Source organism: Denticeps clupeoides, chromosome 17 (genome assembly GCF_900700375.1).
Source record: "Denticeps clupeoides chromosome 17, fDenClu1.1, whole genome shotgun sequence".
NCBI lineage: Eukaryota > Metazoa > Chordata > Actinopteri > Clupeiformes > Denticipitidae > Denticeps > Denticeps clupeoides.
The window spans coordinates 15723281-15794526 of NC_041723.1; the positions used below are offsets into that span (position 1 = coordinate 15723281).

Here is a 71246-nt window from a genome sequence, read left to right on the forward strand (position 1 = left end):
TCTCTCTCTGTCTCTCTCTCCCTCTCATTCTTTCTGCTGCCATATCTCTCTCTCCCTCTCTCCCATATCTCTCTTTCCATATCTCTCCCCTCCTCCCTTCCTCCGTCTGCGGAACGCTCGCCCATAATGTTCGTGTTCTTCTTCAGGGATCGTACTTTTTAGCCTTTACACGAGCAGAACTTGATTGGCTGGTGCAGGTGAATTACCCATCAGCCCCTGGTGGTGTGTTTAGTGTCCAGTGCTGTGGTAGTTAGTGAACGTGTTGTTAATGGGTTACCAGGAAGCAGTTGTTATAATCCTATACCTGTGTGTGTGTGTGTGTGTGTGTGTGTGAGATAGAGAGATAGAGATTGAAGGGGGGTGTCGGATGGATATGCGAGAACCTAAGCACACACCCAGCAGCACAACACACAGGCAGGTACTTTACCACACTTTTACCCAAACACAGCCCCAAAGAAATCTGGAAGTTCAATAGTTAATGTCTTTCCTTGCTGTTTTTTTTCTTCTCCTTTTCCTCTCTCTTTCTCTCTCCTCTCCTCCCTCCCTCCCTCCCTCCCTCTATCTCCTTTCCTCTCTTCACCCCCCCCCCTTCCTTCACTCTGCACTCCCCCCTCTCTCGCTGATGGACTCTTCTTTTTATTTTCACACTCCACCATCCCCCTTTTCTTCTTTTTCCTTTTGCTCCTCTCCCTCTTTCCTCCTGCCCTCCCTCCCCCTGCTCTCTCTCTCTTTCACTGCGTTCTCTCTTTCAGCCTTCCTCCACTCTCTCTCTTTTTTCATTCCCCACCCCCTCTCAAGCACACTCTCTCTCCCTATTCTTTCTGTCTTTCTCCCTCTTTCTTTTCTTTGACCTCATCTTTTCTTATGCTCCCCCTCCCCCAGTCTCTCCCTTCCTCTCTCTTCCTCCTCTTCTTTTTTTGCTGCATTCTCTTCTTCTCGCCCTCCCCCACCCCCCACCCCCCACCTTTCTCTCTTTTCTATTTCTCTCATTCAACCCCCCCTTCCTCTCTCTCTATCTCTCTACCTCTCAGTCGCACTCCCCTCCCTCTTCCTCTTATTCTCTCTCTCCCCCATGTCTGTCTCACTCCCTCCCTCTCTTTCCAAACTGCTTTTCTCTCTCTCTCTCTCTCTCTCCGCTGTTTTTTTCTTTTTTCTTTCGTCACTCATTCTCTTCTCGGCATCTCCGACTTTAATTCCTGCCTCTCGCGGCTTCATTAATTGCACTAGTGGAATAAACAGACGAGGAGGGAAAAGTGGAGATTTCAGCAGGTCTGACAGTTCGCCACAGACAGACACACCTCCACTCATACACTGTGTGCCAGGAGATTCAGACATGTGTGTGTGTGTGTGTGTGTGTGTGTGTGTGTTGTTAGGTATGGTTTTAAATGCATAGCATGTGTTTAAATAAGAGAAAGCAGTGCTTGTGTTTGTGTGTGTGTGCTGCTGACAGAAATATGTTTGTCGAAGGGTCACGCCAAAAGGTGTGTGTGTGCGTGAGAAAGAGATAATGTGTGTTTGTGTGTGCGTGAGATGGAGAAAGAAAGAGGGAAAGGGAAAGAACGAGCCGAGGGAGTGTGTGAGAGGGAGGGAGAGGCAGAGAGAAAGAGAAAGAAAGAAATGGGGTGATACTGTGTGTGTGTGTGTGTGTGTGTGTGTGGAGGGGGGCAGGCTCAGTCAGTTCTGATAACAGCAACAGTAGGAGGAGGATGAGCCATGGCACCGCCCCTCTCTCCCACAGATATAAATGGGAGTGGGGTTTTTTCGCCTCCCTCATTTCTCTTAAGGATGAGGTCCCTGAAACACCTCAAACATCACACCAGGAGCAATGTGGTGAGTGACTGACTGACTGGCCGCCCGCCTGCCAACAGTATGTACAGTACACCGCTGTCACAGGTGAATGTCTCTCTGCGCCTCTGCTGCTTTTCCTCTTCCTCCTCTTCCTCCTCCTCCTCCTTCTTCCTGCTTTATTTCATGTTAAATGTCCGTCACGTTCTTGTGTCTCTCAGTAGGGAAAAGGAGATTACTTTACCTTCTACAGAGTGCCGCGGCAGCATCAGGAACATCATTATCGATAAGAGTATCCGAACTCTCTCTCTCTCTCTCTCTCTCTCTCTCTCTCTCTCTCTCTCTCCACACCTGTCTCTCTACCACTCCCTGTCTGTCCCTCTCTACCATTACCGTTCTTCAGTCTCACTTCGGTCTGTTTCTTCAACTATGTTTCACGTTCGTTTCACCTTTTTGCACTGTTTGAGGCGCTGTCTTGCACACACACACACACACACACAGCACACACTCATACACACATGCACAAACACACACTTGTCTGTTTTTCCCTCATTAGTCTTTCTGTCTCTCATTTTGTCTGCCTTTCATCTTGCCATTTTGTTGTTTTTTTCCTTTCCTTCCTCTCACCCCCACCCTTCTTTCTTTCTTTCTTTCTTTCTTTCTTTTTATTCTCTCACCCCCCACTGCACCTCCCTCTCTTTTTCCTTTCTCTATCTTGCTCTCTTCTCTCACTCTCTTTTTCTTTCTCTCTCTCTCTCTCCTTTCACATGCTCACTCAATCTCCCCCCTCCTTGCCTCTCCCTCTTTCTCTCCCTGTCTGCTCTCTGTCCTCTCTTACTCACTCACTCACTCACTCACTCACTCACTCACTCACACACACACACACGCACACACACACAAACACACAGTCTTGTGTATCTCTTCCTCTCTACCTTTCTCCCTTTAACTACTTTAGAAGCAATAATTAGAAATGATGTGGTTATCAGGGCACCCAACACACCCGTCCATAGCCCCCTTCATTCGTTTCTTATTCCCTCGGTTTCTTTCACCTTGTGTCTTTATGTCACATTTTTTCCAGCATGTTGGTAGAGTGTTACAATGCAGTAGTTTTCCCCAAATCCTTTGAAAGGTATATGTGGCCCAGAGCTGAAAGTAGTTTGGGGTGAAGGTGGGCGTATTAGGAAATTTAGAAGGGAGCTGGTGCATCAGATGTGACCTGTTTTTAACAATGTAATCAGTGAAATTGTAAGTAGTTGCTCACCTCTCACCACTTCATTGCAGGCGTTTGTCTCATTTTAGCAGGAAAAGTGAACCATGACCTCTGAGTGGACGGAGTGTGTTGAGCGGCGGTGACTTGGGGTAGTGTGCCATTATTAGTGTCGCCGGTAGCAACAGTGCAAGGAGCCCAGTGCTCTGCAGTCCACAGGAAGTGGCGTGGACAGTCCACGGATGTGAACTTCCTGGTTGGACCTTGGTTCTCCTTTGTTCTCGGTATTATTTAAAAAAAGTGTTTAGGAAGGAAGTGAGACGCTTGCACAGATCTGGTGTTATCTTGGAGCACATAATGCCTCCTCTCGCTGTTAGATTCTCAGAGGGGGGAGAGGCGCTGTCAGAATGCAGCTCCGTCTCTGTAACCGTGCTCTCGAAGTCATGGTTTTTTACTTTAAGGCTGGTTGAATGGGTGGAGGTCTGGTTTGTCAGTGCATAAGGAAGGGTGTTCCATAACATCCTAACATGATGGACATATTGTCTGAACCTCTAAGATGGGACAGCGAGATCCTGCAGATTTTCTAGTGCTGACTGCAGTTTCTTTTTTTTTCCAGTCAGAGGAGCAAGAGAAGCCACTGGTCAGGTACTACCCAAAACTGATGGAGCAGTCGGTGGATGCCGGCACCCAGACGGACCCGGTGGTGGTGTTGTCTCTGGCCCAGGCTGCTGTTTTGGGCCTTATATCCCAAAATGAGATTTTTGGTGCCACCATTGCCCCCAATGGCTTCTATACAGGAGAGGGACGTGAACCACCCCCTCCGTCCGAGACCACAGAGTACGAGTACGCCGACCAGCTGATTGGGGCCAATGGTGACTACCTGGCAGAGCCTCTAGATGAGGAACAGGAATGGACAAACGGAGACGTCCAGGACCACGTGGGAAAACCCGCAAGCCCAAGATTATAATAGAGGCCGGGGTTCCCACAGAAAGGCCCCTGACCACACATGCCCACATCAACATTAAAGGAGAGGAGGCAGAATATCCTGCGTCTGCCTCATGTGACCCCAGCAGCCCGGGCCGGTTGGAGCAGCCGATGGACTTGGCCCCACAAAGGGGACCTTTGAAGGAGGAGCGCTGCTGTAGGACTGTCCCGAATACACAAGAGAGTCGGCCGTCGGGCAGCAGCCACAGCCGGACCCGCGGCAGGAGCGCGAGCCCGCCGAGCCAAGCAGAGGGGCACAGCACGAACTGGCACAAGGAAAGGAGGCGTGCAGGAGAGAGGAGGAGGAGAGGGACGAGGAAGAGGGACGGGCCGTTGTGCTGAAGAGCCCGGAGGAAGAGGAGAGACGGGTGCTGAGGCGTTATTATGAGTCCAGCGTGGTGAGCTACGAAACGTCTGAAATGGGCCTGCAGGGGGATTTCGAGGAAGGTGGCCAATCCATGATGTGGGCCGAGCACCCGGAGGGGGAAGGGTCCCTGGGTCGGCGCATGCAGATTGACCGTTTGGACATCAACGTGCAGATAGACGAGTCTTACTGCGTGGACGTTGGCGAGGGTCTCAAGCGCTGGAAGTGTCGCATGTGCGAGAAGTCCTACACGTCCAAGTACAACCTGGTCACGCACATCTTGGGTCACAATGGCATCAAGCCGCATGAGTGTCTGCACTGCGGCAAGCTCTTCAAGCAGCCAAGCCACCTGCAGACTCACCTGCTGACCCACCAGGGGACCCGGCCGCACAAGTGCACCGTCTGCAAGAAGGCCTTCACCCAGACCAGCCACCTGAAGCGGCACATGCTGCAGCACACACCGACGTCAAGCCCTACAGCTGCCGCTTCTGTGGCCGCGGCTTCGCCTACCCCAGCGAGCTGCGCTCCCACGAGGCCAAGCACGAGAACGGCCACTGCCACGTCTGCACCCAGTGCGGCCTGGAGTTCCCCACGCACGCCCATCTCAAGCGCCACCAGGCGAGCCACCAGGGTCCCTCCACCTACCAGTGCACGGAGTGCCACAAGTCCTTCGCCTACCGCAGCCAGCTGCAGAACCACCTGATGAAGCACCAGAACGTGCGGCCCTTCGTCTGCCCCGAGTGCGGGATGGAGTTTCGTCCAAATCCACCACCTCAAGCAGCATGCACTCACGGCACAAGGTACTGAAACAGCAGGCCGTCGAACACAAGGTACTGAAACCTCACTGGCTTATACCACCCCCCACCCCCCCCAAACGTCACCTGCATGTCAAACGGACACTTTTCCCCCCTACCCTCCATTACATTACATCTCGGACGTGTACCCGTACCTCTGTAAAATAAATACAGCCGTCGTGAGCCACTCATTAAGAAGAGAAAAGCCACGAAAAATCCTGTCTGTAATTACCAAGATAATAATGTGACGTTAAAAAAGGCTAATAAGAGCAGCCAGACCATTGTACATCGGATTTTCTTTGGTGGCAGCACCCAACAGGTTCTAGTGCAAACACAGCCGGTTCAGTGGCCCCGCCTCATGCATCCAGTGGCCACCAGGGTGGGGCTTCTTGCAGCGTGTCACACTGTAACCAATACTTCCCCTTCCATGAATAGCTGGGACATAATTCATTACCGTTTCTTCGCATGGCTCGGCTGTCTGTAAGTAAAAATCTGCCAGGATCCACTAAAACACCGGCATGGCGCTCAGTGCCAGCGTCAACCGTCACCTGGGTGCTGGCGGGGAGGGGTGCACTAGTGACTGGTGGGCGAGTGACGTTAGCATGTTGTGTTTGTTTAAGTGGGGGGACACTTCAATTAGCATATTTTTTGCAGTGATGTCCTGAAGGAAGCGGAGCAAGAGAAACTCGCACTTTCCTTTTTTATTTTTATCATCATCATCCCTCGCCCTAATTTCACCAGCGTACCGTTTCCTCGCGATAACTCTTCACAGAGTCCTGTTATCTTTATTGCTCCTTGTGAGAGTTTTCAGCCACCGGAGGTTGACCATTAAGCCGTGTCAATGTGTAACTAGTCACTTCTTTTCGCCGAACACGCCCACGTCATTGGTCAGCAGTCTGTGGCTGAGAGCTGACACTTGGTGGAGCTGCGGCGTTGGGCCTGCAGCATGTGTATGGCTCCTGACTGCAGATTGTCTGTCTGTGTGCTTTTCTCTTTTTCCTCAGTGCATAGCAGATAGACAACTGAGTTTTTTCCCCCCTTCTTATAGATTGCACTGTGTCTATGGCAACAGGAATTTCGTTTCCCCCTTCTCTTCCTTCCTCCTCCATCCCACTATTGCCTCATCTTGCCTCCGGCCACTGTAGCCTGACAAGATAAGCTAGAGAAAGAAAGAGAGGGGAAAATAGTATTAAAAAAAATGAAACTTCTATTGAATATTAAATGGCATGTCCAAAATGAGCCTAACCCCAGCGTGCTGTGTCTACCTCTCCAACCACAGGGCATGAAGGAGTTTAAGTGTGACGTGTGCTCACGGGAGTTCACCCTCTCGGCCAATCTGAAGAGGCACATGCTGATCCATACCAGCGTCCGCCCTTTCCAGTGCCACGTCTGCTTCAAGACCTTCGTCCAGAAGCAGACCCTCAAAACGCACATGATTGTCCACCTGCCCGTCAAGCCCTTCAAATGCAAGGTGATGGCGTGGTCCTACCGGACCCTGTAGCTTCCTGTTGAATATGTGCGAATTGAACATAATTTTATGTCTTTTGCCGCCGCAGGTGTGCGGGAAGTCTTTTAACAGAATGTACAACCTTCTGGGACACATGCACCTCCACGCTGGCAGCAAGCCCTTCAAGTGCCCTTACTGCTCCAGCAAATTCAACCTGAAGGGCAACCTCAGTCGCCACATGAAGGTCAAGCACGGCATTCTGGACGTCTCGCCTGACGGGCAAGGTGAAAAGAGGGGCCATCTTTTATCAGTTCGTCTCACAGCCCCCATGCTAATCGCTGTTGTGTAAATGTAGGTGAGGTAGCATTGGCCGTGGTTTAAAAATGGGATTTTGTTTTGAACGGCTAGCTGGGAGTTATACTGAGAAATGCGCAGGAGCGGCGTTTTTGGAGAGAGACAGCAAGTCTGGCCTTTGTTGGATCTAAAGGCTGGCCTGTGCTCATGGTTTTTTGTGCTTGTTTCCTTCCTCAGATGCCCTTCCAGACATGGAGGGACAGGAAGAGTATGAGGAGGAAAGCTTCGAGTTCAGCGAGAGGGAAAACCTGGCGAGCAACAACGCACAAGAAATGGGAAAGCTCGCCGAACTTGCCTACTACAGTTACAGCAAGGCCGCCACTCGCTACTCAACGCCATGAAAGGACGAAATGGACAGTCATACCATCATAGCGGGCTTTTTCACACCCTTTAAGTTCATGATGTAGGCTGGCATGATGTCTGCTGAGTGATGGAGTCGGTCTGGAGAACACTGGATAAATGGCACTTGTGTTGTCATATGACTTTCATTTTAAATGAAAACTCATGTTTTATTGGTTTACTGTAAAACACTCCTTCCCCCACAGCTGTATTCTAGTTTTAGGCCGGCCAGTTAATCCAGAAGGTAATCCATAAGTGTTGTGAAGCATACAGCCATAGTGAGGCGCTTAAAACATAAGAGGGCTGTCCACTGACCACAGTCCTCCCCCCCATTAAAGCACATTAGTGAAAAGGGTCAGAGATCCATCCACTGCCCTACTGTGTACAGTACATCAAGTAGCTTGGATATACCAAAGCTGACAGCGTTAATATATATAAATTTTTTTCTGTTCCATTCGTCTTAAAAAAAATTATCTTTTTTTTTTGGCCCGTTTTGATTTAGAAATGTTTCTAACACACTGTGATTTTTGTTGAAATTACATTTCTGCAGCTCTCTTGTAAACGTTTGAAGCAGCCGCATGTGGGATTTGTAAGTCAGTGAATTGTTTGTATTTGATGAACACGTCCAGTGCCTGGTTCTCTGTGGGCGTGGCCTGAGCAGCATTCTGTCGTTCTATGACTGCAACGCACCATATACAACTGGCAGTTTGGATGTTTCTGACGTTTGCTTGCATGGGCTCCTGATGTACTGAGTGGTTACTGGGTTCTCCCAATAATGCAAACTGATTCTGATTACCATGACCTGTACATCTGAAAGAGAGACTTAAAGTGAAGTGACATTGTGAGACACTGCAGCACAGCACACGGTGTGTCCTCCCTTAACCTCTAGGCCACCACTTTCTAATCTATAAGCATCTATAAGGAGCTACTGATTACCTTGCGCTGCAGATGTATGGATCTTCATTTATTCCTTTTGGCTAGTGTTCAGGGCTACCCTATGTATCTTTCAGAAGACCAAAGTGCCTGAGATCCCTCCTGCCGAACTTGGCTATTGAGATGGAGATTGAAAAGGCCCTTTTATATTATTAACACTCCCAACTCTCTGTTATAATCTTCAGAGTTAAGATCTCCTGCAGCCCAGTGCCAGTCTGCTAATATTTCATTTTTAATGAGAGCCGAGATCTTTCCATCAGATTGAATCCTGGCAGTCGGTATCCTCCTCCATTTCTTTCGCTTTCTTCCCACCCCCCTACCCCCTTCTTCATCCGTGCAGCAGCAGCAGCCGCCGCCATTTCCTAAGCATCAAGTGTATGTCCTTCTCATTTCAACCTTCATGGAACATAAAATCTTCAAAAATAATGCGTACCAGTCACTCTTAGGGCCATTTATGGTTTCCACGGATGAATCTGAAAAGGATTGCCCTCAAAACTTTGGACAGAAATATTAACTGCCCTTGTGTGTGTGCGAGAGTGTGCGATCCATCATGCTGCACAGCGGTTTGAAGTGATGAACGACAGTCTGCCGACATGTGACAGGGCCATAGACCCAGCAGAGAATGATTGGGGAAATTCGCAATGTATTCTTGGTTTCTCTCTGCTTAGCTTTATACTGGCAACACCTGCCAGCAAGGTATTCTTGATAGTTCTGTACAGTTTTAAGAAATGCAAATATGGGCGCTATGCTTTTACTTCCTTTGCAGCTTTAGTGCGAATGCAAAGTAATTTTTAAGTTTTTATAGATTTGACAGAGCTTCGTTTTATGTTGCACATTGATGTGAATATGCAGTTGATAGAAATCTATGTTAAATGTTGTGTTTCAGACAATATTGTAAATTAACACACTTATTTACCTTAAAACGGTGGTCTGAGCATTGATTGACAGGACTGTCCTTGAGGTCTAATGACAAGAATTTATTAGAGGGCTCATGTCATACATGTTATTATACAGCATTGGCATACAGTACTTCATCTTACAAAAATACAGAACCTTGGTGACCCTAAGAAGGACAAGTGACAGTGAAACGATGGAATAGCAGGACACTATTACACTACTGTACAAACTTCTCTAGGTTTTTTTTTTACATTTCATTTCTAAGAAAACCTGTGGTTTCATGACCTTTAAGTTAAAAATGAGGTACAAAAAAAAAAAAAACGCTGTCATTTCAGGCTCATTGTCTTCTACTAGTCCTTCATTTGCCCAAGGCTTTGTCCAGATTATTCTTGATGGCGTCTAGGAAGTCTGTGGTGTTGACGTAGTGCTCATTTAGCTTGCAACTGCAAAAGAGACAGCAGGGTTCAAAATATTTCACAGATGCCAGCAGATGCGTACCATGTCACTTTGTAATTCAATCAGACAAGGACCAATGATGGGCAGATATGACTTACAACAAAGCAGTGATTCTAACGTGATGGTGGGATGCTAGAGCGAATCTGTGAAAGCTGAACTGATAGGGTCATGATCCAGATTCTAAATATTTGTTAAGAAATTGATCACTAATGAGCTAGAACTTGAAATGCATTTGGCATTTGTCAGGTCACTGAACTAATCAGCCCCATTTCTCAGCAGAAAGGGTGCATTGCTGGTAGGATCTCAGCGCCTCCTGTCCCATCATACATTTCAAAGTAGTGTAGGAAATGGCACTCACTTAGCAAGGCCGTGAATACAGCCAGCCAGGTCCTTGGTCATCACTCCACTCTCCACAGTCTCCACACACACACGCTCCAGGGTTTGGGAAAACCTGCGGAATCAAAATATACATCTTATATACATACAAAAGAAAAAATTATCTCCTGCTCAGCTCAGCCATTACCAAGTCATGTTAACTAAATCACTGCAGCGGAGTCCACATACTTGATCAGATCTGGGTTTCCATCAAGTTTTCCACGATGTTCCAGGCCCCTTGTCCAAGCAAAGATGCTAGCAATGGGGTTAGTGCTAGTTGGCCGTCCCTTTAAAACATTAAACACAAAAATTTTACATTATAAAAAAAAAACCAAAAGGGTAGTTTTTAATATGCAAAAGTAGCCATCAAATGGTGAAAGTCACAGCTTTACACAGTCGTGCTGGTCAAAAATGGTTCTGGCTTAGCCACAAGGTGGCAGTCTCCTCTACATACAAAGCCACTTCGACTGCCTACTCTCATCCAAGGAATGAATATCATTACTCATAAATCATAGTATATGAAAAGCTTCAGGGTGTAGGGTGTGTCCCAGGGTGGGCCACAGCAGCAGAACAGACATCAGAAGCAAACCTTCTGGTGTTCACGGTAGTGTCTGGTGACCGTGCCGTGAGCTGCTTCTGCCTCAATGGTCTTTCCATCAGGACACACAAGCACAGAAGTCATGAGACCCAGAGAGCCAAAGCCTGCAGATAAAGAGAAGATGTTCAGACAAATAACAAAAATACAACCATGACCATTTCCCCCTTTTCCAATAAAATTGGTGAACACTTATTAATTAATCAATTATATGTATAGGTCATAGGATTAGAAAGTTAGTCTCTAATCCATTTATAATAATTTATTACATGGAAACAATTAAGAATACTAACTGGTTTTGAAGTGTAATATAAAATACACTGTACATGCATTTTAATTAGTGTGAAAGCTTACGTTTAAATCAAAACGACCGCGTATTGCCTTTATCAGATTCACTAAATACAGGGAGTGCAGAATTATTAGGCAAATGAGTATTTTGTCCACATCATCCTCTTCATGCATGTTGTCTTACTCCAAGCTGTATAGGCTCGAAAGCCTACTACCAATTAAGCATATTAGGTGATGTGCATCTCTGTAATGAGAAGGGGTGTGGTCTGATGACATCAACACCCTATATCAGGTGTGCATAATTATTAGGCAACTTCCTTTCCTTTGGCAAAATGGGTCAAAAGAAGGACTTGACAGGCTCAGAAAAGTCAAAAATAGTGAGATATCTTGCAGAGGGATGCAGCACTCTTCAAATTGCAAAGCTTCTGAAGCGTGATCATCGAACAATCAAGCATTTCATTCAAAATAGTCAACAGGGTCGCAAGAAGCGTGTGGAAAAACCAAGGTGCAAAATAACTGCCCATGAACTGAGAAAAGTCAAGCGTGCAGCTGCCAAGATGCCACTTGCCACCAGTTTGGCCATATTTCAGAGCTGCAACATCACTGGAGTGCCCAAAGCACAAGGTGTGCAATACTCAGAGACATGGCCAAGGTAAGAAAGCCTGAAAGACGACCACCACTGAACAAGACACACAAGCTGAAACGTCAAGACTGGGCCAAGAAATATCTCAAGACTGATTTTTCTAAGGTTTTATGGACTGATGAAATGAGAGTGAGTCTTGATGGGCCAGATGGATGAGCCCGTGGCTGGATTGGTAAAGGGCAGAGAGCTCCAGTCCGACTCAGACGCCAGCAAGGTGGAGGTGGAGTACTGGTTTGGGCTGGTATCATCAAAGATGAGCTTGTGGGGCCTTTTCGGGTTGAGGATGGAGTCAAGCTCAACTCCCAGTCCTACTGCCAGTTTCTGGAAAACCATTTCAAGCAGTGGTACAGGAAGAAGTCTGCATCCTTCAAGAAAAACATGATTTTCATGCAGGACAATGCTCCATCACACATGTCCAAGTACTCCACAGCGTGGCTGGCAAGAAAGGGTATAAAAGAAGAAAAACTACTGACATGGCCTCCTTGTTCACCTGATCTGAACCCTATCGTAGAACCTGTGGTCCATCATCAAATGTGAGATTTACAAGGAGGGAAAACATTACACCTCTCTGTACAGTGTCTGGGAGGCTGTGGTTGCTGCTGCACGCAATGTTGATGGTGAACAGATCAAAACACTGACAGAATCCATGGATGGCAGGCTTTTGAATGTCCTTGCAAAGAAAGGTGGCTATATTGGTTGCTGATTTGTTTTCGTTTTGTTTTTGAATGTCAGAAATGTATATTTGTGAATGTGGAGATGTTATATTGGTTTCACTGGTAAAAATAAATAATTGAAATGGGTATATATTTGTTTTTTGTTAAGTTGCCTAATAATTATGCACAGTAATAGTCATCTGCACACACAGATATCCCCCTAAAATAGCTAAAACTAAAAACTACTTCCAAAAATATTCAGCTTTGATATGAGTTTTTTGGGTTCATTGAGAACATGTTGTTGTTCAATAATAAAATTATTCCTCAAAAATACAACTTGCCTAATAATTCTACACTCCCTGTACTTTCCAGCAAGTCTTGGAAAAAACTTTTTTCATATTCTCCCAGCGTTTCAAGCATGCAAAGTGAATGTCACTTTATTGAACACTCATTTGATGTCTTGTTCCACCACCAATAGTTCAAACCTTTGTGGTCCTATCTGGTGGTCCTATACTGGCAAGCCAGTATTCTGCATCCATGCAAATAAAACAAATGTGTCCAATTGAAAGGAAAAAGTATACAAAGTTCCAGAACTAATTCCACCTACATCTCCCTTACCTTGAGCAAGGATGTCAGACTGTACGTCTCCATCATAGTTCTTGCATGCCCACACAAAGGCGCCAGAGGACTTCAGCACCTGGGCCACCATGTCATCGATGAGCCTGTGCTCATACCAGATCTTCAGCTTGTCAAATTGGGGTTTGTAGTTCCTGAGCACCGCACAGAGACAGGGCTTGTGAGTACATGCTTGTAAAAGTCGCCTCGCACTAATGATTCACAGAAAAAAAGCTTAATCTTTGACTTCAGAGATGACACTTCCACTCCCCACCCAAACCAGACGAGTGTCACACAGCAGTGCAAGACAACAGTGTTAGGGCCTGAAGGGAACCCTGCATAGATACAGTGTCCCCTGTGTATCGTTCAACACAAGACTCTCTTCTTTTTTTGCTTTGAGTGAGGACCATGAATTTTTGAAGCCATAACTTTTCATTAGTGTAAAAAAAATGATATTACAATTAATTAGAGGCTGTAAGTCAATTTATCATAATGTAAAACATTACAAATTATATATATTTTTTATTACATCATAATTTCCCATAACTAGTGTTCAGCCTTGTCATCTATCCTTATTCTATCTATTTAAACAATCAATGCCTGTGTGACAGTGAAAATCTTGTTCAGGACACTTAACTCACCAAGTGATCCCAGAACTATTTCAATGGTTTGCTGTGCAACACTTTGTGAAAGACACGACTCACTTTTCAAAAATGTCCTGGAAGATGTCCTTGAAGCGACCGTCATAGGCTTTTAGGATGGTGTTCTTGGTGCTCATGTAGAGAGGCCACTTCTTCTGGATGGCATACTGGAAGCAGCTGTGAGCGAAGCCAGTGATCGACTGGATAGGAGAGAGGAGCGCACAGATCAGATGGTAAATGGATAATATCCCAACGCCTTCAGAGAGAAGGTGAAGGGCCTCTGCTTGAGAAATATCTTCTCAATGACCCCATTACTCTTCAGCTGACAGGCTGGAGGAAGACAGAAAAAAAAAAAAAAAAAAAAAAAAAGAAGTCCTCCCTCCTCAGAACAACAGGGAAGGCACCCCAAACAAAACCAAAGTTATTTCAGCTGCCTTTTCATGGACAGAGCACAAATGACTACTGTACTCTTCGCCATTCCTTTATCTGCGTCCCGCCAGTCAAATAGTACAAAGGTCTGAGTCGACTCATTAAACTGAAACGTCTGAAGTTTTGATGGCTAAGCTTCAGAGAATACTCTGAAAGGCTGGCAAGTTATTTAGCGCCATAACTAAGCAAAATGCACTGTGGCGTAAACGGAGGCCTCCTCACCTCATCGGTGTTATACATGCCCATCCCACAGCCACCAGCAGGGAAGTCAAACACCTCCCACTCCTTGGCCTTGCTGCCATCAGCAGGGCTGAAGATGATCTTGAATTTGCCTGGCTGGTCCACCACAAAGTCTGTTGCCCTGTACTGGAAAACAGAAGGATGTGGGGGGTGCGAAAAACGGAAACACTAATTAGAGTTTTTCTCTTATTTTTATTCAGATGGTGCCCACGGCATCCAAGAACAGCAGACCTGGTCGCCAAATGCATGTCTGCCAATTGTGATGGGCTGTGTCCAACCAGGAACAAGCCTGGGAATGTTCTTGCAAATGATTGGCTCACGGAAGACGGTGCCACCTAGGATGTTCCTGATAGTTCCATTAGGGCTTTTCCACATCTTCTTCAGCTTGAATTCTGTTTGGGTGAAGAATGGTGCCAGAAAGCATTTCATTAGCATAATTAAGGCAATTTTAAGGACACTAATTTGGCACAGAGAGGAAGGTATGATTAACAGTCTAGAAAAACTCGTAGATAGTTGACATTAGTCATTTTAAATCCATTTTACACATGAACAACTAAAACAAAGATTCTACAGACTTCATGAAACAGGCACACACTGTAGTCTGGAAGACGGCCAAGTGTCTAGATAAGCGGTTAAACAAGGTGATTTCATAGTGGTTGCTATGGTACTGAAACATTTTTTCCCAGCAAAAACATACAATGTGAGTGCAAAAGTGTTTTATCTGTACATTGCGATCACACAACATTTTAGTTTGATTTAAATACAGTAGCAGGAGGCAATTTTATTCCTAATATGAACATTAGTATTTCCTGACTGCCAATAGAGCGGTCAAACTGTACTACACTGAGGATATAAAGAACAACACACACACACACACACACACACACACCAGTTGTGAATATTATCACAGGCTTTCCACAAGAGGGAGTCTGAGAATCACCAGTTTGAGAACCAATGACTTAAACTACTCGTGAATAATTTTAGGGGTCTTGACTCTAAATGGATGGGTCCTGACCCAAATCTGCTCCACCCAGAGGACCATGTTAAACATACTGGTTGGTGTGTAGTTCTCTTAAGCCACTTTTCAAATCTGAACTAACGATGTCTGTGCAGTATTGCTTAATTTTGACCTCTAAAACCAATTAAGTTAAATCACGATTTTTAGAATTAGCTACTGTGTTTTTTTTAGTGCAGTACCACACACTCCCACACAACTGCCTTAATGATTTTGTGTAAAGAGAACTCAACTAATCTGAACCCTCTCTAACACCCACCCTCACCCCACCCAAATGCTTTAATGAGGGATCTCTACCTTCGACCCTGGCCTCATCAGGAGTGATTGTCGCACATTTAACAGCAACACTGTATTTCTTGGTGGCTAACGCTGAGTCAATGGTGACCTGGTCGTCAGTCTGGTCACGGTATGGAAGGCCCAGATCGTAGTACTTCAGCTCCACATCAACGTTGGACAGGATGAGCTGTTAGAGGGTGAAGAAAATGAGGATGAAACACCAGTTACAGTAAACTGATATCATGACAAAGCTTCAGGCAGACAGAAAGCATCGCTGTCCGATTACGGTTGCATAATACAGAACTCCCTGCTTTCACCCCACTGCCAGCAAGGGGACAAGGGCAAGCTGCCATCTGCTGTCCCATTGGGGTCTTCAGCCAGTCAGTCACTGCACACACAGAGGAACCAATCCTGCCTCAACATGGAGCCATAATCCCCTCCCCCCACATCTCCCCTGCTCAAATCCACGTGTCAGCCAGGGATACAGAAATAGACCAGCCAGGCACTGCCTCATCTCCCCACCCCTGGAGAGGAGACGTGGCACAGCCAGCCCCATCCCCTGTCTGCTATAATCGCCGCCTCAATCCCTCCCACTGGTTCCGGGTTCAGCACCTTCTCCTTGATGAACTCCCAGATGATCCGGGTCATTTCATCGCCATCCATCTCCACCACAGGATTGGCCACCTTGATGCGCTTATCAGCATCTGCCAAAAGACAAATAGCATTTGGGGTCATTCACCGGCATCAAATTACTTCTACAAGGATCAAGCACAAGCAGCCAGATCCTATTGGCACAAACTCACACATCCTTTTATATGTATGTATGTATGAATGTATGTGTGTGTGTGTATATATATATATATATATATATATATAAAGGGGTGTTGATAGAGCAATATATTGTGATATTTTAAGTGGTGATATTGTATTGATACAGGGACCTCAAAATATTGATATTTTCTGTTTAGGCTGAAATATTAATATAATGTGATTGACACAGATCGTACACATCATCTTGTATATCAGCTCTTTTTTTACATTTGTAGAATATCGTAATGTGTACAGTATCAAGATATCATGATAAAATCATATTGTGACGCATGTACCATGATACACATCATATCATGAGATCTTTGCTAATGCACACCTCTAATACATATATATTAGTCAGTAATATATACAGTAGTGCTAAATTATGTATATAGAGTGATGCTCTGGAAAATGAAACCTAAACGCAAAAAAAAAAAAAAAAACAATGTTTGCACTTATTCATTTTCAAGGGTGATTGGTTAAAAGCAGAGGACTCATTTTGTTGTCAGCATCGTGTGCTGTGCTGCAGTGTATCACAATGACAATCGCTTCACTTTCACACTTGTCCTAATATTTAAGATTGGTAGTCAGATAATGTGGAAAATCATTTAATTTAGGGTGGTAGTAGCCTAGTGGGTAACACACTCGCCTATGAACTAGAAGACCCAGGTTCAAATCCCACTTACTACCATTGTGTCCCTGAGCAAGACACTTAACCCTAAGTTGCTCCAGGGGGACTGTCCCCTGTAACTACTGATTGTTAGTCGCTCTGGATAAGGGTGTCTGATAAATGCTGTAAATGTAAATTTCAATGTATTTAAAAAACTGAAGCTTTTGCAGATATTTGCAACACTGTTACCTCTCGCAGTGTAAAATGTTTGACTAATTTCAATGAAATTCAATGCACATTATCATAACCCAGACATTCAAAGTTCAAATGTTACATTTAATATTATATGTTAATATTTAATTGTTATATTTAATAAATATATAATAACTAAAATATAATTATTTAATCATTAAAATATTCATACAATGCACCATATTTTAACTCTTAGTACTGGCCATCATATGTTAAACTTTACAGCACTCATGTAGCTGTTCCACCGGAGACATTGTTGTCCCGTGCATCACACCATTTTAGTTGCATATATTGGTATTGCAAAATCTTTATTTAAATAAAATGTTGCACAGTTTTTGATACATTTGGTGTTAGTTTTATAGTTGGTGAATAGTTTTGTCTGAATGCTTGTAGAGTTTACAAAAGTTTATTGTATAGGTTGATTTTAACAAGTGAGACTAGTTTTCTGTGTCCCATGCATCACATGGCAAGTTTTCAAACTGCTTGTATGGCTTTTGGCAAACTTTATATTGAAGTACCCAGTAGTAAGGGACATGTCCCTGATACGGTGGGACATGTATTCTGAATATTCAGTATTCTGAACATGATGGTGTTCACTCCAGGACTCCAAAATGTCAAAGTAAAGGTCTTTATCAAAAGCTTCCACAAAAAACCACCACACCTCAGTGTCAGGGGGTGGGGGAACAGTGGGAGGAGCTTGAGTGGAACAAGGGACTTTCTGATGTTCTCCCCGAGTGGAAGCTTCTGATGTTACTCTGTTTAACATAAACTACAGTCCAGGAGAGGCTGAGAAGTGGCAGCTGGAACAATCCCCAGGTTCACTCGGCATCACAGCTGCGCTGATACGCTTTTATCACCTCGGCAGATAAAAAAACACTCCACGAGGGGCCGGAATTTACTGGATTTAGATAAGACCAGTTGACATTCCCTTGTCCTTTAATCAAACCGCCCTTTCCATCTTAAATATCTGACTGGCTTCTGGCAGTTTTGACTCTTGTGTGGCATTGTAAAGTGAAGGATGCGCCCATGTGCCAGCATTTCAGAGCAGGAGGGCTCTGACTTACTGGAACCCAGAGGCCGTCGCTAATCACACGCAGTGAGGACTGGGATGGAGGGTGGAGGGTCAGGCGGCTTAGAGATCACGCCAGCTTACGCCAAATTCTCCTGCTTCTAAAAACACACGGCAAGGAGCGAAATACTCGAGCCAGCAGAACTCTGCAGGATCAGTGCAAGTACTGACAAATGACCTCTGACCTTTCATGCTCCAAAACTCTACTTTCGAGCAATGTAAAAACTGCTTCAAGCGTATAATTTCATTACCATTTACTTCGTAAAATTAATTTGAATGATTCACAGTACAGAATGCCCAAAAGGCCCAATTTGCTGTATTGCTGCACTGATATTTTTTTTATTGCAATAAATTGGCCCCGTGCAAAAATCGAGATTAACTTGTAATGAACATGGCTGTTTTATCCCAAGCTATGGATGAAAACGATATCTAATAACAGTTGAATTACTGTGACTTCACAAGAGGGCAGCTTTTATTCTAATAATTATTCAGAACCTCACTCGCAAGACACACAGCCCCCTCCCAGTTCAAGCACGCTGCTTGAGCAATTCTTAAAATGTCCATTAATTATTGCAGCGGTTATCGTGAATCAGCCTCGTTATATTTGCAAACGATAGTCTTATCTTTAACATTTCAAGGAAAGCTGCATACATTAAATAACCAGCAGTCATGCCCGCATTCATTCAGTCGCCAAGGGCGATGCAAACAAACGCGCCAAGCATTCCCACACGGCATTCCGGATCATATATACACGGACCGTCCAGCAGAAATGCTCCTAAACGGCTCACTGGATTTTCTTATTGAAAATCCGGCATTGTTCTTGACACACAACCCACGAAGGTGAACGACCTACACACTAACACTACCTAGTCAGTCCCGGCAGTCCAGCCCAGTAATTCCATTAACCGTCGGTAATGGGTTTGAGACGGACGCCAGTGAAGATAAGTTCACCCACGCCAAACCCTGCTGTCGCAATGGACGTTACACTATAATCCTAAGCCTCATTGAGGTTAAAGTTACCGGGCGGGGTCGTCTGCACTGGGCCATCAACACACTTCTGGCCTAAAAACCACGTTTGGCCTATAAATAGATCTGTTTCTGCTTCTCCTCTTTAAATTTAGAACACGACCAAACGGCTCCCCAGTCCGCTGCCTGATTGCACAGACATCGCACACCACAACTCCCATTATCCTATTTCTCATGGTTTTATAAAAAATAAAAAAAATAAAACACTGAGGTGCATTTCCCAGTCGTGTCCACGCAGGCCGGGAGCAGGCCGCTCCAAGTTCACGGCTCCAATTACCGCTCCTCGTGACCGAACTGGAACAAGACGTCTCGCGCTCGGCCTGAGCTCATCACTCACAGGTCACGCAGTGCATTTTACGACCACCACCGAAGGTGACTTTACTAAAAAAAAAAAAAAAAAGTCATGACAATCAAGGTCACGTGCCTGAGTCTGAGGTTGCACTAAACTCATAAAAAAAAAAAAAAAAAAAAAAAAACAGTAACAAAGCACCAAAAACGACTCTGCTGCTCCCTTTTGTGGCTCAATTATACGGCGCAGCGGGGATCGGGTGTCCCTCTGGACCATTGTTAAACAGTTACGTGCCTAAATGACGCAAAGTGCACCGGCAGGGGACTATTCGGAAGGCTGCGGCCAGAGGACCGGGATGTGCAGGGCCGGAGATAAAAAGGCCTTCTGCCCTTCAACTGCACAGGCCACAAAGTCACGTCCTCTTTCAGCGCCACTCACTTCTCCTCCTCACTTTTTAAAACTAAAATCTGTGCCTCTGGCTCAACAATAAGACCAGAGGACCGTTCACTAGAGAGAATTGAGAGTAAGTGAGAGAATTTAGGGCCAAACTGATCAAAGTAAGACATGGAGGGACCAGGCTGCAACTGGCCGTTGTAACGCCGTGCGGGGTCGACATGGCGGCCGTCGCCGTCGCGGAATCGGCGCTCGGATGTCTGACCTTGGGGAGGCGGGCGGAGGACCGGAGCCGCAGAACGATCCGACCGACGCGCTCACGGTCGGCGGCGGTTCGCTTCACACGATCTAGCTCGATCCGACCGAGAGGAGGAGGAGGGGGAGGAAAAAAAAAAAAGACAAAACGCGCGGCGCCCATCACGCAACTCGCGCCAAAAGTCGTCCGTAATCCCGGCGCCGTGTTCGTACCACCGTGATGTAAAACGCGAAGTGACGTGTTACTGCGCCCCGGGACCATCGGAGCGGTGGGGCCGCACAAAGAAACCGGGTGCGATCGAGTCTGCGGGTCGGGCCGCGCGGCAGAGGCGGGAAGGCGGGCGGAAATTTCTCCACTAACGGGGGGCGCGCCGGGTCGATCCCGCCCGCTTATCAGCCTCCGTCGGCGGCGGCGGCGGCGAGCGCGCAGCCGGGCCGGGTCGTTGTCTGCTTGCTGGTAACTGCGGTGATGATGGCGCCCCGGCTCCCCTCTTTTTTTTATATAATGAAAGTGAGAGCCGCGGCCGGGCTGCTGCCGGCCTACTCACAGTTCCTCCGCTGCAAACTCTGACAGGCGGCGGGGGCGAGAACCGCGGGCCGTGTCGGGAGGGCGCCGGCGGTCCGGGACAGGGAGCTCAGCGCCTTCAGGTAGCCAGCCATGTTTTAGCCGAAGCGACTGCGGTCCGGACGCAGGAAGGGTCGAATGAATCGCCGCGTAGGGCATTAAGCCGGGGCGGCGTGGCTCCGCCCCCACGCAGGATTACGTCGGCGCGGGAGGGGCGGGGCTAGCGACGGGCCGCGCCGACGTAGACGCGTGTAAACATGGAGGCAGCGTTTAATCCCACGCAGCGCGTACGTGTTTCGGCGCCTTGTCCCCGAGCAGGCGACTAATTTTAGCGCGGGGTGGGCGACCATACTGGGAGGAAAAATGTTGAGGTCGCCACCCCCCTGCCTGAATAAGGACACGGCGGGTGGAACGGGGTGAAGCGTCAAATCGCTGTCGTGCGTCTGCCACTTTGGGCTTTCTGTAAAGCACCGTGAAGGGAAGCTGTCCTTGTTCCCTATTGGCCATTAATTGGTGCATAATTACCACAGTAATTAAACTTTTCCGCTCGTGGGGGTAAAACGGTGAGTCCGCAACGCTTGACACTTCAGGTTCGATGTCGAGTCAACATGAACCGACGTTATCGTCACATATCTTATCTGGATGTGCTCTGTCCCTCAGCAGGGTGACAGTTCCAGTGTAGCTGGGGGCAGAGCCCAGTATTTCCTAAACAAACACAAGATGTCACCGGGTCACTGACATCGACAGTTAAAGAAGACAAAACGAAACTGCTGTGCAGCTAGAGACACCGGTTCCTAACCCAGTGACGTTATATATCGGCAGTGACATCGGAGACGGACATTTACCAGGCACACTCTATCAGACTCCAATGTTGCTGCACTGTCGCTGAGCAGAAGGCCCTGCAGCGGAGAGTGAAGACAGCAGAGCGCATCATCGTGGTTCCACTTCCACCCATCTCCAAGCTCTACGAGAACAACCTCATCCGTCGAGCTCGGAACATAATGAAGGGCTCACACCACCCCTCACATGCCCTGTTCTCCGTCCTACGGTTTCGCAGCATCAGAACTGTAACTGCCAGACGCTGCAAGAGCTTCTTCCCACAAACAGTCAGAGCTCTCAATGCTCTCAATGTACTGCCATCAGCAAAAAACTGATAACTCAACAATACACTTCCAGAGTTATGCACCTGATAACATACTCACCATTTTGCACATCTCAAATCATTTTGTACATTTCTGCTCATTTTGCACACGTTTGTCTTGTCCAGTTATGTCCTGTTCAACTTGTTCATTGTGCAGAGATCTTATAGAGATTTCTTATAGAGCTGTGTACAGTATTTAAGTTGTAGTTAGTATAGTTTAGTGTGTATATACATATCTTTTTTTCTTTTATGATTCTGTGTGAAACATTATTTCAATACCCGGTATATTGTGTATACTGTTGTGCTGACAATAAACATCTTCAATCTTGTATCAGGAAAGCCACCGGCATTGTGAAGATCTCTACACACCCCTCACATGCACTCTTCACCCTCCTGCCATCTGGAAAATGGTACCCGAAGCATTCGGGCCCTCACTGCTAGACTGTGGAACAGCTTCATCCCACACTCAGGGTGGAAACCCACTCTGGACTGACACACACTCACACACACACACTACTTTTGTTATATTGAGTAATATCATCTATTATGGTCCATTTGCACTGTTTTTGCATTGCACATTTATTATTCATTTCACTAGTTTAGCGCTGTTTTGTTGTCTACATGTTGTAGTTAAATGTTACTCTTGCACTGCCTGTGTCCCCAGTTTGTCTGTATCACACACCTGCACTTTCTGTCAGTATGCAACGTTGTAGCACCTGGTTCCTGGTTTCACCGTGTACTATCTAACACGTCTATAGCTGGAATGACAATAAAACTCTTCAACTTATATACAACAACACTTGTGTAAAGTAACACATTTAGACCAGCATTAACAAGATCTCGCCCTCTGACTTGCTATATTTTGTGTATTTGCCACCAGTACAACACATTTGTACCGTGAGTAGAAACGGAGGGAAAGAGCTGCTGTCAGAGAGAGAGAGAAGCGCGTCATCAGTCTCCGCGTCCCGCCTCGACCAATCAGCGGCGGCCCTGCGGCGCGTCGCCGGACACGCGCTCCCGTCGACCTCGCGATAAGAGCGCGTTATCTCGCGCCGCGCCGAGCTGCGTGTTGCAGATAAATGCTTTTACCTCCGAGGAAGAAAAAGGAAGAAAACTCTTTATGAACCACTGCGATGGGAACTATGGACGGCGCCGCTGCAGCGGTAATCAAATTTGTTGACGGCCACTTCGTAGGAATCGCGTTTGCTGCGGCCGCAGGTAAAACCGCGTCGCGCCCTTTTATTAGCGCGCCTCCCGGGAGCGGCGTGGCGGGAGTCCGCGCCGAGGCCGGTAACGCGCTGTGCTTGCAGGAGCCGGGCTGTTCGCGCTGCGCAGGTGGGCGGCAGGAGGCGTCTGTCGGAGCAAAGCCCGGCTGGACGGGAGGACGGTGCTGGTCACCGGCGCCGCCGCGGGCATCGGGAGGGAGACGGCGGTCGACCTGGCCGCCAGGGGTGAGCGCAGGCCGGCCTCGAAGTCCCCCTGGCGTCGTTGTTAACCGCGGCGGCGCGTAATGCGTGGCGTTTTGCGCGAATGCAGGGGCTCGGGTCATCGTTGCCTGCAGAGACGTGGTCGAAGCCACTCTGGCGGCGGACGACATCAGGCGGAGGAGCGGGAACGCCAACGTGGTGGTGAAAAAGCTGGACCTGGCGTCGCTGCGGTCCGTTCGGCGGCTGGCGAGAGAGATTCTGGACACGGAGGAGAGGCTGGACGTCCTGATAAATAACGCAGGTGCGGCGCGCGTCCACCAGAGGGCGCGCTTTGCCCCCCTTGCCGCACTTCAGTAGCGGACAGCAGCTCCAGTCCATCTGCTGCCAGTAGTCATGCAGCATCATGAACCCAACCCGACATTTTACGTTGCAGGTGTGATGCTTTGCCAGAAATTGGCAACAGAGGATGGGTTTGAAACGCACTTCGGCGTGAACTACTTGGGCCACTTCTTGCTGACAAACTGCCTCCTGGACCTGGTGAAGCGGTCCGCCCCAAGTCGCATCATTAACGTGTCAAGCTTGGCCCATGAAAGAGGTCATTTTTCAGGCTTCAGACGTGTCATTTTCCTGATTGAATGTGTCCCTGAGAATTACCTTTTAATTGAGTGTGTCCTGTTTCAATGCAGAACATTTATTTTGCTCTTCTTTAAAATAACCAAACCGTTTTTTATCACTTTAATGAAAATTTATTGAGCTTTTTTTTTTTATAGCATGAAATAATTAGTAAAAGTATTAATAATAGTAGTAATAGTGATAGTGTCAGTACAACTGGAACATATAATTAAATTGGCACTAGCAAGAATGTAATAACTTTGTTAATAGAAAACATCTGAAAATACACTGGCCATTTCACAAGTAGAAAATACATTACATAATACAGTTTTCTGTCCCATACAGGTCATATCTACTTTGATGATATAAACCTGGACAAAGACTTCACCCCACAGAAGGCCTATAGCCAGAGTAAACTGGCCAATGTGCTGTTCAGCAGAGAACTTTCAAGGCGACTGCAAGGTAAAGGTTGAACTTTAATGGGGGGAAAAAGTGAAAAATCACATGTTTTCTTTCATTGTAAACCAGTCCCCATATTTAAATACATTTAAAGGTTTTATTTAGGCAGTAGTCATTGACAGAATTGTCAAATTACAGGGCCACAATAGTTATAGTTATAGCAGCCTTTGTAAGCATGGGGTTAAATTGTTTTATCTGGGTGATCGCTGACAACTAGGCCATTATAATGTGATTCTGCTGTTGTTCTCTTACAGGCACCAGAGTGAGTGTATTCTGCCTCCATCCCGGGATCGTCCACACTGAGCTGTCCAGGCATGTCCGGGCCACACTCCCCCTGTGGAGGAAAATACTGCACCTGCCGTCTCTGCTATTCATGAAAACGCAGAGGGAGGGCGCTCAAACCACCATACACTGTGCCGTGGAGAAGAGTCTGGAGAATCTTAGCGGCCAGTACTTTAGGTCAGATGTTCTCCTTTTGGAGTCATTAATAATAAATACATTTTTATTCTCTAATATTTTTTTTTTTTTACTAAAGCTATGCTAAAGACAGACATTTGTATTAGTTTAGTCATTAGGGCTACTATTAGTATCCTTATCATGTAATGTTTGTAATACTCTAGTGTTAATTGCGCCGCGTTCCCTTGCCTACAGTGACTGCAAGCCCAAAGCAGTGGCCCCCCAGGCAGAAGATGACTCTGCTGCCAGGAGACTGTGGGATCTGAGTGCCTCCATGGTTGGTCTTTCCTGATGGGTAGAGCGTAGCACCACCTGGGAGGCTTTGGCCTTTACACAGAGATCCCATCGCCACAGCAAGCCTTCCCTATTCCGCGGCCGTCTGCTACTGACAATATTGACAGTCCCACCGCCTTCAGAATTGCAAAATTCAGATGTGCAGCATACGCACCTCAGGGGACGTTTAATAAGGACGCTTGCCATTTGTTGTGTATGTATTTGGGTTTTTTTGAGCGCCACACCACTGACTGAAATGACAGAGTTGCAAAAGTTATGTTACAGACATTTATTCAAAATATACATGGTACTACATACAAAAATACTATACATCAAATGATGAGAACATGAGCCACACGACCAGTAGAATGTGTCACAGTTGAGTCACGTGGAAGCCGTATGATACTTTCATACATTCACTTGGATGTCAATGTGCTTCTGGAGGATAACTACAATCCTGTCATGTGCGAGCACAGAAATCTATGGATAAACCGCAGTGCCTCTATTGTCAACTTAAGTATTTTTTTTTGTACTTTTATTGTACTGGTAGGCGCATTTTTGTTATCCTAGGCATACTTTATTATTTAACAGCATAAATACAACTGACTATGGTACACAGTACGAACTTGATATGATTTACCGTATGGTCTGAAGTGAATTTCTTAGTGTACACTTTTTAGAATGCACAATTTTGTTAAAGTCTTTTAACACCCCTTCTACCAATAGTTATGTGTTTACGCCAATAATTATTTATTTGTGTTTATATCTGTATGGAATTTTCACTGGAGAGTATGTAATAAATATAATAAAGAGAAATATATTTCAGCATTACATTTTTTTTGTTTGTATTTGTAGCTCTTCATTTAGTGACCAAAATAAGTCATATATCTAGTTTTAGAATGTATATCATTCTCATTATATAGACCTGGTGTTTATCCGTGTGCTTGGAAAGAGCCAGCTAACTCTCAGTCCAAAGTGATTGAAATTTGAATATGAGGCCGGTTGGTTTGGCTGCATGAGCCGGATGATATCTGAAGGTTTTTATATCTTAAATGACCATAGTCAACTTGCTTAACCCTGGTGTCCAAGAAAAAAGGAAATCTTGAAGGCACTATTAACTAGTTTGCTACAACATTCAACCCTTATTGAATACAAGAGTTTCAACAAATATGACACAATACTACATCTCAGAACAGGAGAAGTATATGAACAAGGGCTCCAATGGCCTAAATCTATAAACCATCTGTCGGATTATGTGCATCTCCATTGTCCCTTTCAGCCATATTGCTAACATGTCTAAGTAAGGTGGGGTCACAGCAGGAGAGTTCGGATTGTACTAGATTGCTAGTACAATCTATTACTGCATTGTGTATTGACTATCAGTAATGCAAATTTTTGAATTTGCAATACACATTACACTGTCTTTTTTAATGAAATAACAAGCCGGTTGTCAGAATTCTACATTTCTGCAATAAGAGTGTGATGTGTATACCTCTTCTACCATAGCTATTTAGCATCAAATTGTGATCCGTTGTTTTGATGATTTCAGGGTAGTAGGCACAAAAATGGTCATTAAATAACCAACAAATATCTGACTTTAATACATTAAAGCAACAACTCTTCACTATGCTCACATGGTGTGTATGGATTGTTTTTTCTTTCATTTGATATGAACTCTGTAAATCATTCTTTAACCACCACCTATATTTTTTTATTCTGTCCTAAGGCCAGAGCCCATGTTTCTCAAGGTGTGATTTTTGCTACTTTAAGTCTACCACAAGTGTGTAGAGTCCTACTGAACAAGCTCCTCAAAGTCATACAGCTGCTTCATTTGCTCCACTTGCATAGAGTGCCTCCTTATCAGCATCTTCTTGGCCCTGAGGTTCCCTCTCTTTGGTGAGGTTGGCGGTACTGGAGCCATTGACCTAATTCCAGTGGCCAGTGGGGACGAGGGCTTGCTGCTGGCGCCGATGTCCGGAATCGGTGGGTTAGGGTTGACGTTGAGGGGTGGCAGGTGTCCAGGTCGAGTGTGGGAAATGTAGTCCAGCAGCAGTGTTCCGGAGCCACGCCGCTCCAGGAGCCCCGGGGCGCGGCGGCGTGCCGTGCTGGGCGAGGACATGCTGGCGTTGCTGTCCAAGGATTCCCGAGAGCCCGTCAGCATGGCCAGCGGCGATGTGTTGAGTTTCCTCCTCTCGAGGGGGACCTTGGGAGAGTCCAGCATGGCCGAGTCCGAGTAGAGCTGCGAGTCGGAGTCGTAGTGCTCGTTCCCCAGCCTCCTTCTGTGGACAGCCTCTCTAGCTGACCCACACTGACTCCCACTGGCGTCCTGCTCAGTGGGGACAGTGCTGCGGCGAGCCAGGGGCTGGTGCTGAGCCAGTGATCTCTCATAGCACGCCTTGGAAGATGCAGGGACCGCTGAGGCGGGGCTAATTTTGGGTGTCTGCTCTCCCACGGTAGGGAACATGGTCTCTTTTCCATCTACGCTGTTGTGTCGGGAGAGAGGAGCTCTCTTGGAAAGGGACAGCCCATTCATGCCATCCACAGCATCTTCATCCGAGGTTGCTTTCCTGCTCTCCTCTTGGGCAGCCAGGACAGAGGGGGCAATCAGACCCCATGGCTCAGACTGCAGCCTCTTCAGCTGAGGGAGGCGGGCGCGCTTGGAGTTTGCCGGACCATTTGGAAGCTTGGCAGCCGTGTTGGACGTTGATTTCCACTTGGAATGAAAGCTGGAGATTGTGTCTTGCTCTTCCTCTTTGTGCGGCAAGGGTGAAGAAGTCAGTTCAATGTCTGAGGGAGTGGCGCACGACGTCGGCGAGCATCTTTCTTCCAGCCCGGGTGAAGGGGGCATGTTCAGGTATTGCTTGGTGGTTTTGGTGCCAGACGGCGACTTGTCTGTCGTGATGATGATGACCTCCTTGCCCTTTGCTTTACAGGCATCTAAGAGCACTTTCAGGGTCTGTTTGTCATCTGCATTGATTGCGTATACTAATGCGGAGGCTCCAGTGCGGTCCTCCAAGCTCGGGTCCGCCCCATTGGTCAGCAGAAGGGACACCACCTCATGCCCCGCCCTGTGGCTGCAAGCGTGCATCAAAGCTGTCTTCCCCATTCTGTCTTGAATGTTGGGGTTGGCCTTGTTGTCCAGCAGGTATTTGACCAGTTTGGCCTTGCTGACGCTCTGTTGGTCCGAGTGCTTGGACAGGCAGGCCACCATGAGTGGCGTCTCCCCCCGGTCGTTGCTCTCATTGATGTAGGCGCCCCCCTCCAACAGGAGCCTGGTGAGGCGCAGCCGCCGGAGCCAAACCGCCTTCAGCAGCGAGTTGCCATCTGTCCTCAACTCCGGCACGTCTTCCATCACCCAGACTGTCCCAGAAATCACCCCTCAGTCCTGCAATGCAACAACAGGCCACTGTTACTGACACAAACATTCACACCATGCGCACAGTCTCATTTATACAACAGCATATTAACAGTTAAAAGTTATTAATTACATTGTTTTTTTTTTTTTTGTCTTTCTAAACAGCATTTAAAAGCATTTAAATTAAAGCATCCAAATCCACTATGTTATAACCTGTCCCTCCACCAGATGGCGATCTATTAAAAACATTAAATGCCACATCGCTACTGACGGACTTTGACAGGGATGCGAATTAAACTTTGACATTTTTGAATACGGATATTTGTTTTGCAGCACGCGACGCTGGGAAAATGTTTTTCATACTAGTATACTGAGTTTTGGACATTTCATAATTACCTCGAAGCACCATCTACACCTTCAGACCACGCGCCTTGAAGGACCATTTAAGCGACGTATGAGAATAAACTGCATCGTACAGGAATGCCGGCAATATTAAATAAAGTCCACTGGTCTGTGTGTAGATTTTCCGATCCATCGGTGAACGAACATGCGAGTGCTTACCAATTTCCACTAGAATTTTATTTCAGGATGTTTGGAAACGGAGAGGTTATTTTTTATTTATATATATATATATATATAACATTTATATGTATATATAGATCTAAAATTTTTCTAAGCTGTGACTTACGTTTAGGTGTATGCGACAATTCTGGTGGTGGCATTGCGTCCGGTCTTGTCGCTCTCCATGGTCCTTTTTATTTTGCATATGCGTCTCTCCAGACTCGCACTTCCTAACAAACCCCAACAAACATTGACTATGCTGCTGGATATTTGATCCTAGTCCAACTCTGCTGCCGCCGTAGGCTCCCACGCTGCGATAAACTTGGAAAACAAGCGGTAACTTACGTCGTTTAAGTCACCCACAACTCACCTGGCTCGGCAGAAGCGTCGACATCTCGGGACGCGCGGCTACACGCACCGCGGGGACGCGGACATTCCGTCTCAGGCTCGCGTCCGCGCGTCCGCGGCCACCGCGCGCGCGCCCGAGACGGCCGGGCTATAAATAACTTTCCGCGCGCTGAATGAAACGTGCGTCCGACGGTGACGTCAGCGCGCGCAAAAATAAACCGCGTCTGGCGAGAACCTCGGTCATGCTCCGTTATTGTCGCGGCATCGTGGAAGTGACACGTCGCCATGTCAGTTTGGGGAGCGAGATGGGGGGTGTTGTGGTTTTTAATTTTATTACAGTTGTTTTAAACGACAAGGTGCCACTCGCGCGTCTGGTTGGTTCTCTGTGAGACGACGAGCGAGCTTGTGCGTGTGAAAAAGTAGCTCAATTTTGCCCAATTATAAGATTTATTAAACCATTAAGAGCTGAAAACTTGAGGCAGCCATTACAGCCTTACAGCGTAATAGGGACATTTCTATTTTTAGGTTGCTATGAGACAGCGGAGAAGCATATTCTGATAACTGTGATGGAGTTTTCACTTCTGAGAGGGCAGGTAACCTAAAAAATGTCTTCACTGACAAAAAATCTGTTAATCTGTACAGTGCATCACTTTTTCCACGTGTTGTTATGTTACAGCCTTTTTCCAAAGAATTGTACACACATGATGATCCATGATGACAATGTGAAAAAAGTAAATGAATTTAAAATAAAAAAGGAGAAAGGACATAAGTATTCACAGCTCAAAATCGGGTGCCTCCTGTTTCTCCTGAGCATCCTTGAGACGTTTCTGCAGATCTGTACTGATCTGCACAACATTAAAACCACCTGCCTAATATTCTGCAAATCCCTCTTATGCTGCCAAAATAACATTGACTTCTGAATGTGTTTTGTATTATCTTGGTACCACAACGTTATCAGCCAGTCCTTTAATGGGGTGAGGTGTGGCCTCCATGTCCTTCCACAAAGATACTCTGTCTGGCCGAAATCTATGGAATTTGGAACTTTCTGCTGAGTCCAACTGCCATCTCATCTCCATATGCCGTCCACGCTGTCGAAAAACAATATCAGGCTGGGCCAACTTCCTCCCTTGCTTCATGGTTGAGTTCTGATGATGATGGAACCTCTGGCCCATACAAATGCAGCAAGCTGTGATGCACTGTGCATTCTGACACCGTTCTGTCATGACCGACATTTTTTTGGGGGGGGGATTCTGTCACCAGATCGCTGGTTGTACTTCACTTTACCACTTTTGTTAAGTACTAAGGACACGAGGAGCACCCACTGCCCCTGCTACCGTTGGAAATGTTCTGACCTTAGTCTTCATATCCTGGCCCGACAATTTAACTCAGTTCAGCTTAAAGAACCAACAGATGCCAGTCTGGTTTTAATGTTGTGGCCAATGCTGCGGCGTATTCATGTCTATACACACGCTGTGTGTATTGCAGTGATGATAGACTAAACTGTGTATCTTCTGAGAAGGTCTTTCCACCCGGATATTCTGACATACTGAGTGTTAACATGCATTTGAATATATTTATCCACTATTTGGAGAAAGTAGGTTACCATAGATTTTATGGTAATATTTATGTTTATTTGTTTATCCAGCCATCCATAGAGCAGGGAGAAGATAGTTATGAGACAGCAGGGAGCCGCCAACCTCCATATTTGTGCTCACTCAGGCTGCTAATGGAGCCATTATGAATTTCTCCTGCATCCGCGTTTGTTTCTGCCCTGTACAGGTTCCAGTCAGAGAGAATAGTGCGGTGAGGAGCATGGAGAGTATTTAGACTGGGCCGATGCAGAACATTTCCTCTGAGGATTAAAGAGAGAGAGAGAGAGAGAGAGAGAGAGAGAGAGAGAGAGAGAGAAAAAGAGTAATAAATCATAAAAAGCCAAGCTTGAGATGAGTGTTGTTAAGCAACCAGACTAAGGGTGGGTGGTGTTGGGGAGGCTGTAAGGAATGCACAGCGTTGTTTATTTCGAATGAGTGTCCATTTTATAATTGTTATCATTATCAGTCTTCACACCAAAAAAATTTCCTGAGGGAGACCACCGTCAGTGGACCAGCAGCATTTCAAGGGGGGGTTTCACCAAAGGGGTTTCTCTCCTGGTTATGGGGTATTTTTCCATTCTATTGAGGCATACTGCCTCCTTGGGAAAGGGGGCGGTGGCATTTTTTTTTTCTGTCTCCAACACAAAAGCATCTCTGCCACAAGAATCCATGACAAGGAGGCGAAGCACTGGGTGACGGTCCCTGAACTCACTTGATTAGACATGTTCATTAGCGCGGGAACTACAGGGACATCAACAGTCTCTGTGTGATCCGTGCCCCAGAGCTGCTGTCGTCGGCAACGTATTAGAAGGAAAATAAATAATTAAAGCGCCGAGAGTCGGCTCCCTCACCCTTGGGAGCGGTTTCCATTTTCAGAAATCTTACATCGCACCTGATGCACTGCTGCTGTCTAAATATAACCTTTTCTCCCTCTCCCTCTCCCTCTCCCTCATTCCGCCAACACTTCCTTTTTACTCTGCACGCTAAAGTAATGCAGCTGCTATAACTGGAGCAGACCCTTAAAAAAAAATCTCCCAGCTCAGTGTAAGTGACAGAACTGGGAAAACAGACCGAGGGTGTGTTTCTCCATCTGAAATATTCCGACGTACAGTTCGTACGGTGGTTGTGTCCATATGTGCCTATAACCCTGGCGGTACTACAATAAATTGATGTATTGACATTTACCTTGTTACACATTGTAAGTGGATAAAGTAAATGCGCGCAGCTTTACTATATTCTGTTTTTAACAGGCGGCCACATCCAGTCATCCATCCTGCATACCGCTTCAATAAGATTAAGGCTGATAATAAGAATCGCTCTCCCCCGTCCCTTACCAGCACGTCTCCAGATTTCTCGATTGCTGGACGTGTCGGACCAATTTTAGTTCTAAATGCGGAACATCTCTGAAAAAGATTTACAGACACAGCGTGCGCACACAACAGCCACAATAGACCAGATGGTCTTGTGATGAGCTGATGAGCTTTTTTTTTTTTTTTTACCTTTTCAGCGCAAAACAAACTGAATTTGGACAAAAGGAGAATTTCAAATCACACAGTGTCTGAGCCGGATGGCCACCGGCAGACAATCATTCCACTATCTGACACCCCCTGTCTGTGTGGACTGGTTTGATGGCTGTGAATATATTTATGTCGGGTGGTAGTGGCCTAGTGGTTAACACACTTGCCTAGCAGAAAACTCCATAAGACACTTAGCCCTGAGTGCCTGAACCGCACTGCCGCGCTATTTGACAAAAGACAGTAATCACACACCGGCTAAGACAAAGTAAATGAGCTTAATCCACAAAAGTCCTGAACTGCTGGGAATGCTTGGCTTTTTTCCTCCTTAACAGATTGTCCTCGGGGAAGAGGGAGCAGCCTGTGCACTCCGGAACGTTCTCTGGGCACATTTAGAAACCCTCGTTACCCCGCTCCCCGATCCCTTTCTCCTGTTCTCGGGTGTGGACGGCAGCATGTGTGCTCCGGGGCGGCGTGTCTCTTTAAAAAGTGCGCCTTGACATTCTCATGGCATTTGGTGTCTCAACGATTGTATCAGCTGAATGTGTGGGCTGTGACAGCAGCGAACTGGCACCAGCCTTGCTGCTGCTTTGCATTGGCGCAGACGGCCGTGCTTCCGCCGCATTGGCCAACGTCTGTGGTCAATATTGCTAATCCATAATCTAACTAGGCATCCACGTATAAATATAGTTTATCTGTGCACGTTGAGAAGGAAAGATGCGTCCTCCTCGCACGCAAGCCGCCCTCTCACGTCTTTGAAAGGCGGTTGCCATTCATGCCCCTTAAAGGCTTCAAAAGGTGTCCAGGGTCCTGATGCAGGGACCCACACCCGCCTTATCCCTGCAGAACAGTGTAATTGGGTGAGAGGAGCTTTCATAACGCAGGCAACGGTCTTGTGTGGTGATTATTGTGTGTGGCAGCCGTATCCTAGGAGATTTGTGAATATCTAATAAGGAGTTTGTTGCTCATTTTGCAGAGTGGGTGCTTTGATGTCTTCGGCACTGAATTTCCACATTCACGTCAATTTTCAGCGCTTAATGAAGGAGCGAGCATGAAGGTCTGACATTGGTTTGCTCGTTAACAGAAATTTCCACCTACTGGGAAAAGTAATTGAACATTGGAATGGGGCACTTCACCATTTTGGAAAATATTATTTAGTTTGCAACACTGCTGCACGGCGCATAGTTATGTCCCCCTTACTACAGTTAAGTCCGCATTTCTGCTCTTATTCAGTAGTGAGCGTTGAAGTGTCTCTTTCTGCACATACACAGTTATGGAAATTGTGCATAAGTCACTGAATCATCTCAGGTGCTGTGTTAAATTAATATTCTTCATCTTTAATACCTGCTCAGTAGGTTGAGGACCATAAAGGGAAGTTTATTACAAGGCGGGAACCAAAACAGGAAGTAGATGTGGAAGTAGATGTCATGTGGTCATATGCGAAACAACATAATCTACAACTAATAGAAATAGGTTTCAATGTCTTTGTCAAACAATCGGCTTGGATAGTGTGAGTATCTTATTCCTGCTGTGATTATTGTGAAATGTGTTGTGGTTGCAGGTACAAGGCCTACGGTCAATTTTCACAGATAGACATGTCCCTCAAAAGCCTTATTGAGGTGAAGGCAAAAAAAATAAAAATACCCCCACAATGTTGCTGCCAAATTTGGAGCCTGAATCCTGTATTTGTAGACAGAAGTTAATGCCAACACCTACTCTTTTGAATGATCCTGTCACGACTACGGACTTACGGGGGAAGGAAGCGCAGAGGTCTGACATTCTGGGAAGGGGGTTTTTATTATTAAATAAACAATAAACACAAATAAAGATGGGCGCGGTGGCCGAAAACGATTTAACTTAAATACAGACAAACTAAAACTAACCCGTAGGCGTGTGGCGATTGCCAGAACTCAAATTACAAACAGTGTTACCAACTGAAGTTCACGAAAATGCCAGCGACCCCGAACGGGCGGAAACTTCCGGCATTTATGGGGCGTCAGGATTGGATTCCGGTGTGGAGCCCAGCTGCAGGCAATCCTGACAGAGCCCCCCCTCCAAGGGCTACGTCCTCGGAGCCCCAACAGTACCATCAGTGGAGGCGGCGGGGCGGACGGCGGCAACCACAGGGCTCCTGCCCTGCTGTATCCTCCCCTTGGAGGACCCGGTCCCTCGGGCTGGCTCCCCGGCGTGGTCAGGCGTGGCGGGCCCCGGTCCCTCGGGCTGGCTCCCCGGCGTGGTCAGGCGTGGCGGCCCCGGTCCCTCGGGCTGGCTCCCCGGCGTGGTCAGGTGGGGGCGACATACGGACACATATGCCACACAGACACACACAGACAGAGACAGACAGAAGAGAGGGTCATCTGGCTCCCTCTCTGGGCTCTCCGGGGCCTCCTCAGGGGGCACAGCCAGGATCTCGGGAGGAGCGAGGCAGTGGAGGCGGCGGGGCGGACGGCGGCAACCACAGGGCTCCTGCCCTGCTGTATCCTCCCCTTGGAGGACCCGGTCCCTCGGGCTGGCTCCCCGGCGTGGTCAGGCGTGGCGGCCCCGGTCCCTCGGGCTGGCTCCCCGGCGTGGTCAGGCGTGGCGGCCCCGGTGCCTCGGGCTGGCTCCCCGGCGTGGTCAGGCGTGGCGGCCCCGGTGCCTCGGGCTGGCTCCCCGGCGTGGTCAGGCGTGGCGGCCCCGGACCCTCGGCCTGGCTCCCCGGCGTGGTCCCGCTTGGCGGCCCCGGACCCTCGGCCTGGTTCCCCGGCGTGGTCCCGCTTGGCGGCCCCGGACCCTCGGCCTGGCTCCCCGGCGTGGTCCCGCTTAGCGGCCCCGGACCCTCGGCCTGGCTCCCCGGCGTGGTCCCGCTTGGCGGCCCCGGACCCTCGACCTGGCTCCCCGGCGTGGTCCCGCTTGGCGGCCCCGGACCCTCGGCCTGGCTCCCCGGCGTGGTCCCGCATGGCGGTCCCGGACCCTCGACCTGGCTCCCCGGCGTGGTCCCGCATGGCGGCCCCGGAGCCTCAGCCTGGCTCCCCGGCGTGGTCCCGCATGGCGGCCCCGGACCCTCGGCCTGGCTCCCCGGCGTGGTCCCGCATGGCGGCCCCGGACTCCCGTACCTGCACACAATAATCAGGGCCGATCCATCTGGGTACGTGTGGGCCCTGTCTCCACATGTCCCCTCTGACACGTCTTGTGTCACCCCCTGCACCGCGCAGGGAGATTGTCCCAGAGCCTCCGGCGACTGTTCCAGACACCCCAGGCTGGTGCCTTCTGGGACTATGCAGCCCCTCTCACTGCACGGCCCTGGTGCCAAGGGGGGGGCATTGCCAGACCATCCGGCTAGCCCCTTCTGCGTCCGTTGGGACAAGCAGGCCCTCTTCCTGCCTGTCCCAGCTGGGTCCTCATGCCTACCCGGGGGCTCTATGGCGCTCCACCCCTCTGGAGGCAGACGCAGGCCCATGCCTGGCCCGCCCTCCTCACTGGCTAACGGAGGACCCAGCTCCATCGCTTCCCCACCTCCCCTCCCCTCAGGAGGAGTCCCCAACCCGAACTGCACCCCCCCAAAAAATTCTTTGGGGGAGCACCCCCCCCGGCTGGACTTAGGGGTACCTTGGGGCTTGTCCACCTCGCCTTGGACCAGCACATTCGGGTCAGGAACCTCCTCCCTGGGGTTCGGCTCCGCGGCTGGGTCGCCATCTGGTGGACACAAAGAGGGGAAGTGGGGGGCGACATAGGGACACATATGCCACACAGACACACACAGACAGAGACAGACAGAAGAGAGGGTCGTCTGGCTCCCTCTCTGGGCTCTCTGGGACCTCCTCAGGGGGCACAGCCAGGATCTCGGGAGGAGCGACCTTCTCGTCGCCCACCAGTGCTGGGTCTTCTTGCCCCGGATCCTGACTGGCACTGGATGTGGCGGAGGGGCAGAGTTTGATCCCTGGCTCAGGCCGATCAAACTCCGCCCTCAGTCTCTGTTGGAAGTCCCGAAAACTCCTGTCTGTCTCTCCCTGCTGCCAGAGGGTTGTGCTCCAGCCCCATGCTGATCCAGTCAGACACGTGAGGATGGTAGTGATCTCGTCTGTGTCTGCTGCCCCACTGAAGGGTCCCGGGACAATTGGGCTGTCCCACACGGGGCTGGGCACGTCGCTGGAGATGGTGGTAGGTGTGTGGTGTGGAGGGGGGTGGACGTCTTCTCCAGCAGGTGTGGACGCTGGTGCTGCGCTGCCATTTCGCTGGGGAACGTCCGGGCAGAGGGAAGGCGGGTCGGCGACTGGAGCAGGAATGGAGGATTCCCTGCGAGGCAGTCCCGGCAGCGCAGTTGCTGGCTGGCGACCTCCCGTCGCCCTCTTCCACCAGCTTTCCTCACACTGCGATGGGCGGAGCCATCCCGACACCGACTGCCCAAACGGCGTCATCCTGGTCGTCGTCCGTGTCGACCTCGTACCCCCGGAAGGACGCCGCGATGATCTCGGACGCGCACGCTGGGCGGAGCCATCCCGGCACCGACCGCCCACCGAAAATCCACGTCATCATCGCTTTCGTCATCCGTGTCCTCCCACCGGTGACTCCAAGGGTCGTCCACCCTGCGGACATCCTGGACCCATGGCGCGATAAGCTCCCATGGGCAGTACTCTGGCCATTCGGGCTGGAGGCTGCCCCCCTCCTCGCTGGAGGAACGGCGCCGTTGTTGTTGCCGCTTCTCACCCCCCTGGAAGTGACGTGGGTCCCCACGGACCTTGCGACGATCGCAGACTGGCGCGATGGGTGGAGCCCAACTCTCGTCTCCCGTGCTCTCGTCGTCGTCCGTGTCGTCCACGGGGAGCCTTGCCAGCAGAGCGCAGAGTTCTTGGCTCGACATGGCGAAGATCGTGGGGGTCGCATCTTCTGCGCTCGCTGCCCACGTCACTTCCTCGCTGCTGCCGACGCCAACGTCCTCGCTCCGCCCACTCACCCACCGACGTTGTCGCTTCCGGGTTTCGCCGAGTTTCCCGGGGGTGACGTCATCACGCGGCGCCGCGTACCACGGCTTCTCATGGAGAAAACGCTCCACCAGAACGGGCGGCGCGTCTCTCCCCTGCCGTCCGCGTTCGCCGCGCCGGGCTGCGTCCTTCGCGCCGTTTCTTCTCCTCTGCTTTTTACCTCTGCGCTTTTGGGTGGGTCTCTGGCATTCTGTCACGACTACGGACTTACGGGGGAAGGAAGCGCAGAGGTCTGACATTCTGGGAAGGGGGTTTTTATTATTAAATAAACAATAAACACAAATAAAGACGGGCGCGGTGGCCGAAAACGATTTAACTTAAATACAGACGAACTAAAACTAACCCGTAGGCGTGTGGCGATTGCCAGAACTCAAATTACAAACAGTGTTACCAACTGAAGTTCACGAAAATGCCAGCGACCCCGAACGGGCGGAAACTTCCGGCATTTATGGGGCGTCAGGATTGGATTCCGGTGTGGAGCCCAGCTGCAGGCAATCCTGACAGAGCCCCCCCTCCAAGGGCTACGTCCTCGGAGCCCCAACAGTACCATCAGTGGAGGCGGCGGGGCGGACGGCGGCAACCACAGGGCTCCTGCCCTGCTGTATCCTCCCCTTGGAGGACCCGGTCCCTCGGGCTGGCTCCCCGGCGTGGTCAGGCGTGGCGGCCCCGGTCCCTCGGGCTGGCTCCCCGGCGTGGTCAGGCGTGGCGGCCCCGGTCCCTCGGGCTGGCTCCCCGGCGTGGTCAGGTGGGGGCGACATACGGACACATATGCCACACAGACACACACAGACAGAGACAGACAGAAGAGAGGGTCATCTGGCTCCCTCTCTGGGCTCTCCGGGGCCTCCTCAGGGGGCACAGCCAGGATCTCGGGAGGAGCGAGGCAGTGGAGGCGGCGGGGCGGATGGCGGCAACCACAGGGCTCCTGCCCTGCTGTATCCTCCCCTTGGAGGACCCGGTCCCTCGGGCTGGCTCCCCGGCGTGGTCAGGCGTGGCGGCCCCGGTCCCTCGGGCTGGCTCCCCGGCGTGGTCAGGCGTGGCGGCCCCGGTGCCTCGGGCTGGCTCCCCGGCGTGGTCAGGCGTGGCGGCCCCGGTGCCTCGGGCTGGCTCCCCGGCGTGGTCAGGCGTGGCGGCCCCCGGACCCTCGGCCTGGCTCCCCGGCGTGGTCCCGCTTGGCGGCCCCGGACCCTCGGCCTGGTTCCCCGGCGTGGTCTCGCTTGGCGGCCCCAGACCCTCGGCCTGTCTCCCCGGCGTGGTCCCGCTTAGCGGCCCCGGACCCTCGGCCTGGCTCCCCGGCGTGGTCCCGCTTGGCGGCCCCGGACCCTCGACCTGGCTCCCCGGCGTGGTCCCGCTTGGCGGCCCCGGACCCTCGGCCTGGCTCCCCGGCGTGGTCCCGCATGGCTGTCCCGGACCCTCGACCTGGCTCCCCGGCGTGGTCCCGCATGGCGGCCCCGGAGCCTCAGCCTGGCTCCCCGGCGTGGTCCCGCATGGCGGCCCCGGACCCTCGGCCTGGCTCCCCGGCGTGGTCCCGCATGGCGGCCCCGGACTCCCGTACCTGCACACAATAATCAGGGCCGATCCATCTGGGTACGTGTGGGCCCTGTCTCCACATGTCCCCTCTGACACGTCTTGTGTCACCCCCTGCACCGCGCAGGGAGATTGTCCCAGAGCCTCCGGCGACTGTTCCAGACACCCCAGGCTGGTGCCTTCTGGGACTATGCAGCCCCTCTCGCTGCACGGCCCTGGTGCCAAGGGGGGGGCATTGCCAGACCATCCGGCTAGCCCCTTCTGCGTCCGTTGGGACAAGCAGGCCCTCTTCCTGCCTGTCCCAGCTGGGTCCTCATGCCTACCCGGGGGCTCTATGGCGCTCCACCCCTCTGGAGGCAGACGCAGGCCCATGCCTGGCCCGCCCTCCTCACTGGCTACCGGAGGACCCAGCTCCATCGCTTCCCCACCTCCCCTCCCCTCAGGAGGAGTCCCCAACCCGAACTGCACCCCCCCAAAAAATTCTTTGGGGGAGCACCCCCCCCGGCTGGACTTAGGGGTACCTTGGGGCTTGTCCACCTCGCCTTGGACCAGCACATTCGGGTCAGGAACCTCCTCCCTGGGGTTCGGCTCCGCGGCTGGGTCGCCATCTGGTGGACACAAAGAGGGGAAGTGGGGGCGACATACGGACACATATGCCACACAGACACACACAGACAGAGACAGACAGAAGAGAGGGTCGTCTGGCTCCCTCTCTGGGCTCTCTGGGACCTCCTCAGGGGGCACAGCCAGGATCTCGGGAGGAGCGACCTTCTCGTCGCCCACCAGTGCTGGGTCTTCTTGCCCCGGATCCTGACTGGCACTGGATGTGGCGGAGGGGCAGAGTTTGATCCCTGGCTCAGGCCGATCAAACTCCGCCCTCAGTCTCTGTTGGAAGTCCCGAAAACTCCTGTCTGTCTCTCCCTGCTGCCAGAGGGTTGTGCTCCAGCCCCATGCTGATCCAGTCAGACACGTGAGGATGGTAGTGATCTCGTCTGTGTCTGCTGCCCCACTGAAGGGTCCCGGGACAATTGGGCTGTCCCACACGGGGCTGGGCACGTCGCTGGAGATGGTGGTAGGTGTGTGGTGTGGAGGGGGGTGGACGTCTTCTCCAGCAGGTGTGGACACTGGTGCTGCACTGCCATTTCGCTGGGGAACGTCCGGGCAGAGGGAAGGCGGGTCGGCGACTGGAGCAGGAATGGAGGATTCCCTGCGAGGCAGTCCCGGCAGCGCAGTTGCTGGCTGGCGACCTCCCGTCGCCCTCTTCCACCAGCTTTCCTCACACTGCTGGGAGGGACGTGGGTCTCCACGGACCTCGTGACGATCCTGGATGGGCGCGATGGGCGGAGCCATCCCGACACCGACTGCCCAAACGGCGTCATCCTGGTCGTCGTCCGTGTCAACCTCGTACCCCCGGAAGTCACATGGGTCATCACGGACGCCGCGATGATCTCGGACGCGCACGCTGGGCGGAGCCATCCCGGCACCGACCGCCCACCGAAAATCCACGTCATCATCGCTTTCGTCATCCGTGTCCTCCCACCGGTGACTCCAAGGGTCGTCCACCCTGCGGACATCCTGGACCCATGGCGCGATAAGCTCCCATGGGCAGTACTCTGGCCATTCGGGCTGGAGGCTGCCCCCCTCCTCGCTGGAGGAACGCCGCCGTTGTTGTTGCCGCTTCTCACCCCCCTGGAAGTGACGTGGGTCCCCACGGACCTTGTGACGATCGCAGACTGGCGCGATGGGCGGAGCCCAACTCTCGTCTCCCGTGCTCTCGTCGTCGTCCGTGTCGTCCACGGGGACCCTTGCCAGCAGAGAGCAGAGTTCTTGGCTCGACATGGCGAAGATCGTGGGGGTCGCATCTTCTGCGCTCGCTGCCCACGTCACTTCCTCGCTGCTGCCGACGCCAACGTCCTCGCTCCGCCCACTCACCCGCCGACGTTGTCGCTTCCGGGTTTCGCGGAGTTTCCCGGGGGTGACGTCATCACGTGGCGCCGCGTACCACGGCTTCTCGGGGAGAAAACGCTCCACCAGAACGGGCGGCGTGTCTCTCCCCTGGCGTCCGCGTTCGCCGCGCCGGGCTGCGTCCTTCGCGGCGTTTCTTCTCCTCTGCTTTTTACCTCTGCGCTTTTGGGTGGGTCTCTGGCATTCTGTCACGACTACGGACTTACGGGGGAAGGAAGCGCAGAGGTCTGACATTCTGGGAGGGGGTTTTTATTATTAAATAAACAATAAACACAAATAAAGACGGGCGCGGTGGCCGAAAACGATTTAACTTAAATACAGACGAACTAAAACTAACCCGTAGGCGTGTGGCGATTGCCAGAACTCAAATTACAAACAGTGTTACCAACTGAAGTTCACGAAAATGCCAGCGACCCCGAACGGGCGGAAACTTCCGGCATTTATGGGGCGTCAGGATTGGATTCCGGTGTGGAGCCCAGCTGCAGGCAATCCTGACAGATCCACCCCTTAAGCTCGCCATAATAATAATAATTACACCCTATGTGTACCAAAAAAAAATGTGCAAAAAAAAAAGATTTTAAATTACAAAAGAAAGTTTTTTCTGTAATTTTTTGAGACGATGCGGTTGAAAAAATAACCTTTCTAATAAATTCTAAAGTCAGAATTTGTCACGACCATTTGGCATGGCGAGGCAGGTGAGCGGAGATGATGACGACATGACGAGGAAGAAGGACGCATTCGCACGACGTCACGAAACCGGGGTTTAATCTTGTGAAGAACAGGACAGGGGAGACATCTGGTAACATGGTGAACATGTAACATAACAAAGACCCGACGGTGAACAGAAATGAACAGGGCAGCTTTATACACAGGTGAACACGGATAGGAAACATTACACATGACAAACGTGAAACCACATGACAAACGGATCATGACAGAATTTCTGTGATCCAGCTGATGAGATTATTAATACACAGTTCCATTCAGGCTGCAGCCGCGCACATCCAGCTGTGGCTGCAAACCGTGGACTTAAGTGGAATGTTTGGTCAGGCTGGAGTTTATTGAGGTGCATGAATACATAATTTATACATCATTATCTACTTTGTTCTTGGAATAGCAAGATCCTGGAAAATGTCTCTACAATAGATGCTGTTCTCTATTTTAAATGACAAATGCAAAAAAGCAAACAAACCTTTTTAAATACCGATTAATATTCATGTTGAGAAAGGTTATTGGACACATTATCCTAAACAAGAATGAATTTTACTGGCAGAAGTACACAGGGCCGTGCTCACCTCACCTTCACGCATGAGTAAAAAAATTTGAACGGCAGGCCGAGTCTCGGTGTTGTGTTGGCTTGTGTTGTTCGTAGTCCGTCTCTGCGCATGTGCTTGAGAGGGTCTGATGAGCAGCTGTGTCAGAGTGTATGTGCATATGTGTGTGTCGGCATGTTTCTCTGACAGCTAGTTAGGGAGCATCACACTGCCTGTGTTCGCACCCCTGTGACCGTGACGTCTTAGACACCATAAGGCCTCCCTGACTAAAATACACTTCCTCTGTGACTGCGGTGTGGAAACTGAGTGTTATTTCCCGCGCTCTCCTTCTTCTCTCTCTCTCTCTCTCGCTGGCTGCGACCTCGGTGACGTCGGACGTTCTAAGTCCAGACTTAATGATTTCGCAGCTCGGCTCACAGGACCCACTGCAGACCTCACCATTCCCGACACTCACTATTAATCAGGCGATTCCACGAAATGCTGCAGAGCACCTGCAGTCCCTCACCGTCCTTCGGCAGTCTTTTTTCGTACAGTCAGGCCCTTCCCGCTTCCCACATGAAGCGACCCACGCCCCCCCCTTCGGCGCGGTTGTCATCCAGGTCCTCAGATGCAGGGGGGTGCAGGTCTGGCGGGCGAGCCGAGCCGAGGGCACGCTGCAGCTGTGTCTAATCACCCATGTTAGGGGGGTGGATGGAGTTGGCAGGTACCAGGAGAGGATGAAAAGTCAGTAATTATTGCCCTGCGCTCTGTGAGACGGGGGCAGCGGGGGCCACACAGCCAGAGAACTCAGGAGTCCATAGGGCTTTTCATAAAGGATTCCCCAACTCACGCCCACCACACTCCCACGTTGTGTTACGTACAGAGAATACGACTGCAAGTGTCTAAGATGTTAGCTTTTCATTATTTATTATTCACGTTTGAATGGCCAGAGCAGTTTCTCATGTTTTTAAGACTGTATAGTTTTTTGAAATTCAAAACATGGGGGTTTGACCTGGTTTTTCTCTTCCACAATATGTGATGCTGGAGGAGAACATCTGATTTAGCAGATTCTCATCTGTTGTCCTCTCGGGCAGACACATGGATGCCTGGTTTCAGAAATAGTGATGTGAGACGGTGAATGACTGCCTTCTGTTGACGTGTTGTGGTCCTCGTTTCTTAAATTTCAGCCTATTGCATCCTTTTCTGCAAAAAAAAAAAAAAAAACACACGCCAGCATCTCTGTAAGTAGACAGGGAAAATAAAAGAAATACAAAGACAGCTTCCCAAAGCACTATATCATTACACACATCACACGTCTGTTGTTTGCCAATCTCATTTAGAATGAAACGTATTATAAAGAGGAGGAGACAAGCGCCCTCAGTAAACACTGTGCTGGAATATTCCATGCACCACAATGGTGTCAATATTACAAAGGGATGAGTCATCCTGGCTGTCATCTCCCTGATGGCGCTACCTCCGAGGAGCGGGGCTCTGAATGCCATCTTTTCCTGTCACTCTCAATATGGCCGAGAAAAATCCACGGCCTGCATCTCCTCAGGCTTTTGGATACGGCACAGACGCTTAAACTGAAACAGCGAAGAAGAGAAAAGGCTTTTTTTTTTTATTCCCCGAGTGTGTGTGAATAATTGTTTTCACACAAGTGACTCAGTGAAAAGAGAGAGAATGTTACTGGGGTTGGCACATTGACCGATTCATCAAGCCTTCAACAAGCATTTGACACCATTGCCAATTCTGTTTGTAAGTGATGATAAAATGATTCACTGATTTATTATTATTATTATTTTTATTTCACTCTATTTTTCTGGTGCCCCTGTGCACTCAACATATGGGACCAGATGTATTTGCAAAATAAAATCTAAAATAATACACAAGTTGTGTTGTACATATCATGAGATACTGGCACTGATAGGCCCAAGGTCCTTGAAGAGCACACCAATAGGAGACAATATTTCATGGTGTCTTGGGTGTATTATTGTAATAGTACTTTTACAACAAGGAAATTTTTTTTATTATATATTAATTAATTCAATGAGTCCATTAAAGAATGAGTCCAGATGAATTTATGAAAAATATATGAAATACATGAATTCTTGCTGCACACCATAGATCTTTGTGATTACTTCATACTTATGAAGTCATCATAGCTGCTTCAAACCTGATGCCACCAAATTCCAGTACACAACTCTGCTGTACAGAAAGAAAACTTTACTCACTGATACCATTATATACAACTTGTGCATTTTTAGGTTACAGTGAATGAACTTAATGATAACCTAGCAAGTATGAAGTAATCACAGAGATGTGCGACAATATCATGGAGAGCAACAATAATTAACGTTAAATACATACATTTGTACATTGAATCATGCAGTTAGTATGCATTTGTTTCTCTAATGTTTATATTTTACTCTTCAACCTTTATTTCTGTTTTTTTTGTAACAATACAAATCAACTTTATGTTTAAGTACCATAAATGAAGTATACAGTACCTAGCACGTGACATTACGAATTTTTTTTGCACGAGAGAATGGGTTTTGGGGGGATTTTATGGTAGTGCTATCTTTAACATTGATTTTAATGGCGTCTTTTAAGGATTCCTCCACCCACAGCACATAGTCGATTGTGTTTTCTTTCAAAAATGTACAGTCGAAAATCCATCCCACGCAAAGTGGTTCCGACAGTCTCCATTTACCAAGAAAGAAAGAGGCTGCCGCTCATAAACACATGGTTCCCGTCTGCTCTAAGTGCACCTTGATGCTCTGCCTGTTGAAGAAATGCAGTCACTTCCTGCTAAGGTGCAAAGTTAAGACATGTCTACAGAGCATTTTATCTTTCAAACATAACTCTTTACTTCACAAACAGTCTAGTTTACTTCTGAGATTATGTAGGAAGATGACCAGTGTTGAGTCACGTCTCCAGCTCTCCTTCCTCATCTTTATTCCTCCTCTACTTCAGTGGTCTGTCATCATAGGTGTCAACCATGAAGATTGAATCTATGAATATTAATGCAATTATTACCAAAATTATTATTATAGTAAAAACCTGTGTAATTACTCACCACTCACGTGTATTTTGCTGGTTAAAACTGGTGTCTATGCTCTTTATTTTCATTTTCTTATCCTAATCTGTCATAGATATACATGCTTGATTAAACATTAACAGATAAAAACATGATCAATTGATTGATAACATGATTCATTGTTTACCACAGTAGTTTCAAATGCAAGCACTGAAAATTCTACATATTTCACAATCTGACACCTTACTGTGACAGATAATGCAAGAGCCTTTGGTTATTTTATCACATTTTCTCATTAAATGCTTCTACAGAGGCACGAGTATGAATGCAGGGACCTCGGTGCTAGTGGGCTTTTGTCATGTGGTCTGAGGGGTTAGTGGCTGTGGTGGTAGGCCGATGTGCCGGTTTCCACAACACCTCCAGTACAGCAGCCCCAGATGGAGGAAGAGTGTCCTAAATAAATAAACCCTCCATGCGGGGCTCCTAGGGCTCCTGCGGCTCACTCTCTGTTTGTGTGAGTTTAGCTGCTCCTTTTAAAAGCTGCGAGCCTTTGTGAGGTAACGGGCCCTCTGTCTGCCTTGAAGACGGCGGGGCTGTTGCTATTTTCTGCCCGTCACCCTCTGAGCAATGTGGCATTCGTTTATTTGCACTAATTCAATGTTCATTGTAATTTGTTGAAGCTTTGGGGAAGAGGGTCTTTCTAACAAAAAATTATTATATTTGAAATAACAATATAGCCTCTTAACTGGTCCCTGCAAGTGGGTCTTTATTTATACACAGAGTCTTGATATATTTAGGACACTCTTCTTCCAATTGGGGTTACTCCTGAAGGTATCACACATGCACATAAGGTTTATTCCTAATGTATGATCCTGTGGACAAGATTGCAAAAAAATCTTGCAGTACAAGCCCAATCTTTGCCTAGTTATCAATAACCTGTATAAACTGAACAGTCGAAACTATGACATGGCAATCTGGAATTAAATGGCCACTGAAGATGAACGTATGAATTCCTTGATTCCATTATTTTTGCATGTTAGCCGCATTTTCTGCAACCATTAATTTGGGCCCATCTTCCTGTCACCAGGCTGCTGACTCTATAGCCATGCAGTAAGGGTGAAAAATGAGTCCCCGAACCAGGGCAAGGCTCCCAAGAGCAGGCAATGAATTGAGGTTGCAAAGGACTCAGCTAATGAGTTTGTTCTTGTTGCAAATAAAAACACATCCTTTCATTTTGAGGTGTTCTAATGTTTTTTTCATTGATGGAAGTGGCTAATTAAAAAAATTCTAACACGGCACTCTGTCGAGACCCAGTGCTGGGGTGACTTCGCTGTGGACATTTCTTAACCACTGAATCCCACCAGCAGCATGACGTTGATCATTTACTACATTTGTCATTGGTGGACTGCATTTAGCATGCATCCCACCACAGTTAGATAACATGTGACTGAGCCTTTTATTATCGGTGGCCTCAAAAACAAAAATGAAATAAAAACGCAACTGTGGCTCCAGGTTTAGAGAGAAGCTCGATGAGGTGGAGGAACAAAGATTTAAAAATAGACCAAATGAAGGAGGGGGGCGTCACTGACCCCTGAGATGTGGTTTTAGACGAAGAGCGGCGATACGGCAGACATTTATCCCGAAGAAACTAATCAAGTGCTGTCCGTCAGGCGGGAGGTGAGTCAGCTTGCGGCCACATCATTAGAAAGAGCCACTGCTCTGATCTTCTCCAGAGGGGGAGAGGACAACTACACATGTCCAGCAAGGCAATGGCAGCACAAAATATGGGGTGTGATCATTGTTTGTAATTCACAGTTACCATACTTCAAAGCGGCCACAAGACGATAGTTTGGGGTTTGGGTTTATTTGTATGAAATAAATCCTCTTTGAATAGAAATAGATCTGGACAAAGGCCAGTGGAGAGCAGCACATCCATTGTCATGGCAATGATATTACAGAATATCTGGCAGCTCAATAATAATCTCCTCGCTCAAGAAGCTCTTTTCTTAGATCCTTCAATGTGAAAAAATGCGTCATTATCGTCAGACAATGCAGATGAAAGTGTGCTAAAGCGTTAAAAAGCACAGAAATAAATCACAATATGTTTGCACATGACCCAGCCAGCCACCCACGCTCTGTGAATAAAAGAATTATTTTGTGCTGCCATGTGCAATAGGCGTACTAGGGGAGATTTCTAACGGGCACTTTTTTGCTTTGCGAAAACAAATTGAGACCTTGTTCATTTTCCAGTCAGTCAAACTCAAATGGCTCTGTGATGACTCTCTCTGCACTGACAAGTGTCAAAGTCTGCTGCTTTCGTTACCCTCAAGCGTGAGAGGACATGAAGGGGCTTGTGCCAAAGACCTCCGTGCTTGCCAAATGCTACACGCTGTTAAAAAAAGGAGCAGTCAGGGCATCCAACTGCATTTGAAATGACTTGTATTATTGGAAGGGGTGGTGACTTAACAAAAGCAGACACATCATAGGTCATCATGTGATGATATAAGACGGTTTATGTCGTAAGAATCCCTGCGAGCATCATGACTCCCTGGGGACTGTGATGTCAGTAAGGAGTCTGGACTCTTTCAAATTTGAACTCCCAAGAATGTAAATCGATATTTTATTTACTCCATATTGATTATTCTTGTCATTATAGTCAATATGTACTTCGGTTCACCTGGCCCAATTTATCTTGTTTGTTTCAGTAACTCATTTTAGACTTGTCCGTGTCAAATATTCACATCAAGTCAAGTCACAGTCAAGGCTCTCCACTAGACCTTTGAAGGTATAGTGTCAGTAGCAAATCCTGCAAGTTGTGAAGTCCTGAAAGTTGTGAAATGTTACCACCATGGTTCCAAGGATGAGACATTTCCTGTCACATTTCATATTTGCTTAAGTGGATTTATGATTTTTCATAGTCTATTAGACCATTGCCATCTAATGGACTCTAATTCACTAGGAAGGTTTTATTCAGATTCACTGTTGTAATCCTTCAGAGCTCTCCGGGAGGATTGGTTTGGTTCTGAAATACTGAGACTTTTGTTTGAATCCAAGAATAAATCAAACTCAAACAGAAACAGCAATAATTACATCATTACAGCATTGCTCGCTCACTGCTTTAGTTATCTCCTGCCACTATCTATGCTTGTACTGTTACAGTTCTTGTTTCAGCAGCTTCCCTTTCTTGTTCCTGAATATCTTAATTTTTGTCCACTGATGATGATCCATATTCCATATTTTCTGATTTTGAAAACCACATCACCTGTCGTCTGGATCTAGCAACACAGAGACAGTTGTTTAAAGACATTCTGATGCAACACTCATGCAAATGTAGCCTATGCCACGGTGCGTAGAATTTCAACCTCAATGACTCTAGGACCGAGACAGAATCTCTTTAATACAATATATTGATAAAACACAGTTTTGAGATAATACAAAATATTTTCCTTTACCTCTACAATTTATACAAAATGCAGCAGCACGACTGATCTTCAACCTTCCCAAATTCTCCCATACCACCCCTCTGCTACGTTCCCTCCACTGGCTCCCAGTAGCTGCACGCATCAGATTCAAAATACTGATGCTGGCCTACAAAGCCAAACATGGGGTTTCACCATCCTACGTCAGATCCCTTATTATACTTCACAATCTCCGACCCTCCAGTACTGGTTGTTCCACCGTTGAAGGTATTTTCAAGTGGTCCCATTTATGACACTAGCATGGGGGTTTGAAGATGTGGTGCGCTGGCACTTGGAAGCTCCTGAGGAGATGGGAACAGAGGGCGAGTGACAGGCGGGAGCGCACAGTGGGGGAAAAGGCAAAGTCTTTACCATGGCTGGACTAAATAGGAGGCAGGCTGGCGTTAAAATCATCTTTGGTCCAACTGCAGCATTGGTGGGTTAAAAGTCTGACAAGGGGCAGGCACAGACGGCATTGCGGCACAGGTGAGAATTCGGCAACATCACCGTCAGGCAAGAACAGGCAGGGCTCAGTGTGTAGCATGATCAAAGGCAGGGAAACGGCAGGCAGCAACAGAAGAATCAAATTCACCAACGAAAAGCAAGCAAGGAAGCCGACTGCCAACTGAAAGTTTATGTTGGAGGACCATTCCTCCACATGGCATAGTCCCATGAAAAGCAAACAAAAAAAGGCGAACAGCAAGTCCCCCGCGTGGCATAGTACCACGAAAAGCAAACCAAAAAAGGCGAACAGCAAGTCCCCCGCGTGGCATAGTACCACGAAAAGCAAACAAAAAAAGGCGAACAGCAAGTCCCCCATGTGGCATAGTACCACGAAAAGCAAACAAAAATAGGCAAACATCAAGATCCCCGCATAGCATAGTACCATGAAAATCAGACAAAAAAAGGCAAATATTAACATCTCCACATGGCATAGTACCACTAAAAGCAAAACAAAAAAAGGCGAACATCAAGATGTCCGCATGGCATAGTACCACTAAAATCAGACAAAAAAGGCAAACATCAAGATGTCCGCATGGCATAGTACCACGAAAAGCAAAACAAAAAAAGGCAAACATCAAGATCCCCACGTGGCATAGTACCACGAAAAGCAAAACAAAAAATTGCGAACATCAAGATCTCCACATGGCATAGTACCACAAAAAGCAAACCAAAAAAAAATAAGGCGAACATCAAGATCCCCGCGTGGCATAGTACCACGAAAAGCAAAACAAAAAAAGGCAAACATCAAGATCCCCGCATGGCATAGTACCACAAAAATCAGACAAAAAAGGCAAACATCAAGATCCCCGCGTGGCATAGTACCACAAAAAGCAAACAAAAAAAGGCAAACATCAAGATCCCCGCGTGGCATAGTACCACAAAAAGCAAACAAAAAAAGGCAAACATCAAGATCCCCGCGTGGCATAGTACCACGAAAATCAGACAAAAAAGGCAAACATCAAGATCCCCGTGTGGCATAGTACCACAAAAAGCAAAACAAAAAAAGGCAAATATCAAGATCCCCGCATGGCATAGTACCACAAAAATCAGACAAAAAAGGCAAACATCAAGATCCCCGTGTGGCATAGTACCATGAAAAGCAAACAAAAAAAGGCGAACAGCAAGTCCCCCGTGTGGCATAGTACCACAAAAAGCAAACCAAAAAAGGCGAACAGCAAGTCCCCCGCGTGGCATAGTACCACGAAAAGCAAACAAAAAAAGGCGAACAGCAAGTCCCCCATGTGGCATAGTACCACGAAAAGCAAACAAAAATAGGCAAACATCAAGATCCCCGCATAGCATAGTACCATGAAAATCAGACAAAAAAAGGCAAATATTAACATCTCCACATGGCATAGTACCACTAAAAGCAAAACAAAAAAAGGCGAACATCAAGATGTCCGCATGGCATAGTACCACTAAAATCAGACAAAAAAGGCAAACATCAAGATGTCCGCATGGCATAGTACCACGAAAAGCAAAACAAAAAAAGGCAAACATCAAGATCCCCACGTGGCGTAGTACCACGAAAAGCAAAACAAAAAATTGCGAACATCAAGATCTCCACATGGCATAGTACCACAAAAGCAAACAAAAAAAAAATAAGGCGAACATCAAGATCCCCGCGTGGCATAGTACCACGAAAAGCAAAACAAAAAAAGGCAAACATCAAGATCCCCGCATGGCATAGTACCACAAAATCAGACAAAAAAGGCAAACATCAAGATCCCCGCGTGGCATAGTACCACAAAAAGCAAACAAAAAAAGGCAAACATCAAGATCCCCGCGTGGCATAGTACCACAAAAAGCAAACAAAACAAGGCAAACATCAAGATCCCCGCGTGGCATAGTACCACGAAAATCAGACAAAAAAGGCAAACATCAAGATCCCCGTGTGGCATAGTACCACGAAAAGCAAAAAAAAAAAAGGCAAACATCAAGATCCCCGTGTGGCATAGTACCACGAAAAGCAAAACAAAAAAAGGCAAATATCAAGATCCCCGTGTGGCATAGTACCACAAAAAGCAAAACAAAAAAAGGCAAATATCAAGATCCCCGTGTGGCATAGTACCACGAAAAGCGAAACAAAAAAAGGCAAATATCAAGATCCCCGTGTGGCATAGTACCACAAAAAGCAAAACAAAAAAAGGCAAACATCAAGATCCCCATGTGGCATAGTACCACAAAAAGCAAACAAAAAAGGCGGGTATCAAGTATTCCATGTGGCATAGTACCACAAAAAGCTAACAAAAAAAGGAAAACGTCCAGATCCCCATGTGGCGTAGTACCACGAAAAGCAAATAAAAAAGGCAATGTCTTTAAGTTGTTTCAAACTAAAGTGTCCTAATCATTATAATTAAGCTCAAATGTTGATGCCTGCCTAGCTAGCTTTTAAAGATATTATGGTGTAAGACACTTTCCCCTTCAAAAAACAGTTACATTGGTACATTTCCCTTCAGTCGTCAATGGTAATGGCTAAGTAACAGGTATTATGTATTCTGGTCTGTGTTTTACAGGTAGCTTATGAGCTATTCCTTGACATTAGCAACATGGTACATTAAACTGACTCATTGTGCATTTCAATGGTCTTCAGTCCAAAAACACAAAGCCACGTGAAGATTCACTTCACAATCCAATATTGAACATTTTTATCACATATGTTTACTTGTGTGACAAAGAATTTGTCCCAAACAATACTTTGCCCTTTTTGCCCAGCTTTATGTTAAAGCTTAAGCTAGGCGCTTAGCAAATTAGCATCAGCAAATATCTGTGCAACACATATTTGAGAATGTTACCATTTAACCACAGTTCCTAAACCATTGTTAAAATTATTATAAATAAGCAACATTCAGTGGGAGTGAGTGAAAGGGGGGGCTATACTTGCTCTCAAACTCAAAGTTACTAATGTGGCTCACAGTGAAACTAAGCGATTCAGGGACTTGTCAGGATCCGGTCCGAAATGGTGGTTACTCCGGTCCAGGATCCGGACCGGAGTTTCATTGTTGTCCTGTGAAATGTTCCCTAATCGTTTTCACCTGTGTCAATTGTATAAAGCTGCCCTGTTCGTTTCTGTCCGCTGTCAGGTCTTTGAAGTTATGTTCCGTGTTCACTAGTGTCTTCGTCTCGGATGTCTCCCCTGTCCTGTGATTCACTATTAAACCCCTGTTCCGTGATGTCAGGTGAAAGCGTCCTCCATTCCTTGTCATTCCTCGTCACTCTTCGTCCTCCTCTCCGTTCACCCGCCGCGTCATGCCCGCATGGACGTGACAGAAAGACCTGACCCACATTTGGACGCCACCTGACGCAGCCCCGCTGAGATCGGAGGAGCCGCGACTCGCCGGGAGGACGCCGCCAGCTTCCTTGTCCCTGGCCTTCCATGGCTTCATGTTCAGCAGGGTCCTGACCCCTGCCTCTCAGTCCCATGTCTGGCCGAATTGTTGGAAGATTGTTGATGTTTCTGCCTTGAATAAAGAATGGGTGTCTGAAGAATGGATAATCATGACAACATAATGAAGTTATTCAAAACATCAATCAAGGAGGACCAGTATGCTATAGGCACATAGGCGGTCATATATATATATATATATGTTGTCACACCAACACTACACCACTCACTGCACTTGACTAACCCCAAAATATCATTCCATATCATTCCACCAATCTCAATCTCATTTTTGGAAAAGTTGGCTGCCCTGGTATAGGATTCAAGTACAAATACTAGCTCATGTACATCTCTAGTTAAAAACAGCATGATTTATGATGTAATGTAAACCTGAACAACTTCCAGCTTTTACTCTCACATATCAATAGAGCATGGGATATAAAGCGTGGTGTATGAAGCTTCATATCCCAAAACATGAAACATTTTCAGCTGTCAAATCTCAACAGATGAATTTGAATTTTCACATAGCATTGTCATTATTCATGCCTTTTATTTCTTTTTTGAAGTGATAGCCCTCCAAATACTATGGCCATGATGGTAATGCTCATTTGATTTACATGAAAGTCTTGACACATAACAACTACAAAAAAAAGATAGCTAATGATAAGATGCATCAGTTCAACAACACCAGATGAAAGGGATAAGAATCAGCGCATGCTGGGTGTATTTATAGACATTTAATGTGAAGGGGGAGAGGGGGCAGCAACAAATTGCAACTATGTTTTTTTTTGCTCTCCACAAAAGCTCCAGTGAACGGGCCACATTTGCAATTTGGAGGTTTTGACCCCCCCCCCAAACCTTGTGGAATGGGAACCAAAGATGCAAAGCAACCTATTCGTAAACCTGACATGACTTCAATTACTGCTCTGATGTAGCACCCGTGCTAACCTGTAATAGCATCATAATTTTTCATGATTCATACAGTACAACTGAATCATGGGTAGTCATAGAATATGTGGTTATGCAAAGGCTTAATAAAACTGTTCTTATTGGTATAACTGTTCATTTTTCCAAATGAGTACCTGTTTTACTTTTCTTTTTTCTTGTGCATTGTTACAAGAGGAGCCATCGAAAAAGTCTTTCCACTGGCAGTAATGCACCCGAATGTTAGCTAAATTGAGTGTTATTTAATGCTATTTAAACACTTGGAACTCACAAATTAGGCTTATTCAGTGTACACTTTGAGTGTTTATGAGGGCTTGAGCCCTGTGAGATTTGAAATTAGATTTTTACACAGGAACCTCCAGGGTATTATTTTTGAATGCATGATAGCAGAATGACAATGAACAAATTTCACAAGGATTTAAAAAATTAAATAAAATGTGGATTGCTTGATGCCATGATAGTTTCTGCTCTATCAAGTCTACCAAGGGACTATTCCTTTGGCATAATGATGATGTTGTGTGCTGATTCGATTTTTTAATACACTGTAGTTGATTTGCTGGGTGATAGTAGCCTAGTGGGTAACACACTCGCTTATGAACCTGAAGACCCAGGTTCAAACCCCACTTATTACCATTATGTCCCTGAGCAGGACACTTAACCCTGAGTGTCTCCAGGGGGGGGGGCTGTCCATGTAACTACTGATTGTAAGTCACTCTGGATAAGGGCGTCTGATAAATGCCAAAAATGTAAATATGGATAGAACAATTACCTTCATATTAACTTCACAGAGCAAATTCTGTTGAAATACCCATGAGCAGCTAAATGACTTCACTACTCTTCGAAATTCTATTGTAAAGTGAAGAATTTCATAAAACATTTTTTTTTTCAATCTTTTCAAGGCACAAAAATGGCTCCTGCTCATTATGGTGTTTGGGGATAGGTTATAGTTTCCCTGGTTGATAAAGCTAACAAGACATAATGGTTGACATAATGGTTGAAGTCTTGTCAACAGACAGATATTGATCAGAGTTTCATGTTGCTCACTGATCCAGGCCACAAGCTGAGTAGTCTTTTTTGATTATGGCTATTTATTTGGAGTAAATATATTTGTTTCATAATGACGCACAGTTGGATCCAGGTATTGATTTTGTCAGTGTTTATTTTTTTTCTCTGGAACCTGTTCTTTTCCCCTCTGAGTCACTCCTGTACTCTCCCCATTGACTTAAAAGTGGCCCTTTTTGTTTGGTTCTTGGGGCTTGTAAAAGGTCAACACGATGGGCAGAAATCACTGCATCTTTTTGTCTGTTGGACAGAAGAGGAAGTGCTGTGATCGTCGGGATCTGTCTGTTCCCAGTGGGCAACGTCCATCTCACCACTGCAGCCAAGCCTGTGGGACTGAGACACAGCCAGGTTTAATGCCCCAACACCCAATAGTCTCACAGCCGTATCACTCCTGTGTCTGGTTTCAAATGTAACACCCAGACACACACACACACCCAAACACAACCAGTCAATAATAAACATTAACTGAGAAAGCTAGGGTGTCTTTGTGGTTTTTCTGGATGTTCTGGTCTTAGAAAACAATCATGAAGACAATATATGCTGATAATATTCCTTTCTTTATGATTTGCAATAGACTGTGCATGACATCTTCCATTGGGATGAACGTGTCCTCCTAACAAAGCAGAAACAAATATAAAGACATCATGAGCATGCTGTTTGCTGTTGGTGTCCTGAGGACAGCAGAGATTTTAAATGTAAATATGCATGATTGCAGATTGTGTAGAATTTTAACTAAATTTTAACTAACTGGTCTTACTAAATGTATAGCACTGTTTGAATCACAATGCTTTGAAGCCATTGGACCACAGACATTTATACTGTCAAAGCTAAATCTGAAAATAATTTATTATAGCAGGACACTGTAAACATTAATAACTGTGATATAACTGTGAAAACAATGTCTATCGAAAGGTCTATTACATTCATTGCTGTAGCACTTGAATTTCTTATGGCTTGGCTAGTTTAAAGGCTCTTTCCATGACCTGATACTACCATGGGTGGTAGTAGCCTAGTGGGTAACACACTCGCCTATGAACTAGAAGATCCAGGTTCAAATCCCACTTACTACCATTGTGTCCCTGAGCAAGACACTTACCCTAACTAAGTTGCTCCTGGGGGACTGTCCCTGTAACTACTGATTCTAAGTCAGCTCTGGATAAGGGTGTCTGATAAATGCTGTAAATGTAAATGACATAGTCATCTGCCAAATGAATATAAAACGGTCAACATTCAGAGGATGCAGAAGCTTAGTGCAAGTGTGTTGGCTGTAGTAGATTTGAGACAGAATGCTTTTGATTACAAGAATCTGAAGGTTAATCCTGGCACTGTGGCAAACAACTGTGTGTTTGTGTATGTGTGTGTGTATTTTCCCGATTTGCACATGAATGAACATTTTCCTGTTGATTCTATTGGAGAATATAGGAAAACAATTCCCTTGTTAGCCTCAGTTTGGCACACCTGCCACCGACAGATTTGAACATTATACCCATTGATGCTCCACAGTTTTCATCCACATCGTTTCCTCCTCCCCCCTCCTGCTGTTTAGAGGAAACGCTCACCCACCCTTTGCCTTGCGATTTTGCTTAGCATTGTGTTGTCATGGTGACAATCTTCCACGCTTGCATCTTTAATTAAGAGAGCGATTTACTCTCTTACAGACCAGAGCTAGTGACACTGTTCAACCACTAGAGGCTGCTGCTGTCCCCTCTGAGAAACTGGTGAGAAACTGGTCAATGGTGGACTGCAGCATACAAAACTAAGGAAAACGCCATGTCATGATTAATAATAATGTGCAGAGAAATCCTATGCATGTTTTATACAATTTCCTTGCATTCGTGGTGCCCCACTGAATTGATTAGTTATTCAAAATTGTGTCCTGTTCCTTTTCTACATTCTGATGGCAAATTTGCAAGAGAGCAAACCGAAGAGCTCCACATGTGGCTAAATTCATTTGGCATGTGAAGTGATCAATGTCACAACCCAACTCAAAATAATCAGACTGTCTATGGTTTCTATGGTTACAGTGGGACACAGGGAAAGTTGTGCTTTTAGCTTGCTTACGGTTCCATATTCATTTTCCTTTTTTAATTTACCCAGACTGCATACTCAAAAAATCACAGATTTTGATTTTGATCTCTGAGTGGTTTTAGAATATGTATAGAAAAAAACTGCAGTAGTTAAAGTTTTATGAACAAGACTCAGACAGTCTTTTTCTGGTGTCTGCTTTACACATTTCACGCCCATCATTCCAGACCCACGCTCTCAATCCCGTTGCCCTCTGCATCCTAAATTGTTGACTTGTTGACCTGGATCTGCGGTGGGTAATAATTATGTAACGGTTTGTGCACAGATTTAAAATGATTGCCATTCTTCTGCCGTACCCTATATTTAGCAAGATCAGTGTGATTGAGTGCAGGCAGTATACACTGGAGATGCTGCTGGCTTGGATGAACAAGAATAAGAGGAATGGGAAAAATGGTGCAATAAGACCCTCTTGTGCTTACAGTGGTAACTGCAGCCAGGCAAACGATGAAAGAAGCACAGCGTGTCCGCGTCCAACACAAATCAGTGATTTATTTCATTTGAATGGTCATTTAGCGGTAAAACAAAATTATTATTTGCAAATTAGCGGATAGCACATAATTTACTTTGGAAATTTTAGGGGAAAAAATGATTACATACACTAACCTGACAATCTAGCTCCTGAATGTTTGTGAGCACTTCTCCACTCAAGCATTTTAATATTCTCTTTGGCTTTCCCCACTTTGAGTAACATTTTAATGTGTTGCTCTCCCTGAAGATCTAAACACAATGAAACTGTACACAGCACCTTTAAGCTGGTTTTTATTGATATTTAATACTGTAATGTCATCCGTACCTGCAACAGATGGATCTTAGTATAGATAACCTTGCTGATTGTGGTCAATGCAGTGTACTGATATTGTTACAGATTTTGTAACTTCTCAAATTTTAGCCGTAAAAAAGAAGAATGAATTAGATTAAACAGAAGATTAAAACACAATAAATGAAAGATGGTTAAAACAACAAGACTGTGCATCACTGAAGCAATTCTTTACTTTTTTGTTTCTTTCACCCATATTATCCCCCAAATGACTTAAATGTTACTAATGAGCAATTTAGAAGAGCCCGGACTGGGAGGGGTCGAGTAAGGCCCAGCGGCAGGCTCACACCAAAGGCAGAAAGTATCGGCCACATGCCCTTATCAGTTCTCCGTCCAACGGATACAGTCAGGATAGCTGGGCTGGAAAAGTGATAAGGAGATGTGGCCGACCATGTCAAACTCTAAAATAGACAATTAAAAAAAAACAGGTTTTCCAACTTTGCAGCAAAAAATGCAGATAAAATACAAAAAAGAACAGAGCAGACTTTTACATGTTTATAGACAACATTGACATCAAACCTCAAATTTTTACTGAAGATGTTTCCTCTTCATAGATGTTTCCTGGCAATCATCTCTTCGGGAGTTATCCACAAAGTACCTATTCACACAGGACTGTGCAGAAGGTTTGGGGACACACCCCACCGATGAGTTTTATTTCACCTTGACCCCACCTTACTCCTGCTGACATCTCACTTCCTATTGGTTCACGCTAAAGACTCAGTATCGGTCCAAAATTCAGGTTGGCCAATGGGAAGCAAGGAACCTGTGCAAGCTGCTGGAATGGCAAAAAGGTAAAATTCACATGGGTGTGGCTCAGCCGTGCGTTCTAGCACAAAATATCTGTCAGCTATGTCAGCCACATGCCCTGAGGAAAAGAACAGACTTAGGCCAAGAGAATTGCTCTCTCTAGCGTGTTAAAAACACTCATTCAGGGCTGCTTTTAAAACTGCAAAGAAATGAGCAATTTTATAATTTTGTGCCAAGTGTGTTAAACATTGTTCTGCGAAATACATTCTTAAAAATTACAAAAAAAATACAAAAACATTGAATTCATACATTACATTATATAAAACTGTGTTAGGGGTGAAAATGACAAAACAGACATTTTCACCATGAGAGAATTTCATGGCTCAGTACAGTTTATTGTATTATATTATGTAGTATATGTAGTACTATAGTTACCTCATATAATGGTAGAATAGATTTAAGAGTGTGGGTGTGAATATCCGGTGTTGCCACAACTTGATTTATACGTTTGTATGCTCTTTTAACTGGCTCAGTAGTGATTCAGATAATCATAATGGCAAAAAAATCATTGGTCATCAGAGCACTGAGAGCACATGAAACGGACAAATGCAATTAGAACTTTTGCCTTTCACTGAGAGGCACTGGAGAGTGTACATAGGAAACACATTTGACTGGATTCCTCTCAAAGGGCTAATATCTCTTAAACAGTTGGTGGGTATTCATCACTTTCAGATTACATTAGTGTCATTAGCTACCTGATCGCGGCATGTCCCAGCGTTCACCGCTCCCTTATGTCACATGATTACCACAGCCCTCAAGGTACAGAGCAAATATGTGTGTTTTTGCTTGTGTTTTCATACTTTGCTATATTTGGTAAAACCCCTTCAGTGAATTGCAGTATTCCTAAGGTTCTTAGGAAGAGGCGCAAGCATTAACTCAAACCACAGACCATGTGATTACGGTTAAAGAGACTGTAGGTATCTCTGTTTAGAATGCTGTTCTTTCATTTAAATTCAAGTGCTATGATCATAACATGTCAGGCCAGACTTGGCAGTTCAGGTGTGTCTGTATTAACCCCATTATGTTTTACTTCGACTGAATAGGGGAACGTGGCCCCTGGGCGTAACGTGTCAAGGAGGATCAAGAAGCTGTGTGCTCAATGCAGGAAGTGCTGAGTAAGCTGTCAACTGATGGCCAGCGCCAGGAAAATCAAAATGAGGAACCCACCCCACCCCACCCCCCTCCTGCTATCATGCTGCTGTACCTGCATTTACCTGAACACCATGTACAGTGAAATTAAAAGCATGTTTGCATGTCTTTAATCCTCACAAAACAATATGCATGTCTAATCACATTTTTTCCACTGGAAGCACTTCTTAATCACATTAAATCCCACATTAAATCCCATCTAATTCCATTTTTCCATCTTCATGTGTATATGATGTTATACATTCATTCTACAGGGATTCTTTAGATGAAAACTGCTGGCATATATTGTAAACAAGACTGGTTACATAAAATTAAATCAAATTACTAATGACAAGTAATATTTGTTAACTGCCTCTTCCAGTCATGTGTGTAGCTGTTCATAGCCAGTAGGTGCTGTGTTGGCGCCTCCCGAGCCTTTCTGCATGGCCTGTCATTTCGCTCTTGATGCGATGTGACATCTATGCATGCCTTTGTCAGAGGAAGGGCAGTTGCCACCTCTGTGTGTTTTCTTTGGGGCTGATTATCTTAGCTGAGTTCGTCTGAGCGGTGTGAAAGTCCCAGGCAAAGCAAACTGGACCGGCTCTGCCTTTATCCAGTTCCGGATTTCTTCTCCACACCAGATGCCAGCAGCACTCACACGGATGAAGGGAGATCTGCTAAAACATCTCAGCTGCATTGCGGCGCTCCCTCCTGGGATTAGACTGATCGCATTCCCACTGTCACTGCTACTGATTTTCCATAGTGCACATTGACTGCAGCCTGGAAGGTGGTCTCATCTAGGCTTTCATGGGAAAGGCCATTTGATGGCACCAAACTTATATATTTGATTTGATAATATGATAATCAACAACCAAATACATTTAACACATTCCATGATGCAAACTTAATTATGATGCTCATTAAGTACATAAATGAGTGGGAGAATGTAAAAATGTGTGTAAGAAAACATTGAATGCGTTATTTTATTGGTTTGCATCTGCGGTTGATTGAAAAAAATTGTTCAAGCTACTATTCCAAAATGCTTCCAATGTTTATATATTAAAACTTTACAACAATTCTCACAGAATCCACTGTAAATGATGGGTACAAGTAAAAAATTTCATTTGGTTTTAAGTCAAGTAGCATACGATCTCATTTTATTCTTTTAGTTAAAATCATTAGGCACAATTAAGACCATGGAACTGAAAGTCAGCAGAACGTTTTTTGTACCCCCGTTTCTGAGTGTGCTGGTAGACTCATCCAAACATAAATGATCATTTTAAAGCCTCTGTCCAGGAAGTATTATTCTGGTGAGTGAATAGATAAGCTCATTGTTAGTCTGGTGAAATTTCACTGAGCTCAGCAGGTGCTAACACGTAAAGAGGATATTAAGCCCTGATTATGTCAAGCCAGCAGCCACTAAAATGTTTACCAATGACTGGAAGCCAAGTCTGCATAAAGGCATGATTTCAGGAATTCTACTCTGGGAACCTCTTGGAAATGATGAGCGGATCTTTATTTATGCTTTTGTGATATGTGTTTATGCTGAGTTCCATGAAAGCATTCAAAATATGAAAAGTTAAATAAAATGCAGTGCAACCAAATTGGAATGTACTGAGTGCATTTTGAATATTTTAAATAGAATTTTGTGTAAATAGCATTAATTTCTATACAGGTATTATCCATACCAAAGTTGTTCATGGTTTCTAATCCTTTCCACACTTTTTTTCCCAAGCACAGTCAGTATGCCCTACTTGCAACTTTGTAGATTTGTGACACTGGGCACTATTATCCAACATGAGCGAAGCGTAGAACTAAATGTGGGGTGTATTTGAGAGAATAAAGAAAAGATGTCCTCAGGAGTTATGTAAATATTTATAAACATAAATGTATATAGGAGAAGAAGAATTAATAAATGTTTTTTTGGTGTATAATTATCTGTCACCCAGAGATTAAAATGGGAGGAGCCTATTGATTGACAGTTCCTGGTACCGTCAACACACCACATACACAAATATCATTAAAAAATCCTTTTTTTTCTTGTTTTATGTATTTATTGTGTAAATCCTGAGGTCATTTTGACCTAACAATAGCACACAAACTTCACGTTTGGCATGTAGCGCTACGTGTGGAAGTAGTGCCCATTGAGTTTATATGTGTCATGGCGGATCCCCTGAGGTCCTCGCACACCTGACGAGAGTTCCCAGAGCACCGATTGCAGGCCACGCCCCTCTCGATTCCTCGCACCTGTAGTCCTCTCTATTCAAGATTTCCGGCATCAGTGTTCCTGGTCCTGGTATTGCACCAAGAACCACATGACGTGCTGGTCCTCAGCCACTCACGTTCGTCTTCTTTTGTGTTCCTGGACTTGGTTCCCCCGTGTGAGTGGAAACCTTTGTTTGTAATTTTGATATAAATAAAGTGTTCGTGGAATTAATCTCATAACGTAACAAAAAATGTATTATACACTTTATTTATACACAGTACATTCACCAAAATTGTCTAATATTTTTCTTCAGGAGTGAATGTTTGGCAAGAATATATTACCTGAACCATATGTGCCTTCCCAAAATTTGTGTCAGTTATGACCCAGTTAGTGCTTATCTAGAACAAAGAACACACTCAAAAGTAGCTCTACTGCAGAGAGCTACTTTTTTCAGATTGCTCCTGAAGAGTCAAATCTCCAGCATGAGATCATCGACTGCAGATGGGTTATACAATTCCCAGCATGCTTCATGACCTCAACACCTGCTGATAACCCTCTTCCTCTACCTATCACTGCATTACGAATGTGGCTCCATTCTCGGGCCTGGATCTCTGGAGAGCTAACCTTTCCACCTGAAGGGCTGTGGAGCAGACCTGGAGGTTTTAATTGTTGCATGATGGCTGATAAACTGTTTTTTTATTATTATTTATTTGTTCATTATTCCATTTGTGTATTTATTTCCAGATAAAGAAATGGCTGCAGACACAGGCCTCTTTTATTTTTTCTCCTAAAATAAGAATAAAATAATTGATTCCCAAAAAATAAAAAACATAAATCAGGTTATTTGAATGGTATCTTCGCAAGCTGAGGTTATCATCTAAAATGTCTTTAGCTGGGAGCTGTTGGCTGTTTTAGTACGGGGGGACAAATCTCCCAGTGTGGGAATGGGAGGAAGCATCAAACAAAGAGAAGCCTACAGAGCTTTCGTCAGCAGACATTGTTTTTACAAAATTCTAACAGAGGCATTCACGTTAAGACATATATCCTGAATATTCGGGACAACGCCTTACTGTCAGAAACAAACCCTTTACAATTTTCCAGATTTGCACATAAAAAATGTCATCAGATGACCTTAATATAGATAGAAAGATATAGATAATCAATCAGATAAGATATTATTAATATATTATGCTCTGTCGTCTATTGATTGAGAAAAATATCCAATATATCCGAGATATCTGTGAGTGTCAGAAACATTCTCTCTGGGATGTTTTAGGCTTTCCTTATGCAAAAGGCTTACTTAAGCTGTTCAGCCTAGCTGTTCCACAGTTCCACAGTTTTGAGAATGATTGAAGGTTAAATCTACATGGAAGTGAAAAATAGCCGATATGAAATCAATACTGTCGCTTGCAGCATAAATATTCAAATTAAGTAAATATTTAAAGTATATAGCTGCATTCACAGCATTTGTTGAGTGTGTCTTAACATGGTCCTAAGCAGTGCGCTGTGGTATTTTACCTCCACTGGTGGTTATCATCTTGACATAAACTGTCTATTTTAACTGTCTACTTGCACCTAACAATGCAATAAACAAAAGAAGAGGTTTTTTGAATTCACATGTTAACTTATTTGTTATAGTATTCCTGGTAATTTAGTGGTAATTCATGGTGAGTTAACAAGTTTCCTTTAGTTTTTAGCTTGAATTATTACAGGCTGACTAAGATGGTCTGTGACAGAGTGAATGTGCACCTTCTTGTTTTTTCTTACTATGTGGTCATGAAACCTGCCAATGTTTAATTCATGACCTCAATCTCTCGGGTGCACATTGTTCCTTCCTCACCAAGTGATGTGAACGTGAATGTCCAGATGCACAGGGTTTCATCGGGACATACTACATGAGCACTGGTCTGGATATTATACCGAGCCTTTGCTGGGATGCTTTGAGACCGGCAGCTATGGACGAGTTTTGCAGCATGTCAGCAATGCAGTGTCTTCAGTGGGTTGCCTGTCTGAAAAAGCATTGGAAAAAGCATTAGAAAGTATGAGACTGGTGCTATGAATCTACAAGAATTCTTATCTCAACATTCATGTTGGCATTTTCACATCCTCCAAGTCCCATATGTCTGTGAAAGTGGTATAATCTATTTGTGAAATATATGTCAATGTAGTTACTGTGAAATATAACGCAGGCTTCAGGATGAAATATAACGCAAGAACTCATGTGATTACAAATGCTCCCAGCAGAGGGCACCAGAGCGGGTTTCTAATTATAGCCTTAGACTTTTATTTCTCAGGGGACACAGAAGCATTTCTAGAACGCGTCTGTTTTCAAAACAAAGCTCTCATATTCCCAAGCCTCATTTCAATAGCTAAATGTAGAGCAGTTATATACCGCACTATCCTCTGAGACAGCATATATGCTAATTCAGAGGTGGGAACGACAGAGCCCTTCATCTGTCTTCTGTTTCTGTCCTTTTTTTGTTGTTGTTGTTTCTATACGCTCTATCTATAGAAAGCTTTTTGTAACATTTCTCCTGCTGCGAAAGCCACAAGATAAATGGTCAGTTCGAACCTTTGGATTAACACTGCCTGCCATAATCAGTCCCGCTGTGCGTTCTAGACGGGGTCTTTTTATGACATCCTGGTGCGGTCCATGAGTCTGGCAGAAAGGTGTACATACATCTGACTGCACTTAAAGACTTTTCCCCAAACCATTTTGGCAGTTCTGAACTGCACTCAGTTGCTATGGACACAGATCATGTTTTTTTTTCTCTTTTCTTTCTTTTTTTCCTTTTTTTTAAACTGTGTCCATGACAACAAACTGGCTATTACAAAGGGGGGAAGCACAATATTCAGATTTTAAAAAATCAGAGGTCCTTGTGCGGCATGGCCTTTTCACTCTTTGCCTTTGTGCTTTGTTTTCATGGTGTGCACCCCTTCTTTTCTGGGGTTCAGTCCACTTTTAAAATCAGCATACATCTGTATCATTCTATATCTAACACACTGCAAGCGCATGAACGTAAACGAGTGACAATCACACGATAAACCTTCATTTGCTCATGCTTTCCTCAAACTTGTCAATACCCATGCAAATGCTGCTATTTAACACATGTGAGATAAATTCAGTATTGATCTCTGGCCCGACAGTCAGTATATCTTCAGTAATGCACACCCGTGAATTAGAGCCAGTGTTTTGCCTGACGCTAATTGTGGTTTGCATGCAAAAACAGAACGAAGAAGCTTGTCTTGTCAGTGCTGGTGGACTAAACTTAGTGCCCCTCAGCCATTTAAAGGCACAAACCAAGAAGGCAGGTCAGGCTTACAGATGCCAAGCACTCAACCCTCTTGAGCCCCTGTAAGCTGCGCTTGAGACAGAGACCTGGCTGTTAGGCCCTTACCACAGAATATGGACGGGCAACCTCCAGTCCAAACTGCACAACTAAGATGCTGTCAAACCCCTGTCCATACAGACCACATCAGAATGGGACTGTGGCTGTTACAGTGGGGAAGACAGAAATAAGCCATTTGATCCCACACCCCATGTTATGCAGTAATATTAACTGTTGTTGGTTTCTGCATTTAAGATTCCCCTAAAATACGATGCATTTACTGATGCTGAAAGTTCCAGCAGATTTGCATGGTTTTATGATATTGTTTAGTAATTATGATAGCGATAACATTGATGGTTGTATTATAGCTGCTGCAAGAGCAGAAAGCATTGACATCATTTGTCACAATAATGGTAATGCCCTGTATGCCTAAATGCCTGGGCCAATAGCTTCAGGACAAATTGGAAGGGTATTTTATATAGGACCAGTATTGATTCTTTTCCCATCCTATCAGTTTATCATAGAGACTTTTATGCTGTATAGCTCCTCTGCAGATTTAAACAGCAGCTATTTAGGGAGGAGAGTGATGGGCCCAATGTTTTCCCAGCTTGGGTCACCAGGTGGCGCTCACACACAGCTCATGGTTGTGGATGTGGCTGCACGGTCATAAGGCTCATTATCAAAGCGGACCATGAGGCTGCACTCCACCTCAAACGCAGGCAACTGATCAAGTGAGGGGACTGACACGTGCTGCAGGACACTTTGCTGCTGGTATGCTGCACAGGGTGATGCGGCAAGTCCATGCAAAGGTCACTAGGGTCCACGTCAGGCTTGATGTAAATATTGCAAATGCTAACGAATGCCATGCCTCTGCTGTGAAAGCTAATAAATAAGTTCAATGTGTGTAATTAGTTAGCAGCAGGATTGTACTTTCTTTTTGCACACATTATTGGTCATGCAGCGTTGTTCTCAAAGCTTTTGAGCCCTTGCCATGATGCACAGACAGCGCCTGCCGCAAGCTGCTTCTTGTTCGCTATTCTTGTGCACAGTAAGATGATTGAAAGATCAAAGTTTCTGTTTCCAGTGTAGACAATGTTTTTTTTACCATTTATGTATAAACATGATGATCGTACTTTCAATTCAATTGCACTTTGGTATGCAGATTTCAATTAAACACTCATGACCTCAAGGGCCTCTCGTGGGTCTTTAATAAATCTGACCCTTTATTAAATATGAGCTGAATACAAATTACATTGATTTCAAAAATACAATGTTATAGTTTGTGGAACTTTTACTGCCCTCATTCCGTATATTATTGCAGTAATATATAAAAGGCCACTAAGTTACATCGAGAGATGTGAGTGCCGTTGCCTGCAAGACTGCAGCAAAAAGGAGAGAAAGGGGGGTGTTTAAGATCACCACCTCAAATATCAGCTCTGCACACTGTTGCCAAGTGTTGTTGCTATGGAGACCGCATCCTACTGCAGGTGTGAGTAACGACAGAGGAAGTCAACTGTGCGCTCTCTCTCTCTCTCTCTCTCTCTCTCTCTCTCCCTTCCCCTCTCTCTCCTCATCGTTTCTTCCACATCAGTCTTTATTTCTCTTATGCTCTGTTGTTCGTCTGTTTCTTCTTCCTCCTTCTTATTCTCCCCGTCTATGATTTCTGCTCTCTTCATCCTCTCCATCCTCTCTGAAACATGGCCCTGTCAGAAGGACCGGGCTAGATAGCAAGGTGCACACCTCAGCTGTCAATTAGAGCGCAGAAATAATACTCTTTCAGTGGCGATGCTGACATGCCATGGATTCAAAATGGAGGGACTTGTTTACATCCCAAAAATTTTCCTCATGTGGTACGCACATCTTTCAAGCCTCTGGAGTGGAGTTATCTGAGGTCTGGCTGGCTGGCTGGGTAACCTCAGGCAGACGCCTGCTGTCTTTTGCATGCACAGCCAGTGGACAGGAGGAGATTTTCCAGAGACTCCATTGGGAAGGATCTGGATGCTGCAGTGTAATTGCCCCTCGGACAGTGTTCAAAACACAGTGAAATTGAATGCAAAAGTGAACAAAAACCACACACCAAGATGCTCCAACAAAGATAAAATGTTTTGATTTTAAGTTGCATTTGAGTAAGGAAAGTGGATCAACATTAAAGGAGCCCTGATCAAAATTGTGTGTTGGTAAGCAAAATATTTGAATGAATATATTTGTACCCATATAGCTGATGTTACACGGTCTTATTGGGCACCAGAGCTGTGGAAAAAGATTGATGACCCCATATGCTTAAGATGAGACTTCATGTACAGAAAATCAATCACTCCCCACTGTGTGTGGCGGTTAGATCAATTGCCACACTGTCTTGTTCAAATAATACCAAGGAAGCAATTTATGTATGAATAAATACATACACATACGTATGGATATGTATTTGCAAACCTGATGGTCAGAGGCCATATTGGGATTGGGTTCAATGAGGCTGGAATGGCTTCTGAATTGAAATCTCTTATAGCTCTGCATCACTCTAAAGTGTCTGGCTTTGGACTGCATGACTGTCTGATTTTGAGGCTGTTGCAAGTCACTTCCTATTAAAACTGATTGGCCTCAGCCACTTGTGCCTCTCGCTCTTGTTGCACGCAAACACAACGCCGGGGAGAAAATGGAGGCCCACGCTCCCTCCCCTGCTGGAACCATGTCAGGAAAAAACTGCATTGGGTTCCTGCACATGACTGCACAAACAAAGTAACTTAGTATGATATAAGTTAAAAAATGGCTAACAGGGGGAAGAAGGACAGTACTTGGAGAAGAGTACATGACCTCAAAAGGACATTTTGAAGAGGAGCTCTTGTGCTTTTTTTGAGTGGAAAGAAGATGGGGGGCTTTGCTACTTATTCAGCACAGGATAAATATGGCAAACAATAGTGTAGAGGAGACAGGTGTGAGGGTGCGGATTCGTAAATATTCAGCATTTGGATGCAATGCTGCACACACAGTGCTCTTAGAGCACCTCTGAAGCACATATAATACTGCGACTCCATGAGGGTTGGGGCTCTTTTTTTTGGCATCTGCTCAGACTGCAAGGTAAACGCTGTCCTTCCGAGACGTGGACAACTGGAGCAGGGCTGGTAGAAATGCATCCTGGAATCATGGACTCAGCAGTGTACTTTATAACTGCGGACTTTATTCAGGATGCAAGCAGATTCAGTTTTTTTCTGTCTTTGGTCCTTTTTTTAAATTTTCAAATAGAACTATTCAACTGTAATGGAAATGCTAATTGTCTCAATGCACCGTCAGCTGTATTTGACCAAGAATGTAAAATGTACTAGTGCATTTCAAAAACCCCTTGAACCAAGCAAATAGTAAAACTAATAAATAAATATACGTTGCATATGGGGGTGTGGGTGACCGTCAGTACTAATAATATTTACAGAAATATTTTATTCATGTTCACAATACAGAAATGTGAAAGTATGGGTCAGTTTCTGAAAGATATATTCATCTGGAAAGAATAATTTTATACATGTGATTTTAAAGTAATTTTAATGATTTCACCAAAACCTCAAGTTAATTTTTCGCATGTTGTCATTGATTGGGTGTTGTGTGTGGACTTCTGAGAAAAAATATGAATTTTCTGGATACACTGAACCTGGCTTGAATTGAAGGGTATTTTTTTTATTGGTTTTCCAGTCATATATATAGATATATACAGTCATGGCCAAAAAGAGAATGACATATACTCCAGAATATTATGAAGGGTGATCAGATGAAATTCAAAGTCCCTCTTTGCCATGAAAATGAACTTAAGCCCCAAAATAACATTTCCACAGAATTTCAGCCCTGCCACAAAATGACCTGCTGAGGTCATCTCAGTGATCCTCTCATTAACACAAGTGAGAGTGTTGATGAGCACAAGGCTGGAGATCATTCTGTCATGGTGAGTTACAGACTGGATGCTTTAAAAGGAGGGTGATGCTTGAAATCATTGTTCTTTCTCGGTTAACGACGGTTACCTGCAAGGAAACACGTTGCGTTGCATAAAAAGAACTTCACAGGCGAGGATATTGCTGCTGCTAAGATTGCACCTAAATCAACCGTTTATCAGATCATCAAAAACATCAAGAATAGAAGTTCAAGTGTTGTGAAGAAGGCTTCAGGATACCCAAGAAAGTCCAGCAAGCGCCAGGACCGTCTCCTAGAGGTGATTCAGCTGCGGGATCGGGGTGCCACCAGTGCAGAGCTTGCTCAGGAATGGCAGCAGGCAGGTGTGAGTCCATCTGCAAAACTGCATGCCTGGTGTCAAGAATAAAGTTATTCCAGCTTGATGGAGCAATAACAGAAAGTGGCTTGGGGAAAAAAACATTGACATTTTGGGTCCATGGCCAGGAAACTCCCCGGATCTTAATCCAATCCAAGAGGCGGGTGGACAAACATAAACCCCCAAATTCTGACAAACTGCAAGCACTGATTATGAAGGAACGGGTCGCCATCAGCCAGGATTTGGCCCAGAATTTGATTGACAGCATGATGGGGCAAATGGCAGAGGTCTTGCATAAACTTGATGTAATTGTCAGTAAAAGCCTTTGTAAGTTCTAAAATGTTTGTAATTATACTTCAATACAGCACAGAAACAACTGAAAAAAAGATCTTAAAACACTGAAGCAGTAAACTTTGTGTCATTCTCAAATTTTGACAACAACTGTAGAACGCATATACACACACTCACATATTTCTTGTGTGTGCTTATAATAATTGCTGTTGTGTAACCTAATTTGCTATATGCTTTGCTGGAATCTAATATTAAATCATTTTCTCCCCCATCATAACGGCCCTACAGAATGACATGGATGGGGGACATGGAGAAGTGACGATTATACTGAACCGAATTCAATTTTTTCCGCAAGACTTACACACTCTCGCTGACTTGTCCAATTCTATCAGTTTTGGAGCGCGTGTTATGCACTGCGGGCGGCTGCTGTTTGGGCTTCCTGTGGCTTTGAGACTAACTGAGACAGACTGAAAGAGGCTTATTAATCTCGTCACTGAACACACACTCTCAGGGCCCAAAAAACAGAGTTTTGTATATACAAGAGCACACACACACGGCCACAAATAGATCATCTCCAAAAATTATGATCATCCAAATGTATGAAATGCAGATGCAGTGGAGATGCACCCGGTACTGAGTCGATTGAAAGGTAAGTGAATGTTGCCGTTAACCGGGCCTGACATTTTCATGACTCACAGGTACATGTGCATTTGCCTGAGTGTGTGTTGTCATGTCGTGTGAACAGACCAATGATGCTACACATAACTGAATGCTGCTATCCCTGCTCATTTTTCAATGCTGGGGAAGCCATACCCAATTCATATTCATCTGTGCTCCTGACCATTGGTGGCTCTGATGGATTATAGTCCACATTTAGCATCTTAAATTGCAAAGCAGCATGAAATTATGAATTTAATGAATTTTAGAACTCAAATTTTTTAATTTAAAACTCTTTTTTTTTTTATTTAGAATTGACGTAGAATTTTTGAGCTTTGATATTTGGATTTTAGACTTTAAAAAGCCCACTCCATAGACTTTGAAAGCCCTTCCACATTTTGCAACAGAGGAATGTAAATACCAAACCGGTAAGCTCCAACTGGGGCTTGTGAGCTTGTGCTCTATGGCAAAGAACGTACCTGTTGTCCCAAGTTGTGAGATTCCTGGCGCTGGGCACTGAGAGCAAACACAGCGCCGAATAATTAATAGCATCTGACCCCGTCAGAAAGAGAAACAAAAAAGCAGTGACTTGCTTGGAGTGAAATGGCCATGGTGCGGCTTGTGCGAGATGGACAGAGAGAGTGTGTTCAGGATACCTAGATGTGGATTTTCTGCATTGACTGGTACAGTCAGGTTTCTATTGACGGTATTTGTGACGTAGGCTTGGCTAGGCTCTTCGAGTGGGGTTGTAACTAATGGGCTTTCCCCAGGATTTAACCATTAAGACTCATTAGTTCCTATTGATAGGGCTGATGCTCCAATTGGTACTCTTCTAGGGAGGTGCCAAAGGAAAAGGTCAGTGTATGGATCTTGATTTGACCTCACTAACCCTCCACTGATTGTCAGCATCTGTCATGCTTAGATTTAATTTAGTGGTGACTGAGACGTGGAGAGGACAGATCGGTGATAGTCACTGCGGCCTGCTCGTCTGCCTGCTCCTTTCTCCATCCAGATGGAATTTGGGGCGGCCAAACATGATGGTGTATCATCCTCTCCTCCCACTTGATCTTTTCACCATGAATACCACCATCACGTTATTGACCGTGTTCCATCCACAAGTCATTTGTCTTCAGCTTGCCAGCCTTCTTTAGCCTCGGGTAGTTACTGCTAATGATAAAGATTGACTTCAATACAGAGATTAAGTATAAGGTGTATGGAGAATGTGTTTCACTGGGCACAACAG

General features: G+C 46.1%; 4 protein-coding genes and 1 long non-coding RNA gene across 7 annotated transcripts; 2 read left to right on the top strand and 3 right to left on the bottom strand.

Annotated features, from left to right (window-relative positions):
- The first annotated feature begins 1620 nt into the window (after positions 1-1620).
- znf710a (zinc finger protein 710a) lies at positions 1621-9313 on the top strand. Its single transcript, XM_028958806.1, is given in 10 exon segments — positions 1621-1830; positions 3609-3945; positions 4020-4096; positions 4138-4794; positions 4797-5093; positions 5095-5133; positions 5135-5170; positions 6414-6605; positions 6691-6865; positions 7113-9313. Coding segments are annotated over 10 exon segments (2091 nt in total). The 5' UTR covers positions 1621-1713; the 3' UTR covers positions 7277-9313.
- idh2 (isocitrate dehydrogenase (NADP(+)) 2) lies at positions 9164-20756 on the bottom strand. Its single transcript, XM_028959367.1, has 11 exons — positions 20583-20756; positions 15943-16034; positions 15352-15517; positions 14271-14431; positions 14022-14165; positions 13434-13570; positions 12733-12884; positions 10525-10637; positions 10125-10222; positions 9919-10011; positions 9164-9547 (listed from the first exon to the last, which is right to left on the bottom strand). The coding sequence occupies exons 1-11, from the start codon at positions 20692-20694 to the stop codon at positions 9463-9465; spliced, it is 1353 nt and encodes a 450-aa protein (XP_028815200.1). The 5' UTR covers positions 20695-20756; the 3' UTR covers positions 9164-9462.
- A 1993-nt stretch (positions 20757-22749) lies between these two features.
- LOC114767495 (retinol dehydrogenase 12-like) lies at positions 22750-25798 on the top strand. The gene is made up of 7 exons (XM_028959368.1): positions 22750-22958; positions 23051-23191; positions 23277-23468; positions 23601-23762; positions 24125-24241; positions 24493-24697; positions 24890-25798. Exons 1-7 carry the CDS (start codon positions 22874-22876, stop codon positions 24984-24986), a joined length of 999 nt encoding a protein of 332 aa, XP_028815201.1. The 5' UTR covers positions 22750-22873; the 3' UTR covers positions 24987-25798.
- ankrd34c (ankyrin repeat domain 34C) lies at positions 25253-29462 on the bottom strand. 3 transcript variants are annotated; one of them, XM_028959365.1, is made up of 3 exons: positions 29254-29462; positions 29011-29109; positions 25253-28352 (listed from the first exon to the last, which is right to left on the bottom strand). In XM_028959365.1, exon 3 carries the CDS (start codon positions 28317-28319, stop codon positions 26760-26762), a length of 1560 nt encoding a protein of 519 aa, XP_028815198.1. In that variant the 5' UTR covers positions 28320-28352; positions 29011-29109; positions 29254-29462; the 3' UTR covers positions 25253-26759. The 3 variants fall into 3 exon arrangements, with proteins under 3 accessions (XP_028815198.1, XP_028815196.1, XP_028815197.1); XM_028959363.1 differs by having other exon boundaries at positions 29011-29113; XM_028959364.1 differs by lacking the exon at positions 29011-29109 and having other exon boundaries at positions 29254-29461.
- A 25051-nt stretch (positions 29463-54513) lies between these two features.
- Positions 54514-57976, bottom strand: LOC114767503 (uncharacterized). The gene is made up of 2 exons (XR_003742942.1): positions 57856-57976; positions 54514-54767 (listed from the first exon to the last, which is right to left on the bottom strand). It is a non-coding gene; the product is annotated as an uncharacterized LOC114767503 (long non-coding RNA).
- Between the last annotated feature and the right edge of the window lie 13270 nt (positions 57977-71246).

Excerpts from the sequence above, each read along its gene's own strand:
- ankrd34c (XM_028959365.1), bottom strand. The coding sequence starts at position 28,319 with ATGGAAGACGTGCCGGAGTTGAGGACAGATGGCAACTCGCTGCTGAAG.
- idh2 (XM_028959367.1), bottom strand. The coding sequence starts at position 20,694 with ATGGCTGGCTACCTGAAGGCGCTGAGCTCCCTGTCCCGGACCGCCGGC. Across the intron at positions 15,518-15,942 it reads GGGAGTTCATCAAGGAGAAG|CTCATCCTGTCCAACGTTGA; the intron begins GTGCTGAACCCG and ends ACCCTCTAACAG. Across the intron at positions 14,432-15,351 it reads TGATGAGGCCAGGGTCGAAG|AATTCAAGCTGAAGAAGATG; the intron begins GTAGAGATCCCT and ends TCACCCAAACAG.
- LOC114767495 (XM_028959368.1), top strand. The coding sequence starts at position 22,874 with ATGGGAACTATGGACGGCGCCGCTGCAGCGGTAATCAAATTTGTTGAC. Across the intron at positions 23,763-24,124 it reads AAGCTTGGCCCATGAAAGAG|GTCATATCTACTTTGATGAT; the intron begins GTCATTTTTCAG and ends TGTCCCATACAG. Across the intron at positions 24,242-24,492 it reads ACTTTCAAGGCGACTGCAAG|GCACCAGAGTGAGTGTATTC; the intron begins GTAAAGGTTGAA and ends GTTCTCTTACAG.